Genomic DNA, 72089 nt, shown 5'->3' on the forward strand with positions numbered 1-72089 from the left:
GCACTAGACCAGCAGGTAATATTGTAAGGGGGAGGGTGGGCACTAGACAATCAGGCAAAGCTACATAGCGATGGGGGGACCACTAGACAGCCAGGGCATACTGTAAGGGCGAGGGGAGCCACTAGACCACCAGAAAATGCTCTAAGGGGGAGTGGCACCACTAGATTATCAGTGAATACAGTAGGAGGATGAGAAGAACACTTGAAAATCAAGGAAAGCTTTATGGGATGGAGGGACCACTAGGGCATATTGTAAGAGGGAGGTGGTACTAGACCATCAGGGAAAGCTTTATTGGGTTGGAGGGAACACTAGACCACCAGGACATACTGTGAGAGGGAGGGAAACACTAGCTCACCAGGAAACACTGTAAAGGGGATGGAGGGAGGCACTAGGGCACACTGTGATGGGGAACCACCAGAACACCAAGAAACGGTATATGAAAATGGCGGGACCACTAGGCCTCCAGGGAATAATGTAAGGGGGAGATGGTCCACTAGACTACCAGGGAATACTAGAAGGGGGAGGGGGCCACTAAACTAGCAGGGAATAATGTGAGGGGGAAGACGGAACAGCTAGATCATCAGGGCATACTATAAGGAAGAAGGGGACCACTAGACCACCAGGGAATTCTGTGAAGGGGAAGGCAGAACAGCTAGACCATCAGTGCATACTATAAGAGAGACGGGGATCACTAGACCACCAGGGAACGCTGTAAGGGGGAGGGGGAATACTGAGGATTGGGAGACCACTTGATAATCAGGGAAAGCTATATGGAGATGGACTAGACTACCTGGGCATATTATAAGAGGGAGAGGGCACCAGACCACGGGGAAATACTGTGAGGGGGAATGTTGGGTCACTAGATCACCAGGGAAAGAAACATGGAGATGGGGCGGCACTAGACCACCAGGGAACACCGTGACTGGAGTAGGGGAACCCCTAGACCACCAGGGCATACTGTGAGGGGGAGAACCACTAGATCACAAGGAAAAGCTGTATGGGGATGGGGAAACCACTAGGTCACCTGGGCATACTCTCAGGGGGAGAGGGTGAATCATTGCATTACCAGGAAAATCTACCGGTGTATTAGATGGGGGAGGACTAGACTAACAGGGAATACTATAATGGGGAGGGGGACCACTAAAGCACTAGGTAAAACTAGGCATACGGGCTAAGGGGCAGTGTATAGTGATCACTTTTAGACTGGGCTTTAGACCATTGGGGATTTTAGTGAATTTTTAGTCATAGTTTTAATTAGTGGTGTTTAGTTACTTAGTGGGTGCCTAGTTATGTTTGGTGTTTTCAGGATAGGCATGACTCTGCCGGCTTGTGTTTGGTGGATAAGGGTGGCGGACTGTGCTTAATTATGTTTGGGTAAATCCCTGCTTTATGATGTAAATGCTGTCTAAATAAGTTTAGGGAACTTTTTGCTTTAATATTTACTTTACAGGGAAACACTGCCTTTTTTCTTAGGTCAAATAGCATATTTTTCAGCAAATTGGGACTTGGGTGTTGGGGGCAGAGGGGAGTTAGTGGCACCCAGTAGGTTTGCCCAGTATGAAGCCTAAAAATAACCCCCCTACCCACCCCAGCAGACACAGGATTTAGAGGTGGGGGGGATTCCTGAGAGGTCTCCTTTGGCAAATCCTTGATCACGTTTATGTAGCTGAGAGTTCTCTGCACATGCGCACTATGTTAAGCCACGCAAGATCAAGGACGAATGCTGCTGGGGTCAGTGCATGTACAGTGCAGTAGTGCTTGACCTGGTGTAATGGATTGTGGAGATGTCGCCGCGCGGTCTGGCAGCGGGGCAGCTGTCTCCGCGTTTAGACCGGACGCAGCAGCATGCGTCTGGTTTGTCTGAGCCTTCTAGTGCACACAGATGGAGAGCTACGCGCGCGCGCGCTGGGAGGCAGGACCTTTATGCCAGTAGGAGAGGGATCAGCTGATCCCAGCGCAGGCTTTGATTGGCTGAGTAGCGCTGGGTGGCGCTGAGGAGCGCTTCACTATATATAGATCAGTTCCGGGGTGCTGTGACCAAGGACCTCACACCCAAGCTTAGGATTACTGTGTCATTGCTGTGTTATACTTTAGACCAGTTCCAGGGTGTTGTGACCAAGGACCTCACACCCAAGTTTAGGATTACTGTGTCATTGCAGTGTTATACTTTAGACCAGTTCCGGGGTGTTGTGATCAAGGACCTCACACCCAAGCTTAGGATTACTGTGTCATTGCTGTGTTATACGTTAGTCTAGTTCCTGGATGTCGAGACCACGGACCTCACACCCCAGACTAGGACTCTGTTCTATTTCTGTTATGACTATTTGCTCTGTTGACCTCTCTATTGCCTTCTGATTCGGTACCCCTGTATATCTGCCTTCCTGTTGCCAGACCCTGCACCTGGTTACCGAATCAGCCTTCTGTCTCTGTACCTTATCTGCTTGTGTGTTGCCGACCTGGCCTTCCCGACCTTCCAGGCTGTCACTCACTCCTTGAGTGCTCAGTCTATCTGTACTAGCCGTGACACAATTCCACCAAGTGTCAGTTGCAACTAGGACTCCTGCTCCTCAGGGAGTCTGGCCTGTTAGCAGCCAGTGGCCTCTTCTCCTGGAGTCCCCTGGCTGCAGTATAGTCTATATCTATCTCCAGATATCCCTGGTTGCCAGGTCCTCTCTATTCCCTCTCTCTAGGGGATAGTTCCTGCACTTCCTAGGGCCACCTGCCTCTCAGGTGGTTCTTGGCTAAGCTGCCCGTATCTCCCGCCTCGTGGGAGATAGCCTACAATTACACCAAACAATTACACTTTATTAGGTGTCCAGAGGTTAGCCATACTTGTATTATTGGTGATTCTGCAGATCATCCATAATCAGGTATACATCTGTATTGTTGATGATTCTGCAGATCATCAATAATCAGATTATCTCTGTGTGTTGACACCGATCGTTACACCTTGATTCTGTATTGGATCAAACAGCGAATCAAAGAAGAGGAGCAGGAGGACAGTGAGGGACCAACAAGCCTATGAGAGCTGGAAGAATCCCCAGGTAAGTAAAAGAACACTATTTATATTCACCTCTGGTATCATAAAGAAAAAAAAGTAATATACTTCCCTATGAAGAGGTATAGCTCTCCTATAGAACGTTCCGTCTTCTATCGGTGGAGTTGTTCCAGCACTGTACCTAATTCAAATTTGCCACCTCCTGTCCAAGAGTGCGTCCAAAGACGAGTGGCAGTACGGAACTGCCTGTCTTCGGAAGCAGTCAGGGACAGGAGGTGGCAAATTTGAATTAGGTACAGCTCTGGGACAACTCCACCAAGAGAGGACAGCAAAGGTTCTATAGGAGAGCATTACCTCTATATAGGAAAGTATATGACTTTTTTCAAATCCCTACACATTTGACATTATTCTTTATATAGAAATTTCAAGTGCTGGCGAATCCCTGTGACATATTACACTCACTGCCACACAGACTGTGTGACAGTCTGACTCGCTGGCTTCTGCTGATTGTTATACTAGTGTACATTGCGTGTGGTCTCCCTTCCTGCAGAGCAGTCTGTCCCAGCGTCTCTCCTGTGTGGGAGACTCTACCTGACTGCACTAGGGGACATGTGCTGCCGATTAGTGTTGGGCGAACAGTGTTCGCCACTGTTCGGGTTCTGCAGAACATCACCCTGTTCGGGTGATGTTCGAGTTCGGCCGAACACCTGGTGGTGTTCGGCCAAACTGTTCGGGGTTCGCCCGAACTGCGGAATGACTAGCCGAACAGGGCCGAACAGGGCCCCTGTTCGGCCGAATACTGCCCCCCTATGGGGTCGCAGGCATAAGGGGGGAGCATGCCCCGATCGCGGGGGGGGGGGGTCGGAAATTCCCCCCACCCCCTCCGCTAGCGCTCCCCCCTCTGCCCGCTTCCCCATACAAAAGTTTAATGAAGTAAAACAGTACCGGTCCGGTCCGGTGGTAGTGGGTGGCTGGCAGTGGGCGGCACTGTTTAGTGAGTGACTGAGGAGGAGGAGTCCGGAGAGTGACGCGTTGAGGGAGGCCGGGCAGCGGGCGGTTCACCGCCCGCTGCCCGCCCTCCCTCAACGCGTCACTCTCCGGACTCCTCCTCCTCAGTCACTCACTAAACAGTGCCGCCCACTGCCAGCCACCCACTAGTACCACCGGTACTGTTTTACTTCCTGAAACTTTTGTATGGGGAAGCGGGCAGAAGGGGGAGCGCTAGCGGAGGGGGTGGGGGGAATTTCCGACCCCCCCCCGCGATCGGGGCATGCTCCCCCCTTATGCCTGCGACCCCATAGGGCCCCCAAAAGCGGGATGTTCGGGGAGTTCAGGGTTCGGCCCGAACATGCCGAACATCACGGCCATGTTCGGCGAACTTTCCCGAACCCGAACATCCAGGTGTTCGCCCAACACTACAGTGCCGATGCCTGGGAGATTTATGTTATGAGGAGGGAGAGCCAGATCACCATCCTGCTGCTGCCCAGAACACTTACTCATTCCTGGCTGACTGTGATGGGGACACAGCTGCAACAGTTGGGATGCCTCTCTCACTTCCTTCCAGAGTGACTGTAGAGAGACGCCAGAAAAGGTGAAAGAGAGGCTCACTCAGATGTACGGAGGGAGGGAGGAGGGCACTTGATAGCAGAATGACTGGACGCTTGGTACAGGCATCACAAGGGGGGATTCTGGGTAACGGTAACCTCCCCCTGTCTACGCCGTCTAAGTTGTCAACTTGCTGCAGTGCACAAGGTGGGGCTGCTGTAGAGAAGAGGCTGCTAGGACAGAGCACACAGGCAGGAATCATGCAGGGAAGGAAGCCTGCTGATCTGACACAGATTTCATCCAGGGCCAGTTCTAGACTTCTTGCTGCCTGAGGCTAACTTATGAGGATACGCCCCCCCCCCTCCCCCATTTAGAAATGATTGCACAGCACCCAACAATTTTCTCTGCTTCATTTAATGTTCTCACACGACATGCTGCAGCTCAACACAATAGCACACTGGCTGGCTGCGAGTCTATGAGTCTGTGACAAACAAACTGTTCACCCTCAGCCACTCCATTCTTCCTCAGTCAGGACAGAAGTGCCACCTTCTCCCTCCTGCTGTGCAAGTCAAATGAAACACTGCTGCTCTCCTGCCTCCTCACTCACTGTCAGACTCCTCACACAGCACAACAAGCTGCTTTTCCCCAATGATGACCTCTTCACCTCGCTCTCCTCTCACTTCTACTCCTACTCTGACTGCATGCTGTAAGTGTAAACACAGTACAAAAATGCTGCCCCTGTAATCTCTGCGCCTGATGCAAATGTTTCACCTTGCTTCATGAAAGAACCGGCCATGCAGATATCCCTCTGACTAGCCTTGACCTGGGGTTAGTCAGCTCTCCTCCTGCCATGTCATTTCTCTTACCACGGCATTCTTAAGTGAATTGCGCAGCATTGCACAGGAGGGGTGTAGGAAGACCGGGGAAGACTCTGGACCATCCAGAGGCTTCCCTCTACTGAGGTAAGTATCTTACTTTTTAAGTTACAGGTACGCTTTAAAACCTTAAAGGAATACTGTAAGGAGGTCGGGGGGAAATGAGTTGAACTTACCTTGGGCTTCTAGTGGTCCCCGCAGACATCCTGTGCCCGGGCAGCCACTTACCGATGCTCCGGCCCCGCCTCCTGTTCACTTCTGGAATTTCAGACTTTAAAGTCTGAAAACCACTGCACCTGCGTTGCCATGTCCTCGCTCCTGCTGATGTCACCAGGAGCGTACTGCGCAGGCCTAGTATGGTCTGCGACTGCACAGTACGCTCCTGGTGACAACAGCGGGAGCGAGGACATAGCCATGCAGGCACCGTGGTTTTCAGACTTTAAAGTCTGAAATTCCAGAAGTGAACCGGAGGCGGGGCCGGAGCATCGGTGAGTGGCTGCACGGGCACAGGATGTCTGAGGGGGACCACTAGAAGCCCCGGGTAAGTTCAACTCATTTTCCCCCGACCCCCCTACAGTATTCCTTTAAATTTGCTGAAATTTAGTGAATACACCAATTACTAGCTTCCCTCCCTTCTCATGCATAAAATCACCTGTAGGTTGTATGGTTACAAAAATGGCCAATGTCAATACAGATAGACCATGAAATAAGGGTATTGCAAGCAGATTTGTAAAGCCTCATACACATGGTACAATTTTCCATCAGATAGACAGGTGATCTGATAAGAAGTTGCATCGTGTGTAGACATCCAAATTGTTTCCGTTCGATAATGCGATTGATTTTGCACTGTTAACTACTCCAAATCGATCGCATTATCGATCCGAATCTGGTCGGAAATTATCTGATCGATCCGTCGATCTGATGGAAAACTGTACTATGTGTACCAGCTTAACAGTATGACCAGCGTCAAAATTTTACCTATACACACTGCCCAACTTTGTGGCATATGAAGCAGCAACTAGTTCACTGACATCAGAAACGTAAGTGAATGCTTTGCAATCAACCCAGATAAGGAGCTCACTGGAGGAACAGGCTAGACATTTCCTAGCAGGACTTGCGAAGCAATTTCTCCAGGATGCCAGCTTTATTTGCCATTGTTCGAGTCATTCTTCAGTACTATAGACAAAGGAAATCATATTTGTACAACTGTTGTGCAAACGCCCAAACACGGATGTGCAATAATTAAACTTGTAACTATACGCACTTAGAATACATTGCTTATATTGTGTTACTTCTCTCTCTTGAGGGCAAATGACAGTACCATCCATAGCTGCCAGTTATTTATGCGATTCTCCTCTATCTTCAGTCTTCTATGTACACTTAAGGTAACCACACATTACTCTATTTGCAGTCAAGCGATTAAGCAATCAACCTTATTGGGCGATCAACTATGGTGCGGTTGATTGAAAGTCGAATGACTAGTGGCCCACACACTACAAGTGAGATCCTTTCCTTTAGCAATTGATCTGAGACAATATGTCTCCATGCTCCAACACAAAGGAACCTAATCACAGTAAACGACACCATGAAAAAAAGAGTAAAAAGAGGATTCTCAATGACAACATCAGGCAGTCTGCAGAGAAACTTGCCCTTGTGCACCAATGGACATTTCACCATGACAATGACCCAAAACACACAGCAAAAGTGGTGAAGAATAGAGTGGTCCCGAACGGTTCGCACGCAAACTTAGTCACGCGAACAACGCGGGTTCGAATCGCAAACTTTCTGCAGGTTCGACCCGCCCCCTATACTACATCATTGGGCTTAACTTTGGCCCTCTACATCAGAGTCAGCAGACAAGTGGCAGCCAAACAGGCTGCACTCCCTCCTGGAGCCCCCCCCCCCCTTATATAAGGCAGCAGCGTCGGCCATGTTCTCACTCTGTATGCTGCTGTATTAGTGAGAGAGGGGAGAGACATTGGAGAGATAGGGAAAGCAATAGTTAGGAGGTCTGTTAGGTTGCTCCTTGCTGATATTTGTTGATGAAAAGCACCTCATAAAAGCTCTTTTGAAAGCTAATGTTCTTGTGATGTGTTTTTTTTTTTGTGTGGCCCACTGGCACTGCATATACAGCCCTGTCTGTCGCAGCTGGCCCTTGCTAATTGCTATACTGTGGCAGGCCCAGCACATTCAGTGCCTAGTGTGACTGCTGCACATTGTATTATAAGAAGGTAGAAAGGCAGTTGGCACTGCAGCAGTATGTAGTCAGCATGGAAGGGGATTAGGCAGGTAAAACACACCTCACCCACAGTGTTGTAACTGGCGTGCTCTGATCCAAGTACATACATGGAAGAAGGAGAAGGAGCAGGAATGATTGACACTGCAACGTACATTTATTCTTCAAAAAGTGAGGCATAGTCCGAATGCATAAATACAAAACAGTGGTGCAGCATACATGGACATACCGGTGCTCAGAGGTGTGATGGTGACGGTGGGTGCTGGGCACTGCTCACCCGACAGCCGTTTCACGCTATATCGCGCTTCTATGGAGGCTCCGCGTTAAAATGGCCGTCAGGCGAGCAGTGCCCACCACCCACCGTCACCTTCACACCTCTGAGCACCGGTATGTCCATGTATGCTGCACTACTGTTTTGTATTTATGCATTCGGACTGTGCCTCACTTTTTGAAGAATAAATGTACGTTGCAGTGACGATCATTCCTGCTCCTTCTCCTTCTTCCACATTGTATTATAATACCAGTCACTGCATACCTTTCACTGCACCTGTGTGACCACACACTGTTGTATATACCTGTCACTGCATACCTTTCACTGCATCTGTATAACCGCATGCTGTTTTATATACTAGTCACTGCATACCTTTCACTACATCTGTGTGACCGCACGCTGTTTTATATACCAGTCACTGCCTACCTTTCACTGCACCTGTGTGACCGTACGCTGTTTTATATACCAGTCACTGCATACCTTTCACTGCATCTGTGTGACCGGACGCTGTTTTATATACCAGTCACTGCATACCTTTCACTGCCCCTGTGTGACCGCACGCTTTTTTATATACCAGTCACTGCATACCTTTCTCTGCATCTGTGTGACCACACGCTGTTTTATTTACCAGCAGTCAGCGCATCCATTTTCACTGCACCTGTGTGACTGCACATTGTTATACCAGCAGTCACTGCAACCTTTTCACTGCACCTGTGTGACTGCACATTGGTATACCAGCAGTCATTGCAACCTTTTCACTGCACCTGTGTGACTGCACATTGGAATACCAGCAGTCACTGCAACCTTTTCACTGCACCTGTGTGACGGCACATTGTTATACCAGCAGTCACTGCATACCTTTCACTGCACTTGAGTGATTGCAAACTGTTTTATATACCAGTCACTGCATACCTTTCACTGCACAGTTGAATGAACGGCAGACTTGCCCTCCATAACAGATTCTCGTTGAAAGAACTGAACAGATAGCAGAAAAAGTAATTTTAAAAAATAGATGTAAGCTTTAACAATGGTAGAGAAAGAACCATTGAAAGTTGATAAGGCAGTCAGACATTACCTGGCATCACTGAGGAAAAGCAATCTTGCCATGGTGTGCACCAGTCCAGCATGGCCATCACTACACAAACAGCTGTTTGCGGTGCGTTACACAGTGAGTTTGGTCTGTCAATGTGAAGCAGTACACTAATTACACTACCTGATCCATATATACACACGCAAGATGTTTTAAAGCACTTTATGCCTCCAGTTTAGGAATGCAATGCGATTTCTGCCTTTTAGGGATTATAACCCTGCTGTGTGTCAAATCTGGAATTTTCACGGGGACTTTTGGCATGTATCCCAATCCGCCATGCCCCCCTCCAGGTGTTAGACCCCTTAAAACATCTTTTCCATCACTTTTGTGGCCAGAATTAGTGTTTGTAGTTTTGAAAGTTCGCCTGCCCATAGAAGTCTATTGCGGTTCACTATGTTCGCCGGTTCGTGAACTTTTCTGTGGGTTAGGAACATCTCTAGTGAAGAAATGGTTAGCAGACAACAACATTAACACTTTGGAGTTGCCCAGCCAGAGTCCTGACTTGAATCCAATTGAGAATCTGTGGAGGGAGCTAAACATTTGTAGCTCATTGCGAAAGATGAATGGGCAAAAATACCTGTGGAGACATGCAAAAAGCTGGTGTGCAGTTATAGGAAGCGTTTGGTAGCTGTGATTGGCCAATACAGGCTTTTCTATTGATTATTGAGAAGGGTATGAATAATTTTGAACTGGGCACTTTTTGCTCAAATGTAAATAAAAGCTGAGAAATATTTTTTCTCCACAATAATGCCTCTTGTACATCGTCTTATTATCTTTTAGGAGACACCTATGTCATTTCCTGTCAAAAAATTACTTGCTGGTTGAATAAAAGTAATTTTAAGTCAAAATTTTCCAGGGGTATGAATAATTATGGGCAGCACTGTATATCTTGTTTTTTCCCCACCAATTAGGCTTTCTTTGGGTGGTACATTTTTATTATTTTATTCTAAATGCATTTTAATGGGAATAATAAGAAAAAAAATCCATTATTTTTCAGTTTTTGGCCATTATAGTTTTAAAATAATTCATGCTACCATAATTAAAACTCATGTATTTTATTTGCCCATTTGTCCCGGTTATTACACCATTAAAATTAGTCCCTATCACAAAGAATGGCGCCAATATTTTATTTGGAAATAAAGGTGCATTTTTTCAGTTTTGCATCCATCACTATTTTCAAACCCATATTTTCAAAAACATCAGTAATATACCCCCGTGACCTACATATTAAAAAAGTTAAGTCCCTAAGGTAACTACCGTGTTTCCCCTAACGTAAGACATCCCCTGAGAATAAGACCTAGCAGGAATTTCAAGAATGCTCGAAATGTAAGACACCCCCTGAATTTAAGCCCTAGCTAGCAGCCCACATGACACCAGCAAGTCACACTGAATACAAAGCCTGGATACAGGAGAGCAGCAGTAGAATGTGAGTTCTACAGTCCTGTATATGTGTCAGGCAATTTGTGTTTTTGTTGGAGCCAGCCCTCCTGATCTGTCATGAGAAGCATCAGCAGCACTTCACCTCTTCCCAGGACACACAGCTTATCCTATCATAGCTCTGGGGAGCCTAACAGAGTTCTCTGCCTGCAAGAAATAGACTCTCACCCACATGATCAGCAGAATCAATTTCTTGTAAGTGAAAGCCAATGGGCTCGATTCACAAAGCGGTGCTAACCCAGTCAGAGACTTTAGGCATGATAACCATTGCACCACTCTGGTGAAAAGCCAGTTTAGGTGTGATAAGTTTAGGCATGATAAGTTTAGGTGTGATAAGTTTAGGCATGCTAAGTTTAGATAAGTTTAGATCGCTTGCAAAGTCCCGCACACAAAGCAGCGCCATTAAACTTTATACGAAGTGCACCAGACTTTGCTAGCGTAAAACTTTTGATCAGCTGTGCACTGCGGTGCTAACACAATTGGCGCTTAAACTTATCATGCCTAAACTTATCACACCTAAACTTATCATGCCTAAACTTATCACACCTAAACTTATCACACCTAAACTTATCATGCCTAAACTGAGTTTAGGCATGATAAAGGGCTTTTCACTAGTGTTGGGCGAACATCTAGATGTTCGGGTTCGGGCCGAACAGGCCGAACATGGCCGCGATGTTCGGGTGTTCGACCCGAACTCCGAACATAATGGAAGTCAATGGGGACCCGAACTTTTGTGCTTTGTAAAGCCTCCTTACATGCTACATACCCCAAATTTACAGGGTATGTGCACCTTGGGAGTGGGTACAAGAGGAAAAAAAATTTAGCAAAAAGAGCTTATAGTTTTTGAGAAAATCGATTTTAAAGTTTCAAAGGGAAAACTGTCTTTTAAATGCGGGAAATGTCTGTTTTCTTTGCACAGGTAACATGCTTTTTGTCGGCATGCAGTCATAAATGTAATACATATAAGAGGTTCCAGGAAAAGGGACCGGTAACGCTAACCCAGCAGCAGCACACGTGATGGAACAGGAGGAGGGTGGCGCAGGAGGAGAAGGCCACGCTTTGAGACACAACAACCCAGGCCTTGCATGAGGACAAGAAGCGTGCGGATAGCATGCTTTGTACCACCATGCAGTCATAAATGTAATAAAGATAAGTGGTTCAATAAACAGGGACCACGCGGCAACGCTAACCCAGCAGCAGCACACGTGATGGAACAGGAGGAGGCGCAGGAGGAGAAGGCCACGCTTTGTGAGACACAACAACCCAGGCCTTGCATGAGGACAAAAAGCGTGCGGATAGCATGCTTTGTACCGCCATGTAGTCATAAATGTAATAAAGATAAGAGGTTCAATAAACAGGGACCACGCGGCAACGCTAACCCAGCAGCAGCAGCAGCAGCAGCACACGTGATGGAACAGGAGGAGGCGCAGGAGGAGAAGGCCACGCTTTGTGAGACACAACAACCCAGGCCTTGCATGAGGACAAAAAGCGTGCGGATAGCATGCTTTGTACCGCCATGTAGTCATAAATGTAATAAAGATAAGAGGTTCCATAAACAGGGACCGGCAACGGTAACCCAGCAGCAGCAGCAGCAGCACACGTGATGGAACAGGAGGAGGCGCAGGAGGAGAAGGCCACGCTTTGTGAGACACAACAACCCAGGCCTTGCATGAGGACAAAAAGCGTGCGGATAGCATGCTTTGTACCGCCATGTAGTCATAAATGTAATAAAGATAAGAGGTTCCATAAACAGGGACCGGCAACGGTAACCCAGCAGCAGCAGCAGCAGCAGCACACGTGATGGAACAGGAGGAGGCGCAGGAGGAGAAGGCCACGCTTTGTGAGACACAACAACCCAGGCCTTGCATGAGGACAAAAAGCGTGCGGATAGCATGCTTTGTACCGCCATGTAGTCATAAATGTAATAAAGATAAGAGGTTCCATAAACAGGGACCGGCAACGGTAACCCAGCAGCAGCAGCAGCAGCACACGTGATGGAACAGGAGGAGGCGCAGGAGGAGAAGGCCACGCTTTGTGAGACACAACAACCCAGGCCTTGCATGAGGACAAAAAGCGTGCGGATATAGCAGCAATGCTTTTTGCCGCCATGCAGTCATAAATGTAATACAGATGAGAGGTTCAATAAACAGGGACCGGAAACGCTAAACCATCCCAGATGTTCATCGGTCATGTTACTTGGTTGGGGTCCAGGAGTGTTGCGTAGTCGTTTCCAATCCAGGATTGATTCATTTTAATTTGAGTCAGACGGTCTGCATTTTCTGTGGAGAGGCGGATACGCCGATCTGTGATGATGCCTCCGGCAGCACTGAAACAGCGTTCCGACATAACGCTGGCTGCCGGGCAAGCCAGCACCTCTATTGCGTACATTGCCAGTTCGTGCCAGGTGTCTAGCTTCATGCCCGGTTTCAGGTCCAGCGGTGCCAGCCACAAATCCGTCTGTTCCTTTATTCCCCTCCAAATTTCCTCCCCTGTGTGCTGCTTATCCCCAAGGCAGATCAGCTTCAGCAACGCTTGCTGACGCATGCCAACAGCTGTGCTGCACTGCTTCCACGATCCTACTGCTGCTGGTGCTGGGTTAGCGTTTCCGGATGAGGTACAGCTTTGAGATGCGTTGGAGGAGAAGGAGTCAGAGAGGTAGGTGCTGCTGTTGTTATCCAGTGGGAGGGACGGCGGTGCAGCTGTTTGCGGCGTGGGCAACACCCGCGCCGTAGCAGGTGAGGAATCGCTGCCAGGCTCCACAAGGTTCACCCAGTGCGCGGTAAGGGAGATGTATCGACCCTGGCCGAACGCACTCGTCCAGGTGTCAGTGGTGAGGTGAACCTTGCAGGCAACGGCATTCTTCAAGCTTCGGGTTATTTAGCTGACCACGTGCTCATGCAACTCAGGCACTGCAGAGCGCGCAAAGTGGTAGCGGCTGGGAACCACGTAACGTGGGATGGCCACTGACATCATGCCCTTGAAGCTGTTTGTCTCCACCACTCGATATGGCAGCATTTCGCAGGCCAGAAGCTTGGCTATGCTGGCTGGCTGTTACTGCCACGGCCCGGGGGTCATTTGCTGGCAATTTCCTCTTGTGCTCAAACATCTCAGAGACAGACAACTCAACCGTAGCGCTGCACACCGAAGGGCTGTTGGTTGTTGTGTTTGATGAACACTGGGAGACCTCAAGAGCACTAGTCCGGAAAGTGACAGTGTCAGCATCGTCTGATGTTTGTGAATGTTGTGAACCACGCAATGGCTGGGCTACTGCTGCTGCTGAGGCGGGTCTGGTGGTGAGTCTGGTGAACCCAAGGGAGGCAGTGTTGCTGGTGGTACGGTGGTACCCTGTCCTGCCACGTTTGCCCACAGAGTGGGATGTTTGGATAGAATGTGGCGGCTCATGCTGGTGGTGGAGAGGTTGTTAATACTTTTCCCCCTGCTCAGGCGGGTCTTGCACACCTTGCAAATCGCCATGGTAACATCCTCAGTGCAGTCTTCAAAGAAAGCCCAGACTTTAACTGGCTGAGGACTCGGACCTCGTGCGTGATGTGCTGGTGCTGCTTAACCCACTGCTGGACGCTTGAGAGGTCATCCAAGTAATTATCTGGTCCTGTTCTTTTGGATCTGTGAGGGTTGTTGTCCTGGACAACATGGGCAGTATTGAGTGGGTTTTCTTGGGTGCTCCCCTGTGGCCTGTACGTGAACCGTCAGGGGAAACACCTCTTCCCTTGCCCCTCCCTCTTTCACCGGATTTCTTCCTCATTTCACTTATCCTTAAAGTACACGCTGACTGGCAGCAGTACAGTGGCAGTACAGAAATGCTATACAGTGGTGGGTGAGCGGTGTACCACTATTGTCAGCAGTGACACAGAGCACAATGCTATACAGTGGCGGGTGAGCGGTGTACTACTGTTCCCAGCAGACACAGAGTGGAAGTAAACACAATGCTATATAGTGTGGCTGAGCCGTGTACACAGAGTGGCATTAACCTCCTTGCCGGTTTTCCCGACCTGAGCTCGGGGTAGAAAAAACAAGCTATTAGCGGTGATCCCGAGCTCAGGTCGGGGTATGCATTGCAGAGCCTTACTTGTGGTTGTGGAGTCCCGCGCGCGATCTCGCTGCACAGCGGGACTCCAGCCTCTCTCCCCGGCAGTGTGGGGTCTTTCCCTGGCCGCCGGGATCCCCCATGTCCCCGCTATTCTTCCGGGGACCCGGCAGCCAGTTGGAGCAGCGCAGCCGTGGTGGTGGCAGCAGAGCGGTGGTGGCAGCGTGACGTCATCGGGGGTGGGGCTAATATTGAAAACGAACTTCTCTATATTAGAGAAATATAGAGAAGTTCGTTTATATGTATATTAGCGCCATCTTGTGGACAAAGAGAAAACTGCAGCACAGGAGCCCAGGAAGGTACATTTTTTTTTTCATTTTGCTGCAGATCTCACTGCCAGAATGATTTTTTTCAGGTTTTAGGGTCTGAAAGAGTGAAAAAAAAATTGCACCGCTTTTAGACCCTAAAATCTGGAAAGAATCAGACCGCCAAGGAGGTTAAACACAATGCTATATAGTCTGCTATATAGTCACCCCGAACAGGGTGATGTTCTGCAGAACCCGAACAGTGGCAAACACTGTTCGCCCAACACTACTGGGAGGGATCGCAGATTTTAGTACCTAAACACACGATACAACATGTTTTCCGGGGTCGGACTCTGAGGCACATACAGATGGTCCCGATCATCATCCTCATCATACAACTCTTCTCCTGAGTCTGACCCACCCACCACCTCTGCCACCCCAACATCCCCAGACACAGACCCCTCATCGTCCTCAACATTAACTTGGGATGCTGGCCTGAGCCAGACCTCCTCCTCCACATCAGGCCCCATCATCTCCTCAATGGCAGCCCTCATTAATCGCTCTGGCGACGGACTGATGGACACAACGTTCTCCTCCGGGGAGGGCTGCTGCTGACCACTGGCTGCTGGGGTGGATGTTATAGCTTGCGTGGGGCGTTGGCTGTTGCTGTTGTTGGGAGTGCTGCTCACAGCGGAGGTCTCTGGGGAACTCATGTTGAGCTCATATAGTGGTTGACGGTGAGTGGAGTATTACTGATCCCAGCAATATACACACTGACTGGCAGAGTACGCAATGCTATATAGTGTGGCTGAGCGGTGTACACAGAGTGGCAGTAAACACAATGCTATATAGTCTGGCTGAGCGAGCGGTGTACTACTGTTCCCAGCAGAATCAGAGTGGCAGTAAACAATGGTATATAGTCTGGCTGAGCGGTGTACACAGAGTGTCAGTAAACAATGGTATATAGTCTGGCTGAGCGAGCGGTGTACTACTGTTCCCAGCAGAATCAGAGTGGCAGTAAACAATGGTATATAGTCTGGCTGAGCGGTGTACACAGAGTGTCAGTAAACAATGGTATATAGTCTGGCTGAGCGGTGTACACACAATGCTATATAGTCTGCTATATAGTGTCAGTAAACAATGGTATATAGTCTGGCTGAGCGAGCGGTGTACTACTGTTCCCAGCAGAATCAGAGTGGCAGTAAACAATGGTATATAGTCTGGCTGAGCGGTGTACACAGAGTGTCAGTAAACAATGGTATATAGTCTGGCTGAGCGGTGTACACACAATGCTATATAGTCTGCTATATAGTGTCAGTAAACAATGGTATATAGTCTGGCTGAGCGAGCGGTGTACTACTGTTCCCAGCAGAATCAGAGTGGCAGTAAACAATGGTATATAGTCTGGCTGAGCGAGCGGTGTACTACTGTTCCCAGCAGAATCAGAGTGGCAGTAAACAATGGTATATAGTCTGGCTGAGCGGTGTACACAGAGTGTCAGTAAACAATGGTATATAGTCTGGCTGAGCGGTGTACACACAATGCTATATAGTCTGCTATATAGTGTCAGTAAACAATGGTATATAGTCTGGCTGAGCGAGCGGTGTACTACTGTTCCCAGCAGAATCAGAGTGGCAGTAAACAATGGTATATAGTCTGGCTGAGCGAGCGGTGTACTACTGTTCCCAGCAGAATCAGAGTGGCAGTAAACAATGGTATATAGTCTGGCTGAGCGGTGTACACAGAGTGTCAGTAAACAATGGTATATAGTCTGGCTGAGCGGTGTACACACAATGCTATATAGTCTGCTATATAGTGTCAGTAAACAATGGTATATAGTCTGGCTGAGCGAGCGGTGTACTACTGTTCCCAGCAGAATCAGAGTGGCAGTAAACAATGGTATATAGTCTGGCTGAGCGGTGTACACAGAGTGTCAGTAAACAATGGTATATAGTCTGGCTGAGCGGTGTACACACAATGCTATATAGTCTGCTATATAGTGTCAGTAAACAATGGTATATAGTCTGGCTGAGCGAGCGGTGTACTACTGTTCCCAGCAGAATCAGAGTGGCAGTAAACAATGGTATATAGTCTGGCTGAGCGGTGTACACAGAGTGTCAGTAAACAATGGTATATAGTCTGGCTGAGCGGTGTACACACAATGCTATATAGTCTGCTATATAGTGTCAGTAAACAATGCTATATAGTGTGGCTGAACGAGCGGTGTACTACTGTTCCCAGCAGACACAGAACAGTACACAGAATGCTATATAGTGTGGCTGAACGAGCGGTGTACTACTGTTCCCAGCAGACACAGAACAGTACACAGAATGCTATATAGTGTGGCTGAACGAGCGGTGTACCACTGTTCCCAGCAGACACAGAACAGTACACAGAATGCTATATAGTGTGGCTGAACGAGCGGTGTACTACTGTTCCCAGCAGACACAGAACAGTACACAGAATGCTATATAGTGTGGCTGAACGAGCGGTGTACTACTGTTCCCAGCAGACACAGAACAGTACACAGAATGCTATATAGTGTGGCTGAACGAGCGGTGTACTACTGTTCCCAGCAGACACAGAACAGTACACAGAATGCTATATAGTGTGGCTGAACGAGCGGTGTACCACTGTTCCCAGCAGACACAGAACAGTACACAGAATGCTATATAGTGTGGCTGAACGAGCGGTGTACTACTGTTCCCAGCAGACACAGAACAGTACACAGAATGCTATATAGTGTGGCTGAACGAGCGGTGTACTACTGTTCCCAGCAGACACAGAACAGTACACAGAATGCTATATAGTGTGGCTGAACGAGCGGTGTACCACTGTTCCCAGCAGACACAGAACAGTACACAGAATGCTATATAGTGTGGCTGAACGAGCGGTGTACTACTGTTCCCAGCAGACACAGAACAGTACACAGAATGCTATATAGTGTGGCTGAACGAGCGGTGTACTACTGTTCCCAGCAGACACAGAACAGTACACAGAATGCTATATAGTGTGGCTGAACGAGCGGTGTACTACTGTTCCCAGCAGCGACACACAATGACTGGGGGGGACCCTGGCTAGCGTGGCTGGAGCGCGAACTACCCTGCCTGCCTACCCAAAGCTAAACCCACAGACAAATGGCGGAGATATGACGTGGTTCGGGTATTTATTTACCCGAACCACGTGACAGTTCGGCCAATCAGAGCGCGTTCGGGTCCGAACCACGTGACCCGTTCGGCCAATCACAGCGCTAGCCGAACGTTCGGGGAACGTTCGGCCATGCGCTCTTAGTTCGGCCATATGGCCGAACGGTTTGGCCGAGCACCGTCAGGTGTTCGGCCGAACTCGAACATCACCCGAACAGGGTGATGTTCTGCAGAACCCGAACAGTGGCGAACACTGTTCGCCCAACACTACTTTTCACCAGGGTGCTAACTGTTAGCACCGCTTTGTGAATCAGGCCCAATGGGCTCGATTCACAAAGCGGTGCTAACCCAGTTAGAGACTTTAGACGTTATAACCATTTTTATCATGCCTAAACTCAGTTTAGGCATGTTAAGTTTAGGCATGATAAGTTTAGGCATGCTAAGTTTAGATAAGTTTAGATCGCATGCAAAGTCCCGCACGCAAAGCAGCGCCATTAAACTCTATGCAAAGTGTACCAGACTTTGCTAGCGCAAAACTTTTGATCAGCTGTGCACTGCGGTGCTAACCCAGTTGGTGCTTAAACTTATCACGCCTAAAAACTTATCACACCTAAACTTATCACACCTAAACTTATCACGCCTAAACTGGCTTTTCACCAGCATGGTGCAATGGTTATCATGCCTAAAGTCTTTTAGGCATGCTAACTGGGTTAGCACCGCTTTGTGAATCGAGCCCCTAAACTTATCATGCCTAAACAGAGTTTAGGCGTGATAAAGGGCTTTTCACCAGGGTGCTAACTGTTAGCACCGCTTTGTGAATCAAGCCCAATATCTGCAAACCACAAGCTCTGTGCATGCTGCTTGTGTTTCAGCATGGCATGCAGCATGTACATTTTGTATAGGAAAACTACAAGTGTTTGCCCAAAAATAAGACAGCCTCTGAAAATAAGCCCTAGCACATCTTTTAGAGCAAAAATTAATATAAGACTGAGTGTGTGTGTGTGTGTGTGTGTGTGTGTGTGTGTGTGTGTGTGTGTGTGTGTGTGTGTGTGTGTGTGTGTGTGTGTGTGTTAAATGATAGATAGCATATAAAATATATTTATATATTTATTTTTTCATATTCTAGCCCTAGCCTGTTATCAGTGTTCAGTCAGATAAAAATGTTTTGGCTTCTGTTTACTTTTCAGAAAAGCTGCCTTGCATTGGATTGCTGTTTAACTTTCATGTATAAGGAATGTACTTGTGAATAATAAAGCGCCGCCGAGACCCGAGCAGAAGCTGTCACTTCCGGGTCTCGGCGCTAGTTCCCTGCTGCCGGCCCTGCCGGTGACTCACAGTCCGCACACGCTGATTGGTGGAGGGCGCGTTTGCAGTACGTCCTTCACAAGGGTAAACAATAGTCAGCTGACTGGAGCGGTGTCAGCTGATCTCCACCTGACAGGCCCTTGCTGTGTAATTGGTTGTGCGGAAGGTGGCCGGTCACTGATTGGAGAATGATTGATATTTAAATGTGCAGAGTGCTCCCAGTCATCGCCCGTGATAAGCACAGCTTTGGCTAGTTGCTTGGTGCGCACTCTGATCATTGTTGATATTCTGGACTTTGGCCTTGGATTGTATTTTGACTACTCTGTTGTGATTAACCCTTGCTTGCTTGCTGGATACTCCCTTGTCTGCTGCCTGGATTGACCCTTGCCTGTTTACTGGATACTCTTCTGTCTGCTGCCTGGATTGACCCTTGCCTGTTTACTGGATACTCTCCTGCCTGCTGCCTGGACTGATCATTGTCTGTTCTTTGATACCTCTTACATGTTATCTGGATTGTCCCTTACCTGGTTACCACTGACTTTCAACGCTGAGTGCTTCAGTTCCTCTGAGTCTAGGTAAAGACCTATGTGATACACTTGAACTGTTGAACTGTATATGTGATACTGCGGAACTGTGTTACTAGCCTCAGTAGTGACCTCTGGTGGTACTCTGGCTTTCTCGGCTTAGCCGCTATATCTTGCACCTCCAAGGCCTGGGTGTAACCGAAGTCGGGCAGGTGTTATTTCCTCACCTCCCATTCAAGCGGGGACGCACCACGTAGGGTGAAGAAGGTGGTGATAGATTGGGGTATAGCGGTTGAAAGAAAGCAGGAGATCTGCCAGGCATTACATCATGTTTACTTATCACATTTATGCAGCACGCTTTTTGTTAACCCTTGCAATGAATTAAAAAAACACACAGGGAAGTTATTTCATGTTTGTCTCATCATGTCATATGTCAGTTCAGGTATGTGTTGAGAAATTCTTGCATTCTCGCAGAAATATGGTTTTGAGGCTAAAACTGCAGATTTTTCACATGTTGCATCATACATGCTAACAAGGTGCAGGAAGCCCATCATAACTATTTTGTACTTAAAATTTGCAGCAGAAGCAGGATTATAGGTAATCCTACAGGAAATTAGCGGTAAGGTTATGCACCAATTCTGAGTAAACATGTCGCTCCAGTAGTTTGGAAGTGAAGGGGAGAAAAGAGATAGACCAGTAGTTGGAGAGGGCAGTAGGGTCCAGATAAGATAACTAGGTGTTAGGACTGGCTTAAAGAGAATCTCAAGCGAGAATAAATAATGCTGATTCTCTTATATATAGCAGTGGCATGTTTTCCCCTGCTAAAACGCCGCTATACTGCCGCTAAACGGGGGTCCCTTACCCCCCAAATCCCCCCCTGCAAAATCCACAACCAACTTGGTCGTGGATTTTGCTGCTGTTGGAAGCAGGGCTAATGCCCGCAGCCCTGCCTCTTAGCGCGTCCATCAGCGGCGAATCTCCGCCTCTCCCCGCCGCCTCTCAGTGAAGGCAGACTGAGATGTGTGGGGAGAGGCGGCAATCAGCGCTGACAGATGCGCTGAGAGGCAGTTCTATAGCTGTTAGCCCTGCCTCACCAGGAAGTGATCCCCGTGCTGCATGGTGGGGATTTGGGGGGTAAGGGACCCCCGTTCAGCAGCTGTATAGTGGCGTTTTAGCAGCGGCAAACATGCCCCTGCCATATATAAGAGTATCAGCGAGATTTATTCTCGCTTCAGATTCTCTTTAACCACTTGCCGACCGCACGCTTATACCGTGCGTCGGCAAAGTGGCAGCTGCAGGACCAGCGACGCAGTACTGCGTCGCCAGCTGCAGGCTGATTAATTAGGAAGCAGCCGCTCGCGCGAGCGGCTGCTTCCTGTCAAATCACGGCGGGGGGCTCCGTGAATAGCCTGCGGGCCGCCGATGGAAGTAATCCGCTTTGTTTACATTGTACGGCGCTGCTGCGCAGCAGCGCCGTAAGGCAGTTCGGCGATCCCCGGCCAATCAGCGGCAGGGGATCGCCGCCATGTGACAGGGGAAGTCCCGTCACTGGCTGCACAGGACGGATAGCGTCCTGTGCAGCCTCGATCGCCGGGGGGGCCAGGTAGGAGAGGGAGGGGGAGGATTTCGCCGCGGAGGGGGGGCTTTGAGGTGCCCCCCCGCAACACCCAGGCAGGCAGGAGAGATCAGACCCCCCCTGCACATCATCCCCATAGGGGGGAAAAAAGGGGGGCAATCTGATCTCTCTGCCTGCAACCTGATCTGTGCTGGGGGCTGCACAGCCCACCCAGCACAGATCACTCAAAACAGCGCTGGTCCTTAAGGGGGGGTAAAGGGTGGGTCATCAAGTGGTTAAGTGTGGATGGGTTAGCTGTTATGTAACAAGCCACAAGTACAGTGGGATGCGAAAGTTTGGGCGACCTTGTTAATCGTCATGATTTTCCTGTATAAATCGTAGGTTGTTATGATAAAAAATATCAATTAAATATATCATATAGGAGACACACACAGTGATATTTGAGAAGTGAAATGAAGTTTATTGGATTTACAGAAAGTGCACAATAATTGTTTAAATAAAATTAGGCAGTGCATAAATTGAGGAAATGGAAGACCACAGGCTAAATTCAAGTTAAGGCTCGAAGTGGCAGACCAAGAAATAATGTCTCGAATAAACAGAAGCGACGAATGGTGAGAACAGTCAGAGTTAACCCACAGGCCAGCACCAAAGACCTACAACATGATCTTGCTGCAGATGGAGTCACTGTGCATCGTTCAGCCATTCGGTGCACTTTACACAAAGAGATGCTGTATGTGAGAGTGATGCAGAGGAAGCCTTTTCTCCACCCACAGCACAAACAGAGCCGCTTGAGGTATGCTAATGCACATTTGGACAAGCCAGTTTCATTTTGGAATAAGGTGCTGTGGACTGATGAATCTAAAATGGAGTTCTTTGGGCATAACAAGGGGTGTTATTCATGGAGGAAAAACAACACAGCATTCAAAGAAAAACACCTGCTACCTACAGTAAAAGGACTGGGAATCTTGTCAAAGTTGAGGGACGCATGGATTCCACTCAGTATTAGCAGATTCTGGAGACCAATGTCCAGGAATTAGTGACAAAGCTGAAGCTGCCCTTGGGCTGGATCTTTCAACTAGACAACGACCCTAAACACTGCTCAAGATCCACTAAGGCATTCATGCAGAGGAACAAGTACAACATTCTGGAATAGCCATCTCAGTCCCCAGACCTGAATATAATTGAAAATCTGTGGTGTGAGTTAGAGAGCTGTCCATGCTCGGAAGCCATCAAACCTAAATGAACTAGAGATGTTTTGTAAAAAGTATTGGTCCAAAATACCTTCAACCAGAATCTAGACTCTCTTTGAAACATACAGGAAGCGTTTAGAGGCTGTAATTTCTGCAAAAGGAGGATCTACTAAAATATTGATTTTATTTCTTTTTTTGTGGTGCCCAAATTTATGCACCTGCCTAATTTTGTTTAAACAATTTTGCACACTTTCTTTAAATCCAATAATCTTCATTTCACTTCTCAAAATCACAGTGTGTGTCTCCTATATGATATATTTAACTGACATTTTTTACCGTAACAACCAACGATTTATACAGGAAAATCATGACGATTAACAAAGTTGCCCAAACTTTTGCATCCCATTGTAGTAGATGGCAGGCATAGCAAGAGCAGATAACTTAAGAGTGGCTTGAATGTGGTCTTGGTGGGTTTGAAGCAGCAGGGAGGGAGAGGGGGATTTCAGAAGGGATCGGAGTTCATGAGAGGCTACAAAATGTGAAGAAAGCAAGGAAGGTGAAATGAGGAAGAGGTGTACAATAGCCAGGTGCATGAATGCTGCTTGCAGGTGTTTGAAAAAGGCAAACAGCGTAAAGAGTAGGATGAACTGTGTGGCAGTGTGTACAAACTGGGAGGAATTCTTACTTTAAAGGAAAAAAGAAAATGAGGGATATGGAGGCTGCCATATTTATTTCCTTAAAAGAAATACCAGTTGCCTACCAGCAGGGCCGCCATCATACATTTTTGGGCCCATACTGGGGATACCTACTGGGTCCCTCTCACTCTCCTCTGCCCCTAGATGGCAAATCACAATCTTTGAAAGCCTGAACACTCTAACATCCATGTGTCTGCTTTTCACATGCTGCCATGGCTGGGAGCATTTTATATGCTCAGTTCATTAAGACTGTAACTGCACTTGCACAGAGCATTCCCAACTATGGGAGCACAATGGAGGAGGCACACGGCCTGGATCAGTTCATGTGCAGTGCGCAGAAATCCAGCTTCACAGGAGTATAACAGATTGGACTGGAAGGGTATTGAGGATGCTGATGGACTACAGGGGGCTGGAAGGAGCCCCAGGTAAGTAAAAATAATTTTCTCCCATTCATCTCATATTTACTTTAATCACTAACTGACTAAAGTTACTCCTGGATGAGCCTCCTGACACCTCATCACATTAATGGGCAGTCCATGTGTGGCATTGTTTGTCGGGCCCCAGATTCACTCGAGCCCCATACAGCAGTCCTCCCTGTGAGGCCAATAACTTTGCATACCACGCAACAATGTTACAGGCCTATACTAAACCTAGTAACGCTCAATGTGCTGATACACAGCGTGAGAGCGTTACTACAGAAACACATGTAAACAGTGAATGCGTGGTATGGCAATAGTTTAGCGCATGCTAAGCTACCCCCATACAGTGCGTACACTGTTTACGCACACTGGTTCAGTAAAACAAACTGTTGGAGGCACCCAAAGGTGTATTCTAATCTCTAAATGGTACTGTATAGGAGTAAAAAAATCTTACCTCCATAAAGAACAAACCACATAGGTAAGTATAATGATTTAATGAAGCACAATAAGACAGCTCGCTTCCTCAGGTCAATAACAAGTGCCTAAGTTTGCAGCAGTCACGGGTGTGTGCGCCTCTCTCCCGAACCAGGTGCAGTACTTCTGTGCCTACGCAGAACGCTCCAGGCCACGTGAGCATGATACAACCTGGCGAGGTTGGCATCTGCAACGGAGAGGACCCCAGGACACTGGCTGGGAGTGGAGCTGCGGCGAGGGACAGATAGGCTGCCATTGGCTGGAGGAAGCCCCAGGTAAGTAGATTATGGTTTTTTAACCCCAGACCTGTCCTTTAAAGCAGTGTTCCCCAACCCTGTCCTCAGGGCCCACCAACAGTGCATGTTTTGTGGAAATCCACAGAGGTGATTAATCAGCTCTGCTGAGACACTAATTACCTCACCTGTGATTGTGTGTGGATTCCTGCAAAACCTGTACTGTTGGTGGGCCTTGAGGACAGGGTTGGGGGAACTCTGCTTTAAAGCATAGTGAAACTTTACTTCAGGCATGATACATACCTAACAAGAAGGAAGACTCTGGACTCTATAAAAGGAGCTCGTTACTATGGAGTACTAAGAGCAACAGGATTCTAATGTTCTATAGTATTATAAGATATTTGTATAATAGTGTGTCTGCAGGAGACACACTTTCCGGTAAACTACACCCCCAAGTATCTTCATAGCACATTTTCCCAATTTTATACCACCAGCGCTAAGACAAAACAAAGAGGCATTCTTATCGCCTTCAGGAAATCAGTCAACTTCATCTGCAATAGGGAAATCAAAGATCCTGATGGCAGATATCTCATAGAGCAGAGAGGCATCTAAGCAATGGAGCTATGGAGCAAGTACAAATTAACTGTTAATTGTAACAAACCAACTTCCATGTTTGCCCGTCGCCTTAAACGACCTGATCCAAGCTATAAAGCAATTCAAATAAACATAGGAAATGGCGCCTTTACATGTAACCCAAAGAAAATAGTAGATATCTTCCACAAAGGACTAGCCAAATTATATCAGCCCTCTCGGTCCATTAACCCAACACTACTTCATAATACCCTACACAAACTGCCCCTACCTCCCATCGAGACATTTAAGCTAACACTTGACCAACCAATCACTTCAGAGGAGGTCACACAAGCTATCCAATCATTCAAGATTAACAAGGCCCCTGGCCCGGACGGCTTCCCCACTCTTTATTATAAAAAATTATGCACATTCTAGTGGCACCATTGACTATAGCATTCAACAAAATCCTGAAAGGGGAGACTCCTGGTTCAGACTCGTTATTGGCGAGTATAAGTATGATCCCCAAGCCCGATTCTGATCATACTATGTGGTCTAATTATAGGCCTATATCACTACTGAACATAGACATTAAGATTTCATCAAAAATTCTAGCTACCAGACTTAGTGTGGGCATTGGAGATTTAATAGGCCGTGATCAGGTAGGATTCATGCCTCGTCATCAGGCAGGTGATAACGTCAGGAGACTTTTATACCTGATTCAGCTGGAGCCAAGGGTACTCCCATGATGCTGTTATCTCTTGACATTCAAAAGGCCTTTGACACAGTATCATGGGAGTACCTGCTCGCTCTACTGACCGCCTGGGGCTTTGGGCCTAACTTTTTAACTTGGCTTAAGGCTCTTTACTCCTCTCCAGGTGCTTTTATTAAATATAATGGGCATAATACCACCACTTTCCTCATTGGTAGGGGCACCCGGCAGGGATCCCCTTTATCCCCACTGTTGTTCGCTCTTGTAATGGAGCCATTGGCTCTTTTAATTAATCGGCACAACAGCATACATGGGATAGAAATAGCAGGCCACGCGAGTATCCCTTTCTAATCTGGCAGACATTTTAATAACATTTGAAGACATATCTGGGTTACAAATAAATATCTTAAAATCCAAAGCTTTAAATATCACACTCTCCCCAAACTTAGTTCAGGACCTGCAAGCATATTATGAATTCAAATGGGAACCCCAGAAACTGAAATACCTAGGTATATATCTTTCCAACTCATATAATTCACTTTTTGATTACCGCAGACCCCTCACTGAATCGTTGCAGTTATTGGAATGCTGGAAACAATACGCAATATCGTGGTTGGGTCGGATAGCAGCGATCAAAATGTCAATTTTACCCAAATTTTTATACGCATTCAGAGTCCTCTCGGTCTTGATCCCTGCCTCTTTTCTTAAGAAAATACAATATACCCTACACTCTTTTATCTGGAAGGGCACTACCCCTCGAGTTTCCCAGGCAACACTTTATAGGCAGATGGAGGCCTGGGCGTCCCTAACATAGCAGCTTACTATAAATCGGCGCAGATCGCTCAATTAACAATGTGGCACGAGGAAAGCAACCCACCTCTGTGGTATTACATGGAAAGCACACTCCGTTCACCTCTATCCTTCAGCAACCTACTCTGGCTCCCTGCTGCGCACCGTAAGTTTATTAACCTCCTTGCCAGTTTTCCTGACCTGAGCTCAGGGTAGAAAAAAAGAAGCTGTTAGCGGTGATCCCGAGCTCAGGTCGGGGTAGGCAGTGGAGCGCTTTACCTTCAGTTTTGGAGTCCCGCGCGCGATCGTGCTGCGCATCGGGACTCCAGCCTCTCTCCCTGGCAGTGTCGCGTCTTTTCCTGGCCGCCGGGATCCCCTATTCTTCCGGGGACCCGGCGGCCAATCGGAGCAGCGGAGCGGCGGTGGCGGCATGACGTCATCGGGGGTGGGGCTAATATTTAAAACGAACTTCTCTATATTAGAGAGATATAGAGAGGTTCGTTTATATGTATATTAGCGCCATCTTGTGGTCAAAGTGAAAACTGCAGCGCTGGAGCCCAGGAAGGTAAATTTTTTATTCTGCTGCAGATCTCCCTGCCAGAATGATTTTTTTCTGGTTTTAGGGTCTGAAAGAGTGGAAAAAATTGCACCTCTTCTAGACCCTAAAATCTGGAAAGAATCAGAACGGGATTATCATTTTTAGGTCACCCAGATTTCGCCCCAGGACTACAGAACCCTTCGGCCTTTAAAGAGACTCTGTAACATCAAAAAGCTCCCCTGGGGGGTATTCACCTCGGGTGGGGGAAGCCTCCGGATCCTAATGAGGCTTCCCACGCCGTCCTCTGTCCCACGGGGGTCTTGCTGCAGCCCTCCGAACAGCCGGCGACAGACCCGACTGTAGATTCAATATTTACCTTTGCTGGCTCCAGTGGGGGCACTATTGCTGCTTTCGGCTCGGAAATAGACGGAAATACCCGATCTCCGTCGGGTCCGCTCTACTGGCTGCAGCGAGACACCTGAGGGAGGACGGCGTGGGAAGCCTCATTAGGATCTAGGAGGCTTCCCCCACCCGAGGTGAGTACCCCCCAGGGGACGTTTTGACGTTACAGTTCCTCTTTAAATGGTGGAGGCACAATGGATTAATTACGATTAGCAGCTTAGTGACAGATAGCTCACTCAAATCATTCCCCACTCGTAGAGAATAAGCACATACCTGATAAGGAACTATTCCGCTATCTTCAAATCTCCCACTTTATAAATAAACATAGTGGTGGATCCCTTATAGCTCATTCATTTAGCTAAATGTTGACTACTTGAGGTGTCAGTATATGTTGCCTTGTGCTGCTGACACCTACCCTTTATGGATATGTAATCCTTTCTGCTTTTGCAGATTTTGTGTACCTTGTACAATTCTAATTATTGTGTATACTGTTATACTTGTTACTGCACCAAGTTGTAAAATTGTTTATCTTTCTTATATTGAAAATTAATAAAAACATTTTGTGACAAAAATATTGAAAAAAATATTGTCACAAATATTTGTGACAAGATATTTGAGCGAACTATCAATGAGAATAACAATATAAAATATATATATTGAGCACATTAAGTATAATCAGCATTATTGAGTAATGATATCAAGCAGGGTACGCTATGGGTTGTGTTTTTTATTTATCTTTTTATTGATTGTTTTTTAATAAAAATGTTTTTAATATTGTTTAAAACTGAATGCGGTGCAAGGTACGTCCAACGAGGTTGCCTAGTGACGATAGCGGGCGGCATCGCGGGCGGACCTTGGGACGTGAGTCGACGGCATAAGAATAGAGTCAGGTCAGCGTGATCCCAGCCCATGAATGAGTCACGTATGACGAAACGCTTAGGGAAGAGCCGGGGAACACGCTGGCGCTGTGGGAATCATACAGGCTAGCCGAGAGTGGACGTACTACCCTGAGTTCCGCGGCCAGGGAAAAAGTCTATGTAAAACTGCCTGTGTTGGAATAAAGACATTTGTATTGCAAGCCAGGAGTTGTCTGGCGTGGTCCTACAGAGATATCTGTGATATGTGAATGACAATTTGGGCTCTGGTGAGTGTATTCACGAAGGGGGGAACTATTTAATCTCCAATAAGGTAGTGGCACGTCCCCCAGGAGTGCAGCACAGGGTGCTAACTGTGCTTTAAAAAAAAAACAGTACTGGGCATTATGTGCACATTTTAATTTGTTTTATAGGGTTGTCCAAAGTATCAGGAGTGGTATAAGGACTTGAAAGCGCAGCTATATAATTTGTTTGTTGCAAGTCTGGGATTAAGGTGACTCTTAATCTGCTGCGATCCCCTGGTTGGTAAACATTGTCTATGGAGCGCAATTTTCCTTGTATTGGCTGTTGGTAAGACTATAGTAGTCTTTAAGAAGACTTCGACCTCGCGTCCTAAGTCTGGGCCCGCGCATGCACAGTACAGATGCACTCTGCTTCAGGAAGTACTCAGGGACGAGAGAACTTTCAAAGCCTCCCCAAAGACTACTGAAGTGCCATTCCACCTACCAGGTTGAAGAAGTTTAAAGGACGGCTGAAGTGAGAAGAATATGGAGGCTGCCATATTTATTTCCTTTTAATCACTTACGGAGTGCAGCCTTAAAACCCCTTAAAGACCAGACACTTTTTTTCCATTCAGACCACTGTAACTTTAACGGTTTATTGCTCGGTAAAACAACCTACCATCTAAATTAATTTTACCTCCTTTTCTTGTCACTAATACAGCTTTCTTTTGGTGCTATTTGATTGCTGCTGTGATTTTTAGTTTTTATTATATTCATCAAAAAAGACATGAATTTTGTCAAAAAAATTTTTTTTTAACTTTCTGTGCTGACATTTTTCAAATAAAGTAAAATTTCTATGTACATTTGTGTCTAAATTTTTTGTGCTACATGACTTTGATCAATAAATTGACACTTTTTTGGGGGGTAAAAGTTATAGCGTTTACAAATTATAGTGCAAAAAGTGAATTTCCCCAGTTTGAAGCATCTCTGACTTTTCTGAGCACCTGTCATGTTTCATGAGGTGCTAGAATTCCAGGATAGTATAAATACCCCCCAAATGACCCCATTTTGGAAAGAAGACATCCCAAAGTATTCACTAAGAGGCATGGTGAGTTCATAGATTTTATATGCAAAAAAGTGTCACACATGTGGTATCGCCGTACTCAAGAGAAATAGTATAATGTGTTTTGGGGTATATTTTTACACATACCCATGCTGGGTGGGAGAAATATTTCTGTAAATGAGACTCTTTTGATTTTTTTTACTGGTTGAACTCGATGGACGTATGTCTTTTTTCAACCAAAATAACTATGTAACTATGTAACAATTTACAGAGATATTTCTCCCACCCAGCATGGGTATGTGTAGAAATAGACCCCAAAACACATTATACTACTTCTCCTGAATACAGCGATACCACATGTGTGACACTTTTTTGCAGCCTAGGTGCGCTAAGGGGCCCAAAGTCCTATGAGTACCTTTAGGTTTTCACAAGTCATTTTTTTGAGGCATTTGATTTCCAGACTACTCCTCACGGTTTAGGGCCCCTAAAATGCCAGGGCAGTATAGTAACCCCACAAGTGACCCCATTTTAGAAAGACGACACCCCAAGGTATTCCGTTAGGTGTATGGTGAGTTCATAGAGGATTTTATTTTTTGTCACAAGTTAGCGGAAATTGATTTTTTTGTGTATTTTTACACATACCCATGCTGGGTGGGAAAAATATCTCTGTAAATGACAATTTTTTTATTTTTTTACACACAATTGTCCATTTACAGAGATATTTCTCCCACCCAGCATGGGTATGTGTAAAAGTACACCCAAAACACATTATACTACTTCTATGTTAAGTTTGGAAACTTGGAGTGGTTTCCACCGAAAAGTCTGGGCATGGTAGCTTCTCAGATTGGCGGTTGCGTATTGTGTGGCATAAAGGTTGGTCTCAGCCCCAATTAAGTCGTAGAGATCCACAGTGCAGAACAGATGAAAAAAGTCTAGGGCCAATCCTAGATTATCTGTCTCCACCTGGACTCCAGACTGGGCGGTGAAAGGGGGCAGTACGGGTGCAGCGGAAGCAGGGGATTGCCAATTGGGATTTGCCAGCACCTCTGGGAGACCATGGGTAGTACGGGCCCATTTTGCTGGTGGCTGCGACTCGGGTCTTAATGCACCTGCCACCGAACCAGTTTCTACTACCATGCTGGTGCTCGCCACTTCACCAGGGTATATGGTAGTACTGGTGCTAGGTCCAGGAGATGCTACGCTGCTGGTGCATGCCTCACCAAGAAAACTCGGATCAGCACTAGAACCACTCTGCTGCCCTTGAGTCTGATCCTGCGGTCCAGTGTCATGGGGTGTGGTTCGCCTGGCTCTAGCCGGGACCTCAACCTCATCATTGCTATCAGTCAGAGAGCCACTGCTGTTCACCGGTTCGTATTCTGACCTGGATGATTCATCGGAGGAGGCTTCCCAATCGCACTCACCCCACTGGGCCAAAATCTCGGCGGCCTCTTCAGCGGAATACCCCTTTTTTGCCATGGTGGACTGCTACATTTAGGGGGTATTCCTCTGAGACTACCCAGGAAAAAGAGCACCTACCTAGTAAAGGGGAGTACTTGTGAAGTAGAAAGCTATGGTCACTGAGTTTTGATTAAAAAAAAATCAAAACTGATCTTTACAGCAGCACAGCAATTGTACAGTGTTTTTGCAGTGATCAGAAAAAAAGATCTGTCACTGCGGTAGGGTGGGCTGAACGCAAGTGCAGGCGAACGATCAGGCCTGATCGGCCAAACACTGCGTTTTTAGTGTATCCTAGTGACCCTAATATAGATCTGACTGCAATCAGTAATAATCACTTACAGATACTACATAGTAGCAATGCTGATTAGCAACAGTGATGATGCTAATCAGCAACTAATTAGTGACTGCGGTGTGGAGGGCTGGGTGCTAACTGACGCTAACTACCCAACGAAGGGTCCTAGCTAAATAACTGGCCTAACTGTTAACACTGGTGATACTAAAAAGTGACAGTTTTCACTGATCACTGTTTTTACATCACTAGGATAGTAACAGGGGGGTGTTCGGGGGGGGGGGGGGGGGTTCTGAGGGGGATATGAGGGTGTGGGCGATGATCAGAAGCCCGCAGGGGGCAGATTAGGGCCTGATCTGATGGGTAGGAGTGCTAGGGGGTGACAGGAGGTGATAGATGGGTGTCTCAGGGGGTGATTAGAGGGGAGGATAGATGCAATCAATGCACTGATGAGGTGATCAGGGGGGGTCTGAGGGGTCTCTGAGGGTGTGGGTGGGTGTTTGGGTGCCTGCAAGGGGCAGATTCGGGTCTGATCTGATGGGTAGCAGTGACAGGGGGTGAAGGAGGTGACGTGGTGATTGATAGGTGATCAGTAGGTGATTACAGGGGGGAATATATGCAAGCAATGCACTGGTGAGTTGATCAGAGGGGGTCTGAGGGCGATCTGATGGTGTGGGCGGGTGATTGGGTGCCCGCAAGGGGCAGATTAGGGTCTGATCTGATGGGTAGCAGTGACAGGGGGGAGATTGATGGGTGATTGATGGGTGATCAGTGGGTGTACATCCCTCCACAAACATGTATGCAGCCTGCGCTCCAAGATCTCGCAGATCAAATCACTGAGGTGGAAAGGGAGTACCCAGATTCTTTTTTTATCATACTAGGGGATTTCAACAGTGCTAATCTTTCCAAAGAACTCCCCAAATACAGGCAACATGTCACAAGCGCAACTAGAGAAGGTAAGACACTTGATCACTGTTACACTACGACTAAGGACTCGTATTACTCTGTCAGCAGGGCAGCTTTGGGGAACTCTGATCATGCAGTTATACAGCTTATCCCAACATACATCCAAAGACTAAAAACTGCCAAACCTGTAGTGACCACAGTTAAGAAATGGACTAGTGAAGCTGTAGAAAAACTGCAGAGCTGCTTTGATTTAACTGACTGGAATTTATTTAAAGAATCCTCCAGTGACCTAAATGAATACACTGACGCTGTGACATCATATATTACCTTTTGTGAAGAGTCCTGCATCCCCACAAAAAAGTGCACCAGGTACAATAACGATAAACCCTGGTTCACATCACATCTTAGGAAGCTGCGCCTCGATAAAGAAAGGGCATATCGTACAGGCGATAAAGTCCTCTACAAAGCTGCGAAATACAAACTGCAGAGAGCCATTACCGCCGCAAAAAAAGATTATTCTCAAAAACTTGAGGAAAATTTTTCTAACGCCGACTCATCCACAATATGGAAATCTCTACATGAAATTACCAGCTACAGGAAGAAATCTCCTCCCCCCTCACTACATAACCTGCAGCTTGCAGATGAACTGAATACATTTTATTGCAGGTTTGACACTACTAACAAAAGCCAAACACAACAAGTCAATTTGCATCTCTGCCACAGGCAAACTGAACACTCTTCCTGCCAGCCAATGTCTCCACCCCCTGCGGTGCCTCAGCAACTACACAACACAGGAGGCCAGACACAATCTGCTAACCTGTCCCCAGATGTGCATGCTCTAACAATATGCCAATCAGATGTAAATAGACTCTTTAAAAAACAAAACACCAGGAAAGCAATGGGACCAGACGCTGTGTCTGCGAAATGCTTGAATCTCTGTGCCGACCAATTAGCGCCTGTATTTACAGACATATTCAAAGCATCTCTAGAACTCTCAATTGTTCCTGCCTGTTTTAAATGCGCAACTATTGTACCAATTAAAAAAAAAAAAAAACCTACATATTTAAATGATTACAGGCCTGTTGCCCTGACATCACTGGTCATGAAAGCATTTGAAAAACTGATAATGACTTATCTGAAATCCATCACAGATCCCCTGCTGGACTCTTTGCAATTTGCCTACAGACCTAACAGATCCGCAGACGATGCCGTGAACATGTGTATGCATTATGTACTACAGCATTTAGATAACCCAGGAACCTACACCAGGATTTTATTTATAGATTTCAGCTCTGCATTTAATACCATAATTCCATCACTGCTGCACAGCAAGCTCTCCCAGCTACACATACCTGAATCCCTCTGCAAATGGATAACCGACTTCTTAACCGACAGAAGACAGCGTGTTAAACTTGGTAAACTCACATCAAGCTCTCTGACAGTCAGTACTGGTGCACCCCAGGGCTGTGTGCTTTCCCCACTGCTGTACTCACTTTACACCAATGACTGCATCTCCACAGATCCATCTGTTAAGGTTCTGAAGTTTGCAGACGACACAACAGTTGTTGGTCTCATTCAAAACGGGGATGAGTCTGCATACAGGCATGTGGTGGGACAGCTTTCCTCCTGGTGCAGCAGCAACAACTTAGAACTAAATGCTCTCAAAACCATGGAGATGATAATAGACTTTAGGAGATCTCCCCCCCCCAGCACCTCCCCTTAACCATAAATGGATCCACAATAACCCAAGTAGAGTCATTCAAGTTTCTTGGGTCCACGATCTCAAACGACTTAAAATGGGACAACAACACTGCCACTATTGTCAAGAAAGCACAACAGAGAATGTACCATCTGCGGCAGCTGAAAAAGTTTGGCCTACCTCAAAATCTAATGGTGCAGTTCTACACTGCAATCATCGAATCCACCATAACATCATCCATGACTGTATGGTTCAGCTCCTGCTCAGCATTAGAAAAGGGGAGGCTGCAGCGCATCATCTGATCAGCGGAAAGGATAATTGGCTGTAGCTTACCTTCCCTGCAGGATCTTTACACTAACAGGTGCAGAAAGAGAGCGACCAAAATTGCCTCTGACCCCTCTCACCCAGCTCACTCCATCTTCCAGCGCATGCCTTCAGGAGTAAGATTCCGGTCAATCGCTACCAAAACCTCCAGACACAGGAACAGTTTTTTTCCTCAAGCGGTAGCCATACTTAATGCTGAACCACGTTAGAGCTGCTAGGACTGAAAGTAATCAGCACAGAACTAAACATGAACAATTCTCACATTGCTTACTGCCACTATACTTATAATGTCCTTAACTTGTAATATTCACACTGTCTGTCCTTGTATTGTTTTTTGTTTGTGTTTGTTAAGCAACTGCCAAGACAAATTCCTTGTAGGTGCAAACTTACTTGGCGAAAAATAAATTGATTCTGATTCTGATTAGAGGGGAGAACAGATGTAAATAATGCACTGGGGAGGTGATCAGGGGGTGGGAGTGAGGGCGATCTAAGGGTGTGGGCGGGTGTTTGGGTGCCCACAAAGGGGCAGATTAGGGTCTGATCTGATGGGTAGCAGTGACAGGTGGTGACAGGAGGTAACAGGGTGATTGATAGGTGATCAGGTTGTGATTAGAGGGGAGAATAGATGCAAGCAATGCACTGGCAAGGTGATCAGGGGGGTCTGAGGGTGATCTGAGGGTGTGGGCGGGTGATTGGGTGCCCGCAAGGGGCAGATTAGGGTCTGATCTAATGGGTAGCAGTGACAGGTGGTGACAGGGGGTTATTGATGGGTGATTGGTGGGTGATCTGTGGGGAAAACAGATGTAAACAATGCACTTGGGAGGTGATCTGAGGGTGGGTCTGTGGGCGATCTGAGGGTGTGGGTGGGTGATGAGGTCCCCGCAAGGGGCAGGTTAGGGTCTGATCTGATGGGTGGCAGTGACAGGTGGTGACAGGGGGTGATTGACAGGTGATTAGTGGGTGATTACAGGGGAGAATAGATGTATACAGTACACAGTGGGGAGGTGGGGGGGGGGGGGGTCTGGGGAGGATCTAAGGGTGTGTGGGGGGGGGGTGATCAGGAGTCCCCAGGGGGCAGTTTAGGACCTAATCTAAAATATAGAGTTGACAGATAGTGACAGGGAATGATTGATGGGCGATTAGGGGGGTGATTGGGTGCAAACAGTGGTCTGAGGGGGTGATCGGGGGGGGGGGGGTCTGAGGGGTGCTGTGAGCAATCAGGGGGGCAGGATCAGTGTGTGTGTGCTTTCACGTACACAGCTGCCTCCTCCCCTGGTGGTCGCTCGATCACTGGGACCACCAGGGGAGGAGGCAGCCTGTATAATACACTTTGTATACATAACAAAGTGTATTATATGTTTTGTAACGGCGAGATCGGAGGGTTAACAACCCGCCGGCGATGCTAATTGGCCGGCAGGTTGACGTTGCGGGTGGGCGGAGCCTCATGCCAACCAATGCATGTGCATCCCTGCGCGCGATCCCTGGCTAATTAGTCCCCCAGGTGCCGCCGCCGATCGGCGTTACGCGGTCCTGGGGGAGCCACCTTGCCGACGCCCATATTTTTTAAAAGGAAATGTCCTTTAAGTGGGAACGATTACAAACACGGAAGAACATGAAGGCTCTATAGTATCCAGAGCCTTCTTTCTTCTTAGGTACAGGGCTGCCATTGAGGCAATGGGAACAATTGCCCCAGGCCCCGATCGCTCCAGGGGCCCCCATGCCACTGAACCCCCAGGTGGCCTGCCTGACTGCTCCCTGTGACCCTGCATGTTCAGTAGTGCAGCTGCCTTGAAATATCTCACCTGTCTCGGCGGCTGCTCCATCCCGATCTCTGTCTTCAGCTACACTGCCTGCCTCTTCTCTATGCCCGGTGCATGTTTTTTACACATATCATGCGCCGAATGGAGAAGACACAGGCAACTGGGCTGAAGTCAGAGATCGGGATGGAGCAGCCGCCAGGACTGGTGAGATACTTCAAGGCAGCTGAATTACCAAACATGCAGGGCCACAGGGAGCAATTTTAGTAGGCCACCTGGGGGGTCCGGCAGTGTGGGGGCCCCGGGAGCTGACATTCATGGGGTGGATTTCTTTTGCCCTAGGGCCCCCTTTTGACTTAAACCAGCCCTGCTTAGGTAAGTATCAAACCTGAAGTGAGTTACCTTATTTCAAGTCCACTTTAAATCGCTGTGTGCAGAATAAATCAGTGTATATATATATAAAACAGAAGATCACAGCGCAAATAGTGAAATGGATGTGGGGACAGATGATGTGCAAATCGACCAAGGCAAATTACATGCCAGAAGATCGGCACACACAGATTGCTTAACTATTAGTCATGGAACATAAGGTAAAATTACACAATCTGACTCAGATGTGTCTCTTTTATTAGTGCAGCGTGTCAAACAGGTATTTTATGTTCCCAGGTATTTAAGCTGATAAAATGGCACAATTAGGCGATAAGCCTGGGAATAAAAAGGGAAAGTGCATACCGAATTTTGATTGTGGCTGTGATGACGACAATAAAGTAATTATTAATATTGCTACAGCTGGGTACATGATTTAAGGCCAAACAACTGCAGAAATATATCAATCTGCCTTTCAGAAGCTTAAAGTGATACTTAAGTCAAATAAAAAAAAATGAGTTTTACTCACCTGTGGCTTCCCTCAGCCCCCTGCAGCTGTCCGGTGCCCTCGCAGCATCGCTCTGATCCTCCTGTCCCCGCCGGCGGCTCCTTCCGGTTTCGGCTGTTATTGCGGTAAGAAGGCCGCAATAACCACATAGAGGGTGCTGTTGTGGCTGGGAACGCGAAGAATCACTTGCGTTCCCAGCCTGTCGCCAAAACCGGAAGCAGCCACCGGCGGGGACAGGAGGATCGGAGCGATGCTGCGAGGGCACCGGACAGCTGCAGGGGGCTGAGGGAAGCCCCATGTGAGTAAAACTCATTTTTTTATTTGACTTAAGTATCCCTTTAAAGTGAACCCAAAGTGAGAATGATATGGAGGCTGCCATATTTATTTCCTTTTAAACAATACTAGTTGCCTGGCAGCCCTGCTGATTTATGTGGCTGCAGTAGTATCTGAAATACACCAGAAACTTGTAAGCCTGCAGCTTATGATGGATTAGATGTTAGAGTATCTTCTGCACTTAATTTACTTTACAGAAGGTCCTGAAATCATTTACATTAGAGTCTGGGTTATCCGGCATCGTTGGGGATTGGATTATGCCAAATAAGTGTGTCTTCTGGTTGCCTGAGACTCAATGTTAAAACTAGGCCCAGCTAATACAGTACTATACCCCTCTCTATAGACATACCATGAACTCTGTATTAAATGTTAAAACACAGTTATTGACAGTATATTAACCTTGGAAGAGCCATGGAACCCAGTCTTTAAGCACAGCCAGAGCCCACAAAGAGCCTAAGGGTGGCCATACATTGGTCGATTTGCCATCAGATCAGTGGTGCTCAAATACCCCTTTTCAAAATTCGAGTTAGGTCGAATTCGAATAGTAAATTATTCGAGGTCAGTCGAATATTCGAGTCGAATAATTTTTACTATTCGATTCGACCTCGGAATTCGAGCTCACTATTCGAGTCGGTATTCGAGCTCATTATTCGAGCTGACTATTCGAAATGGCCTTAAATAGCTTCCAACACTTGTTTTGAGGGTGAATGATGCAAGAAACCTCTTTTTTTCCAAGTAACAACAGCAAGTGATTATGTGGGGATGTTCCTTTAAAAAAAAAAGGTGAAAAGAGAAGTTGTGTCCAGAAATTTGTTCAGTACTGTATATACTTCTTCTTCTTCTTCTTTATCTTCTATATCTTCTTCTTCTTCTTCTTCTATATGTTCTTCTTCTATATGTTCTTCTTCTATATCTTCTTCTATATCTTCTTCTTCTTTTATATTGTCTTCTTCTTCTTCTTCATCTTCTTCATCATCATCTTCTTCTTCTTCATCTTCTTTTTCTTCATCTTCTTCATCTTCTTCATCTTCTTCTTCATCTTCTTCATCTTCTTCTTCATCTTCTTCATCTTCTTCTTCTTCATCTTCTTCATCTTCATCTTCTTCATCTTCTTCTTCATCTTCTTCTTCTTCATCTTCTTCATCTTCTTCATCTTCTTCTTCATCTTCTTCATCTTCTTCATCTTCTTCTTCATCTTCTTCATCTTCTTCATCTTCTTCATCTTCTTCTTCAGCTTCATCTTCTTCTTCTTCTTCTTCATCTTCTTCTTCTTCAATATCGTCTTCTTCTTCACTTATTTCTCTTTTCAAAATTTTTTTTTTAAAGAAATGCAGCTATTTTTGAGCGTAACAAATAGCTGGTGGCGCACGCATGTTGGAAGCGCCATTGTATGTGCTCCCTGGCAGTGGAAACACACAGACAGCAGGAGGTAAATTCAGCAGCAGGAGGAGGAGGATGAGTGTGTGGCAGCAGGCAGTCAATGAGGCAGGCAGCGTGACATAATAGCCCTGGTACCTAGCGGTGATACCAGGGCTGTAAATAAACACAGCAGGCAGGAGGTCCCAGACAGCGGTCGTGCAGCCCACATTGTGTCCAATACACAACTGGGACAACACAGTTTTCAACCCGGGCACCTCAGAAAAATTAAACCTTTTTTTTTTTTTTTTTTTTTTTGTTTTGTTTTTACAACCAATTACACAGATATAGCTATTTTTTGACGTAATAGCTGGTGGCAGAGTGGCAGCAGAAGGTAAATCTGTGTACCCTGGCAGTGGGAAACACAGACAGACAGACAGCAGCAGGAGGAATGGAGGAGTAATTATGTGTGCAGCTATTGTTTGACGTAATAGCTGGTGGCAGAGTGGCAGCAGAAGGTAAATCTGTGTACCCTGGCAGTGGGAAACACAGACAGACAGCAGCAGCAGCAGGAGGAATGGAGGAGTAATGTGAGCAGCTATTGTTTAACGTAATAGCTGGTGGCAGAGTGGCAGCAGAAGCTAATTCTGTGTACCCTGGCAGTGGGAAACACAGACAGACAGCAGCATCAGCAGGAGGAATGGAGGAGTAGTGTGAGTGTGGCAGCAGGTAGGCAGCGTGACATAATAGCCCTGGTACCTAGCGGTGATACCAGGCCGTAAATGAACACAACAGGAGGTCCCAGACAGCGGTCGTGCAGCCCACATCGTGTCCAATACACAACTGGGACAACACAGTTTTCAACCCGGGCACCTCAGAAAAATTAAACCTTTTTTTTTTTGTTTTGTTTTTACAACCAATTACACAGATATAGCTATTTTTTGACGTAATAGCTGGTGGCAGAGTGGCAGCAGAAGGTAAATCTGTGTACCCTGGCAGTGGGAAACACAGACAGACAGACAGCAGCAGCAGCAGGAGGAATGGAGGAGTAATTATGTGTGCAGCTATTGTTTGACGTAATAGCTGGTGGCAGACTGGCAGCAGAAGGTAATTCTGTGTACCCTGGCAGTGGGAAACACAGACAGACAGCAGCAGCAGGAGGAATGGAGGAGTAGTGTGAGTGTGGCAGCAGGCAGGCAGCGTGACATAATAGCCCTGGTACCTAGCGGTGATACCAGGCCGTAAATGAACACAACAGGAGGTCCCAGACAGCGGTCGTGCAGCCCACATCGTGTCCAATACACAACTGGGACAACACAGTTTTCAACCCGGGCACCTCAGAAAAATTAAACCTTTTTTTTTTTGTTTTTTTTTGTTTTGTTTTTACAACCAATTACACAGATATAGCTATTTTTTGACGTAATAGCTGGTGGCAGAGTGGCAGCAGAAGGTAAATCTGTGTACCCTGGCAGTGGGAAACACAGACAGACAGACAGCAGCAGCAGCAGGAGGAATGGAGGAGTAATTATGTGTGCAGCTATTGTTTGACGTAATAGCTGGTGGCAGACTGGCAGCAGAAGGTAATTCTGTGTACCCTGGCAGTGGGAAACACAGACAGACAGCAGCAGCAGGAGGAATGGAGGAGTAGTGTGAGTGTGGCAGCAGGCAGGCAGCGTGACATAATAGCCCTGGTACCTAGCGGTGATACCAGGCCGTAAATGAACACAACAGGAGGTCCCAGACAGCGGTCGTGCAGCCCACATCGTGTCCAATACACAACTGGGACAACACAGTTTTCAACCCGGGCACCTCAGAAAAATTAAACCTTTTTTTTTTTAATGGTTTTTTGGTTTTGTTTGTAAAACAAATTACACAGATATATAGCTATTGTTTGACGTAATAGCTGGTGGCAGAGTGGCAGCAGAAGGTAAATCTGTGTACCCTGGCAGTGGGAAACACAGACAGACAGCAGAAGGGCAGTACACAGCAGCCCACTGTAGGTGTAAAATGTGTGGCTGCAGGCGACGTAATAGTCAAAGTGAACCAGGCTGGCTTAGTGAGCAGGAGCCAGGAGGTGGTAAAGGGTGGTAAGGCACATTAACGATGGTTCTTAGCCAGTTCATGTCCCCCTCTCGCCGACAACAGGGGCCAGGAACTCGCCTTCCACCCACGCCTGGTTCATCTTGAGAAACGTCAGTCTGTCCACAGACTTGTGAGACAGACGTGAGCGTTTCTCGGTGACCACACCACCAGCTGCACTGAAGCAGCGCTCGGACAGCACGCTGGAAGGGGGGCAGGACAGCACTTCCAGGGCGTACTGCGCCAGCTCGCTCCAGATCTCCAGGCGCTTGACCCAATACTCCATGGGATCAACAGGGGCATCGCTGTCAAGCCCGCTGTAGGACCCCATGTAGTCAGCCACCATGCGGGTCAGGCGCTGGCTGTGACCGGTGGAGGATGCTGCTGCATGCACCTCCTCTCTAGTCACTGCTGCCGGAGCCTCTACAGTCCTGTAGAGCTCATGGCTGAGAGACAGCAGGTCTGTGGGGCGCTTGCTGCTGGATGCAGGCACCTGCTGCTGCCTCTGTGCTGGCTGCTGGACAGTGGGGGTGGAAGGCTGGGGGAAGGCTTCCTCCAAGCGCTCAACAAGGGCCTGCTGCAAGCTCCTTATTTGTTGCGCTGGGTTTCCTCCTGCAGGCGGCAGGAACTGGCTCAACTTCCCCTTGAGGCGTGGGTCCAACATCATGCTGATCCAGATGTCCTCCCTCTGCTTCATCTGGATCACCCTGGGGTCTCTGCGCAGGCACGTCAGCATGTGCGCTGCCATTGGGAAGAGGCGGGCCACGTCTGCTGGCACATCGACGGCAGTGCTGCTGTCCTCATCCTCCTCCTCTGCCTCGTCAGCCTCATCCTCTCTCCACCCCCGCACCAACTCAGCTGCACTGTGCTGCTCCCCCTCATCACCAGCAAGGTCAGGGACCTCCACCAAGTCCTCCTCCTCCTCCCCCTCAGAGGTGGACTGTGCAGCTGCTTGCCGCTCCTGCTGGTCCAAGGCTGCCGCTCCCTGTTCCAGCAAAGCATCGAGGGCCCTGTTCAGCAGACAAACCAGGGGCACCCACTCGCAGACCATAGCATGGTCCCTGCTCACCATGTTAGTGGCCTGCAGAAAGGGAGCCAGCACTAAGCACACCTGCTGCATGTGCCTCCAGTCATCATCGGGGACGATGGACGGGATGTTGCTGGTCTTGTCCCTTCTCTGAGCGGCGGAAACAGTGGCCAGGGCAAGGTACTGGTTGACAGCGTGCTTCTGTTCAACCAGACGCTCCAACATCGCCAGGGTGGAGTTCCAGCGAGTCGGAACGTCAAGGATCAGCCGATGGCGTGGCAGATCCAGCTCCTTTTGCACGTCTTCCAGGCTCGCACAGGCTGCAGCCGAGCGCCGGAAGTGACGCACAACGTTCCTTGCCGTTTCCAGCAGTTCGCCCATCCCCTGGTAGGTGCGCAAGAACTTCTGCACCACCAGGTTCAGCACGTGGGCAAGACAGGGGATGTGGGTCAGGTTTCCCCTGTCTATTGCGGCAACCAGATTGGCCCCATTGTCGGCCACCACCTCTCCGACTCTGAGGCCTCTGGGGGTCAGCCAAATCCTCTCCTGCTCCTGGAGTTTGGCCAACACATGGGTTGCCGTCAGCTTGGTCTTCCCAAGGCTGACCAAGTGCAGCAGCGCTTGGCAGTGGCGGGCCTTCACGCTGCTGCTGAGGCGGGGGGTTTGGCCAGGTGTGCCGGAGGATGGCAGAGGATCGGAGGAACCTGCTGCAGTTCCCCTGACCCTGCGGGGTGGCACCACCCACTGTGTTGCTGCTGCTGCTGTGCCCGCTGCTGCTCTCCCATCCTCACCCCCTTCTACCAAGCTGACCCAGTGGACAGTGAAGGACAGGTAGCGGCCTGTCCCGAAGCGGCTGCTCCAGGAGTCCATGGTGACGTGGACCCTTTCACCAACCGCGTGCTCCAGCCCTCGCTCCACATTGGCCATCACAAAGCGGTGCAGTGCAGGAATGGCCTTGCGGGAGAAAAAGTGTCTGCTGGGGAGCTGCCAGTCTGGGGCTGCGCAAGCAAGCAGCGCACGAATGTCGCTCCCCTCCTGCACGAGCGTGTACGGCAGGAGTTGGGAGCACATGGCCCGTGCCAGCAAGCCGTTCAGCTGCCGCACGCGACGGCTGCTAGGAGGCAGAGCCCTAACCACCCCCTGGAAGGACTCGCTCAAAATGCTCTGGCGTGGCCTTTTGCTGGCACGGGAATCAGCAGACACAGCGGAGGAGGCCACTGAGGACTGGCTGCCAGAACAGGCCTCAGTGTCGGCAGCAGGAGTTGCAGAGGGGGGAGGAGCAGTGCGTTTCCGCACTCCTGCTGGTGCTGCTGGAGGAGCAGGAGGGCGGGTGGCTGCTGTTGCTGCTGCTGCTGAAGGCTGTGCAGTGATGGGTGTGGTGCCACTGCCAGCACCAGATGCCTTCAGCCTCTGGAACTCCTCATGCTGGTGGAAATGTTTCGCAGCAAGGTGGTTGATGAGCGAGCTGGTGCTGAACTTTAAGGGGTCTGCACCTCTGCTCAACTTCCGCTGACAGTGGTTGCAAGTGGCGTACTTGCTGTACACAGTGGGCATGGTGAAATATCGCCAGATTGGTGACAGAAACATCCCCCTACGGCATGGAAGCGCTGCTGCCTGTCTCCCTGTGGTGGTTGGGGGGGGGGGGCTTGGGGGGCTTGGGTGCGGCTGGTGGTGGTACTGGCAGATGCTGCTGCTGCTGCTGCTGAGCCTGAGACACCAGCAGGCTGTGGGACCTGCCTACTGCTGCTGCCAATGCTTGCAATGATGCGCCTCCTTGCAAGGCCCACAAGAGCATCCTCCTCCTCCTCCTCAGAGCTGCTGAGGACGACATCCCCTGGAGGTGGTGGCACCCAGTCTCTGTCTGTCACCGGGTCATCATCATCCTCCCCCTCCTGAAACATGTCCTGCTGGGATGATGACCCCCCAAACTCCTCTCCTGATGCATGGATGGGCTGCTTGACTGTTGCCACAGTCTTGCTGTCCAATCCCTCATCCCCCAAAGTGCCCATCAGCATCTCCTCCTCAAAATCGCCAACAACAGCAGACAATACCCTGATGGTGCCTGGGGTAAAAATACTGCTGAGTGACAGGTCGCCAACTTGTGACGGTGAACTGGCCTCCTCCCCAGACCCTGCTGGGCGGCTGCTGCGAACAGGGGTGGTGGTGGTGGTGAGGGTGGAGGCCTCGGATGCAGAGCTGATGGCGGGCTGCTCATCCTCCGTCATGAGTTGCACCACAGTGTCTGCATGCTTTTCCTCAATGGGACGTTTCCGACCCGGCTGGAGGAAAATCGGAGCAGGTGCTACACGCTGCTGCTGCTGTGTCTCTGCAGCGTGAGTTGCAGATGCTCCTGCTGGGCGGCGCCCAAGGCGTCCACGGCCAGTGGCTATGGGAGGAATGTTAGCCACTGACGCTGCTGCTGCTGCTGCGGAACTGTGCATGGTGGCGCGGCCGCGGCCTGCCACAATGCTGCTCCCTCTCCTCCTGATTCCCTTGCTGCCCTTCCCCTTGCCCAAACCGCGCTGGCTGCCACTTCCAGACATCTTCGATGTTTTGTGCGTATAGACAAAAGTTTTTTAAAAGGGCGGGTGAAAAGTGGGGTACTTTAATGGAGTGGGTTGGTGGGTGAGGTGACTGAGTGAGTGTCCCTAGTACAGTAAGTAAGTAGTAACAGTCAGGAAGTACAACTAGCAGTTACAATAATCAGTAGTAATCACAAGTAAATTTAGTGTGTGTACACTACAGACAGTGAGTGCACGCACGCGCAAACACGCGCAGGAGCTAGCCTATGAACAGTGACTGAGTGAGTGTCCCTAGTACAGTAAGTAAGTAAGTAGTAACAGTCAGTAAGTACAACTAACTAATTACAATAATGAATCAGTTATCAGAAGGAAATAGAGTGTGTGTAGTGTGTGTACACAGACAGTGAGTGCACACACGCAGGAGCTAGTAGCCTATGAACAGTGACTGAGTGTCCTAGACTCCTAGTACAGTAAGAGTAAGTAGTAACAGTAAGTACAACTAACTAATTACAATAATCAATCAGTTATCAGAAGGAAATAGAGTGTGTGTAGTGTGTACACAGACAGTGAGTGCACACACGCAGGAGCTAGTAGACTATGAACAGTGACTGAGTGTCCTAGACTCCTAGTACAGTAAGAGTAAGTAGTAACAGTAAGTACAACTAACTAATTACAATAATCAATCAGTTATCAGAAGGAAATAGAGTGTGTGTAGTGTGTACACAGACAGTGAGTGCACACACGCAGGAGCTAGTAGACTATGAACAGTGACTGAGTGTCCTAGACTCCTAGTACAGTAAGAGTAAGTAGTAACAGTAAGTACAACTAACTAATTACAATAAGCAATCAGTTATCAGAAGGAAATAGAGTGTGTGTAGTGTGTGTACACAGACAGTGAGTGCACACACGCAGGAGCTAGTAGCCTATGAACAGTGACTGAGTGTCCTAGACTCCTAGTACAGTAAGAGTAAGTAGTAACAGTAAGTACAAACAACTAACTAATTACAATAAGCAATCAGTTATCAGAAGGAAATAGAGTGTGTGTAGTGTGTACACAGACAGTGAGTGCACACACGCAGGAGCTAGTAGCCTATGAACAGTGACTGAGTGTCCTAGACTCCTAGTACAGTAAGTAGTAACAGTAAGTACAACTAACTAATTACAATAATCAATCAGTTATCAGAAGGAAATAGAGTGTGTGTAGTGTGTACACAGACAGTGAGTGCACACACGCAGGAGCTAGTAGCCTATGAACAGTGACTGAGTGTCCTAGACTCCTAGTACAGTAAGTAGTAACAGTAAGTACAACTAACTAATTACAATAATCAATTACAATAATCAATCAGTTATCAGAAGGAAATAGAGTGTGTGTAGTATGTACACAGAAAGTGAGTGCACACACGCAGGAGCAGCTAGTAGCCTATGAACAGTGACAGTGAGTGTCCTAGTACAGTTACAGTATATAACTACAATACTAATACAATCAGTAGTAAAGGACAGCAGAAATACTGGTATAGAATAGAGAGAAATAAACAGAGGACAGGAGGACAGCTGCCCACACAGGCAAGGCCCTGAGGCTTAAAGCTGTAAGCCTGCAGCAGCTGGCCTGTCTCTATGTAACACAAAAGCTACTAACTAAAATACAATGTCTAACTAACTAACAACAATATAGGTGTGTATAGGAGGTGTATGTGAGCAAAAACGCTAGGTAAATGACCACAATAGAGCTCTTGCTAACAGGGCCGGTCCTAGACTTTCTGCTGCCTGAGGCAAAGATCGTGAAGGCGCCCCCCCCGGCCCCAGGCACCACCCCGCACCCCGTCCTAAAGAATTAAACAAGACCGCTTCAGTCGATTAGTTTATTTCCAACATGTCCGATTCACATTTTCATGGATCGTTAGGTCGATTTGGCATACTTTACATGCGAATCGACCTAACAATCCATCGAAATGCAAATCAGACATGTTGTAAAAAAATGAATTGACGAGAATCGAGCGGGAAATAAAATGCGGGAACGCACCGTGTGTATTCAGCAAGCATGAGAGAGATGTGAATACTTGGAGCACAGCACACAGCCCATGCTTTCTACCGCCTTACCTTAGGCCCAAGCCACTAGGGCTTCAGTCAGTCACTGCACTGGCAATATAGCTAGGCCTAGGTTGTATGGTGCTGTTGTGAACTTGTCTGCAAAGTGGCTGCCACCCTCCTGCATGTCCCAGACCCAACTCCCTTATAGCATGCAGTCAATCAATGAGTCAATAAGACAGAGAAAATAAATAACAGCAACAAGATGATATATACCCCCTGCAATGCAGGGCCCCAGCCTGTATATGCAGGGCCTGCATATACCAATACCACACTACCAGCAACATGATATATACCCCCCTGCAATGCAGGGCCCCAGCCTGTATATGCAGGGCTGGGCCTGCATACCAATACCACACTACCAGCAACAGGATTATATATATATATACCACCCTGCAATGCAGGGCCCCAGCCTGTATATGCAGGCCTGGGCCTGCATACCAATACCACTACCACATTCCAAATAAATATACCACCTCCACCAGTCAGTCTGACTACATTACATACATAACATTAAAATACAAAAAAGGAACCCGACCCGACCGTGAAGAGCCAGAGCCTGGGGCAGCAGCCGCAGCAAAGTGACTCACCGGGGATGGTGGGGTCCGGCGACGACGATAGCGGAGGGCAGGCCAGGCGTCGGGCACGAGCCAGCATCCATCTTGCGCCAGCGGGCAGAGGGCAGTGAGCTTGCTCCTCCATCTCTCGCTGCCGGGCAAGGCCGGGGGACAACGGCGGGCTCATCATTGTCACGGTCACGGCAGCACTCAGTGACCGTGAATATCATGGCGAGCAGCGGGCGGCAGGCAGTGTGACTCCTCCAGTCACTTCCGTCCCGGATTCTGCAGGCGGAGCGGAGGCAGCGCAGCGGTGCAGCCAGGACAGCCTCACAGAGGCCTAGTAGGCGGCAGAGCTCGCCTCAGACTCGGAAGTCCGGCATGGTGGGTGGGCGTGGGCGGCACGTCACGCAAGTGGCAGGGCTGGCGGCGCGTCACTGTGCACACAGGCCAGGGTCACTCACCGATTCGGTGTGCTGCATGCTGCCACTGCCAGGCAGAGAGACTTCACTGCAGCACTTGCGTTCTGGCCGGTTCTAGGTGAAATGGGGCCCTGGGGCAAAAAAAAAACCAAGGGGCCCCCTAGATGACACTGACATTATATGGGTGCCCCCCTCTTACCCCCAAACATATGTGTGGCAGCCAGCATGCCCCAAACATATAGGTGCCCCCCCCCTCTTCTCCCCAAACATATGGGTGGCAGCCAAAATGCCCCAAACATATGGGTGGCCCCCCTCTTCTCCCCAAACATATGGGTGGTAGCCAGCATGCCCCAAACATATGGGGGACCCCCCTCTTCTCTCCAAACATATGGGTGGCAGTCAGCATGATGCCCCAAACATATGGGTGGCCCCCTCTTCCCCCCAAACATGTGTGGCAGCCAGCATGCCCCAAACATATTGGTGCCCCCTCTTCCCCCCAAACATGGGTGGCACCGTGGCAGCCATCATCTCCCCAAACACATATGGGTGGCCCCCCTCTTCTCCATCTAGGTTCCTTCCAGACATATGGGTGGCAGCTGCTGCCAGGCAGCATCTCCCCCAAAAACATAAAGACAGCCTGCCCCAACCTCGCCCTAAGAACCCCCCCCCCCCCCCTCCAAAGGAGAATGACATCTATCTATTTGCCTGTCACACTGATGTCTTCTCTTACCATTAGCTGTCAGTGTGTCAGGCAGAGGCAGGCTCCGGGTCAGGCGCACGTTACTACCTCCAGGCCCACCGCAGCATGTGACCAGGAGGACGTCAGTCTCCTCAAGGATCCTGGGAGCGCTGCGCAGCTACGTCGGTGACGCTGCGTGGAGGCAGAGTCAGGAGCCGAACCACTGGAGATGAGCCGAGAGGAGTTGGAGGAAGACTCAGACAACGCTGGAACCGAAGTGGTTTGGTTCTTCCAGCGTCTGTCTCCTCCAAGCGATTCGGTTCCAGACTAGACACTGGAACCGAACCGCTTGGAGGAGACAGATGCTGGAACCGAACCGCGGCGCTTGGAGAAGCCGAGGAGGAGGTATGTATATGATTCGAATCATTCGATTCACTTCCTCCGACTCTCCCTCCACCAGGTGACGTCACTGTCCGCACGGCCACCGCACACAGACACAGACAGTCAGCCACCCCACGCACCCGCACCCAGGCAGGCAGACCAGCTCACCCTGGTGGGAGTCGGACACAGGGCCAGGGCGGTAGGCTGCGCGGACATTTGGCTGCCAGGGGCCTAGGGGGGGCAGTTGCCCCCTTTACCGTACTGCAAGCGCCGGCCCTGGGCGGCCAGGCGGGCGGCGGCGGTATGCGGTAGGCGCAGGCACTTCCTCTTAATGCCTGGTGCCGCCCCTCCACTTCCTGCCGCCTGAGGAACCCGCCTCACCCCGCCTCATGGGCGGGCCGGCCCTGCTTGCTAAGCCAAAGCACAAAGGAGCAACTCTCTCTCTGTACAAGTCTCAGGCAAGCACGGAGAAACGGAACATGGCGGCCGCTATTTATAGGGTAGGGGCTGGCCAGGGTCCCCCTCTGTGATTGGCTGCCGTCAGAGGGCCTGGGAGCCCTCTGATTGGCTCTAAGGACATCAATCTGGGCTATGACGCTATTCGAGCTCGGTACCGAGCTCGAATAGCGCCGTTTGCTCGAATAGATCGAATAGTGAATGGGCTATTCGAGTGTACTCGAATAGCCCATTCGAATAGCTACAGCTATTCGGAGCTCGAATACCGAGCTCGAATAGCTGGAAAAGAGCTCGAATATTCGAGCTACTCGAATATTCGAGCTCTGCTGAGCACCACTGCATCAGATTCGACCAACAGACAGAGCCCTCTCTGATCGAATCTGATCAGAGAGGGATCGTATGGCCACCTTTACTGCAAACAGATTGTGCATCGATTTCAGCCTGAAACCGATCACAATCTGTGGAGCTGCCGCTGCTGCCCCCCCCCCCCCCCCACTGCATACATTACCTGTTCCGGCCGGCGCAAGTCCCCTGTCACCGCTGTCTTCTTCTCCGCTCCGGGCTCCAGACCGTTCCTGCAGCTACTGAACTTCCTGTCCAGGGGAAGTTTAAACAGTATAGGGTGCTCTACTGTTTAAACTTCCTGCCGGGACAGGAAGTTCTGTGTAGCTGGCGATCGAGAGAAATCTTCCGCATGGACGGATCGACGGGAATTGGCGGGAACGATCGATTTCGGACGGAAATCGATTGTTCTATCAGCGGTGTGCGCGGCGATTTCACAGCCGATTCGATCACTGTGATCGAATCAGCCGCATATCGGCGGGAAAATCGTTAGCGGTATGGGCCTCTTATGAAGTAGGCCTTCACCAATGTGAGTACTGCTGGCGGTTTCTGCTGGTTGGTTGAGACTGCTGGTTAGTTGAGTACTGGACAACCGGGTCTCTACTGTATTTACTAACCAGAAAAAAGCTGTGTCCCATGCGTGTGTTTCGCCTGGGATGGCAGTTCAGTAATCCATAGATATGATTGCTAGGTGTGGGATGATGATACCTTGATCCAATCAGAGACCGTTTCTCCTCATGTGGCTTCCTTTCCTCTGGATGGAAGTGCAACAAGGCTCAAAAGGTGGAACTTGGTGCTCACACCTTTTTTTCCAACCCAGATAAATAGTTACCTACAGTGGAATGCAAAAGTTTGGGCAACCATGTTAATCAACATGATTTTCCTGTACAAATCTTTGGTTGCTACTATAAAAAATGTCAGTTAAATATATCATATAGGAGACATACATAGTGATATTTGAGAAGTGAAATTAAGTTTATTGGCTTTACAGAAAGTACGCACTAATTGTTTAAATAAAATTAGGCAGGTGCATAAATTTGGGCACTGTTGTCATTTTATTGATTCCAAAACCTTTAGAACTAGTTATTGGAACTCAAATTGGCTTGATAAGCTCAGTGACCACTGGCCTACATACACAGGTGAATCCAATTATGAGAATTAATATTTAAGGGGTTTCCCTCCTCTTTTAACTTTCTCTGAAGAGTAACAACATGGGGGTCTCAAAAACAACTCTCAAATTACCTGAAGACAAAGATTGTTCACCATCATGGTTTAGTGGAAGGATACAGAAAGCTGTCTCAGAGATTTCAGCTGTCTGTTTCCACAGTTAGGAATATATTGAAGAAATGGAAGATCACAGGCTCAGTTCAAGTTAAGGCCTGAAGTGGCAGAACAAGAAAAATCTTGGATAAACAGAAGCGATGAATGGTGAGAACAGTCAGAGTCAACCCACAGACCAGCACCAAAGACCTACAACATCATCTTGCTGCATTGTTAAACCATTTGGCGCACTTTACACAAGGAGATGCTGTTTGCAAGAGTGATTGTAACGATAGGTGTCAGCAACCAGAGAGAATCTGATTATTGGTGATCTGCAGTATCACCAAGAATACAGATCTATACCTGATTATGGATGATCTGCAGAATCACCAATAATACAGATATAGTACTAACCTCTAGACACCTGAAGCGTGTAAGTGTTTGGTGTAACAGTAGGAATTGAACCACCGCGGTAGCATGTGGTCCAATAAGTAGAGAAGACTCTACTGCAGTCTAGGGCTCCAGGAGGGAGAGTCGCCGACTGGTTTTGCAGCAGGGATCCCCTCTGAGGAGCAGGGGACCCCAGCAGGAAGACTGAGCACCCAAAGGGTGGGTGACAGCCAGAAGGGTCGGGCAGGCCGGGTCGGCAACACACAGGCAGATAAAGTACAGAGACAGGAGACTGATTCGGTAACCAGGGACAGGCAGGGTCGGCAACAGTAGATCAGATGTGCGAAGGTACCGAATCAGAAAACAGAAGAGAAGTCAGGAGAGATACAATTCATAAACCGATATCCAATAATGCCTAGTCTAGAGTGTGAGGTCCGTGGTCTCTACACCCTGGAACTGGTCTAAGGAATAACACAGATGATATACAATATTCCTAGTCTGGGGTGTGAGGTCCGTGGTCTCTACACCCTGGAACTGGTCTAAGGAATAACACAGATGATATACAATATTCCTAGTCTGGGGTGTGAGGTCCGTGGTCTCTACACCCTGGAACTATGCTAGAGAATAACACAGATAATAATACAGTGAACTGGCTAAGTGTGGATTCCCAGGTCCTCCTAGTTCCACCACACTGAAGGATCTGACTAAGGTCTGAGTGCTAACACATAGGTATTCGCAACGCCAGACAACCAGCAACTGAACAGCAAGAGATATATATAGTAAAGCGCTCCACAGCGCCGCCCAGCTCCCATCAACCAATCACCTGCTGAGCTGGGATCAGCTGACTGCCTCGATCAGCTGACCCTTCTCCTATTGGCATAAAGAGACTGTCTTGCGGCGCGCGCGTAGCTCTCCATCTGTGTGCACTACTAGGTCCAGACAAACTAGAAGCATGCTGCTGCGGGGAAACCGCTGCTCTGTGTGCGGATTCCGCCTCCTCACTGCCAGAATGAGCGGCGGTTTCTCCGCAATCCGTCACAGTGATGTAGAGGAAACCTGTTCTCCACCCACAGCACAAACAGAGCTACTTGAGGTATGCTAAAGCACATTTGGACAAGCCAGCTTAATTTTAGAATAAGGTGCTATGGACTGATGAAACTAAAATTGAGTTCTTTGTGCATAACAAGGGGCGTTATACATGGAGGAAAAACAACACAGCATTCAAAGAAAAACACATACTACCTACAGTAAAATATGGTGGTGGTTCATGCTGTGGGGATGTGTGGCCAGTGCAGGGACTGGGAATATTGTCAAAGTTGAGGGATGCATGGATTCCACTCAGTATCAGAAGATTCTGGAGACCAATGTCCAGGAATTAGTGACAAAGCTGAAGCTGCGCTTGGGCTGGATCTTTCAACAAAACAATGACCCTAAACACTGCTCAAAATTCACAAAGGCATTCATGCAGAGGAACAAGTACAATGTTCTGGAATAGCCATCTCAGTCCCAAGACCTTAATATAATTGAAAATCTGTGGTGTGAGTTAAAGGATACCCGAGGTGACATGTGACATGATGAGAGAGACATGTGTATGTACAGTGCCTAGCACACAAATAACTATGCTGTGTTACTTTTTTCTTTCTCTGCCTGAAAGAGTTAAATATCAGGTATGTAAGTGGCTGACTCAGTCCTGACTCAGTCTTGACTCAGACAGGAAGTGACTACAGTGTGACCATCGCTGATAAGAAATTCCAACTATAAAACATTTTCCTAGCAAAAAATGGCCACTGAGAGCAGGAAAGAGATAAAAGGGGGAATTTCTTATCATGAAGGTCACACTGTAGTCACTTCCTGTCTGAGTCAGGACTGAGTCAGCTACTTACATACCTGATCTTTAAGTCTTTCAGGCAGAGAAAGAAAAAAAAGGAACACAGCATAGTTATTTGTGTGCTAGGCACTGTACATACACATGTCCGTCTCATCATGTCACATGTCACTTCTGGTATCAAACCTGGATGAACTAGAGATGTTTTGTAAAGAGGAATGGTCCAAAATACCTTCAACCAGAATCCGGACTCTCATTGGAACCTACAGGAAGCGTTTAGAGGCTGTAACTTCTGCAAAAGGAGGATCTACTAAATATTGATTTAATTTCTATTTTGTGGTGCCCAAATTTATGCACCTGCCTAATTTTGTTTAAAAAATTATTGCACACCTTCTATAAATCCAATAAACTTCATTTCACTTCTCAAATATCACTGTGTGTGTCTCCTATATGATATATTTAACTGACATTTTTTATCGTAACAACCAACGATTTATACAGGAAAATCATGATGATTAAACAAGGTTGCCCAAACTTTCATATCCCCCTGTAAGTAATTCCTGGTCATCTCTACACTGCTGGTGTTGGCTGCAGTGTTAAACCTGCTGCAGGGGCTAACACCTGCTGGGATGTTTTTTACATATATATTTTCCTTGACAGTTTAAAAAAAATATCCCTGTAGTATTTACTATTTTTTTTAGTTACCTGTGTGGACCAATTTCACATTTCTCAGGGAATTCAGTGCCCATGTGTGAGTCTGCTCCATGCCCTGAAAAATACCAATCCACATAGTCAAAAACTTCAGGGATACACTGTAAAAGGTGTGTGACAAAGCTCTTCCCACTTTTCAAAACACACTTGTTGTGTTATTATAGACAAGGAGGTCATCCCCACCTGTGCCCTGGAGAAAGTGTGTGTAAGGAGGCGGGGAAAGGGGGAGGTTGTAACAAGCAGATAGGTAGGATAGGTAGCAGGTGCTTCTGGGATGGGCACGGTGGTAAGCAAATCAGGAGGAAGTTTTTTTCCACTAGAACCAGTTTTGTATTTGTGTTGTACAGACTGTTTGCAGTATGTACTATAAAGAAATACAAAAAAACAAAAAACAAAAACAAAACAGGAAACAGTTAAATAAAATGACACTAGATGGGCAAATAACTAAACTTAAAGCTAAAAATCCTGTCTACTGGTAGCAAACCTATTGCAAACCTATCATAAACACAAAATCAAAAGAAACAACTAAAAACAAAATCAAGTCTTTCACAGCACAAAACTGTGATATCACAGTTCAATGCACCACACCACATGTGGTTCCCAGAGTAGGACAGCTTTTGACTGAACTGATTAACCCATTTACAAAATTCAAAGGGCATTAAAAGCACCTGAAGGCCCTGATAGACCCAGGGACTTGATTATAAAAGTGCAATTTTATGAGACTAAAGAGAAAATTATTTTTACAGCTAGAGAAATGGTGTGTGTGGGCATAAGTGGTGGTTGGTGAGAAGGGGAATCCTATGACTGCTTATTTACCAAAACTATGGCTGAAATGTAAACATAAGTTATGCTCTACACTGTGTATGCACACTCACCTGTTGCAGATTTTCCTTGCAGGATTTGGAAATGTTGCACAGCACCCGACAATTTGCACCGCACATTGTAGCTGCTGTGCAAAAAAAACCAAAAACCTCTCAGTATAGGTAGGTAGACAGGTAAAGTTGCCCCCTGTATAGGAAGCCAGGTAAAGGTTCCCCCAGTATAGGAAGCCAGGTATAGGTGCCCCAATATAGGTAGCCAAGTATAGGTTCCCCCCAATTTAGGAAGCCAGGTATAGGTAGCCAAAAATAGGAGCCCCCAGTATAGGTATACAAGAATAGGTGCCCCCAGTAAAGATAGCCAGGTATAGGTGCACCCAGAATAGGTTAGCCAGGCTTAGTTGCCCCCAGTATAGGAAGCCAGGCATAGGTGCCCTCAGTATAGGTTAGCCAGGCATAGGTGCACCCCGGAATAGATAGCCAGGCATAGTTGTCCCCAGTATAGGTTAGCCAGGTATACTTAACCCCAGTATAGGTCAGCCAGGTATAGTTGCCCCAGTATAGGTAAGCCAGGTATAGATGTCCCCAGTATAGGTCAGCCAGATATAGGTGTCCGCAGTATAGGTAGTTAGGAATAGTTGCCCCCAGTATATAGGTAGCCAGGTATAGGTGCCCCCAGTATACGTTCGCCAGGTATAGTTGCACACAGTATGGGTCAGCCAGGTATAGGTGCCTCCAGTATAGGTAGCCAGGCATAGTTGCCCCCGGTAAGTAGGTAGCAAGAAATAGGTGCCCCCAGTATTGGTTAGCCAGGTATAGGTGCCCACAGTATAGCTTAGTCCCCCCAAACACACAGGCCTGGTTGCTGTCACCCCTCCCTGCAGTGCTGCAGGCATGATGTAGACAGTCACTCTCATTTACACCCCTCTAGTTGTGGCAGGAGGCAAAGGCTGAGTGGCTCACAGCTGCAGACCTGCTGTATGGCCAGCGGGCTGCTGGTTCTTCCCTATCCCGTGGTGGTGCGGTGCTTGCTGGGCAGTGCAGGCCGGAGGACGTCCGGTTTCTGCCTCCGTCTACTGTCATCATGTGTGCACAGCGTGCAGCAGGGTGGGCTGGGGCCAAAGTGTTCATGAGAACGGTGGTCAGGTGGGCAGCCACAGGCCAGGCACTCTCTTCAGTTCCTGTTTCTGCCTGTCTCCACCCCTGACTTCTGCCTCTTGCCTCTAAGAGTATACTGTACTATTATGTAGTTACATAGTTATTTGGGTTGAAAAAGACATACGTCCATCAAGTTCAACCAGAGAAAAAAGTACAACACCAGCCTGCTCCCTCACATATACCTGTTGATCCAGAAGAAGGCGAAAAACCCTTACAAGGCATGGTCCAATTAGCCCCAAAAGGGAAAAGATTACTTCCCGACTCCAGATGGCAATCAGATAAAATCCCTGGATCAACATCATTGGGCATTACCTAGTAATTGTAGCCATGGATGTCTTTCAACGCAAGGAAAGCATCTAAGCCCCCTTTAAATGCAGGTATAGAATTTGCCATAACTACTTCCTGTGGCAATGCATTCCACATCTTAATCACTCTTACTGTAAAGAACCCTTTCCTAAATAAATGTCTAAAACGTTTTTCCTCCATGCACAGATCATGTCCGCTAGTCCTTGGAGAAGGCCTAGGGACAAAAAGCTCATCTGACAAGCTTTTATATTGCCCTCTGATGTATATATACATGTTAATTAGATCCCCTCTAAGCCGTCTTTTCTCTAGACGAAATACACTCAGTTTGTCTAACCTTTCTTGGTAAGTGAGACCTTCCATCCCACGTATCAATTTTGTTGCTCGTCTCTGCACCTGCTCTAAAACTGCAATATCTTTCCTGTAATGTGCTGCCCAGGACTGAATTCCATATTCCATATGTGGCCTTACTAGAGAGTTAAACAGGGCCAATATTATGCTAGCATCTCTAATTTTTATTTCCCTTTTAATGCATCCCAAAATTTTGTTAGCTTTAGCTGCAGCAGCTTGGCATCGAGTATGATTATTTAACTTGTTGTCGATGAGTACTCCTAAGTCCTTCTCCAAGTTTGATGTCCCCAACTGTATCCCATTTATTTTGTATGGTGCTAGACCATTGGTATGACCAAAATGCATGACTTTACATTTTTCAACATTGAATTTCATCTGCCATTTATGTGCCCACATAGCCATCCTATCCAGATCCTGTTGCAATATGTCCCTATCTTCCTGAGAGTTGATGATTCTGCACAATTTTGTATCATCTGCAAAAATAGCCACATTGCTTACTACTGCATCTACTAGGTCATTAATAAATACATTGAAGAGCACTGGACCCAGTACAGACCCCTGTGGGACCCCACTGCTAACAGTCTCCCATTTTGAGTACGATCCATTGACCACAACTCTTTGTTTCCGGTCCATTAACCAGTTCCCTATCCATGCACACAGACTATTCCCCAGTCCTTGCATCCTAAACTTTTGCACCAGACTTTTGTGGGGCACAGTGTCAAAGGCCTTTGCAAAGTCCAAGTATATCACATCTACAGCATTCCCAATATCCACATTAGTGTTTACTACCTCATAAAAGCTGAGCATATTAGTCAAACAGGACCTGTCTTTAGTAAACCAATGTTGATGCTGAGAAATAAGATTATTTTCTACTATGAAGTCATGTATAGTATCTCTTAGTAACCCCTCAAATAGTTTGCATACAACTGATGTTAAGCTTACAGGTCTATAATTTCCTGGATCTGATTTTTTGCCCTTTTTAAATAATGGGAAAACGTGGGCTGTACGCCAATCCACTGGGACTCTGCCAGTTGAAAGAGAGTCACAAAAAATAAGATAAAGGGGTTTATCTGTCACTGTACTTTATTCCCTTAGGATCCAAGGATGCATGCCATCCGGGCCAGGTGCCTTGTCTATTTTTTATTTATTTAGTCTTGTTTTCACTTTATATTCATATTTACCACTACATAAGACTACTAGGTGTTCTCAGAGAAAGTACTTGCTGACTATTTGATTTCCTGTACTTGCTGACTATGTTGCTGGCTGAAAACATAACTGGCTCTATGCACCTCTACTTGATTTTTGCATGCTATAAGGGGCAGAGCTACAAGTGGGAAGGGCAAGATGCTTTCAACAGGCTCCAAAACAGCCTGATTTGACATGATGGGTGACAGGGTGCTGCTGCATAATTATGCCTTCCCCTTATTGAGTATACAAGCATTCAAGTAGGAGCACCCAGCAGTGCTGCAGTAGGTAAGGGCACATACATTTTGCCCCGTGACATAAAATTTAAGGCGTTGTGCCTAAAATTCAGAACACATGCCACAAACTTCCACCTCTAATGACACCAATCATGATGGTTAGCAAGAAACAAACATGACCACAGTCTGTAGCAAAGATGCAGATAAACTGATTACTTCTTCCGTATAGAAATCATGGCATTCTGTCACTTATTGCCACGTCATAATACATTTTGTGAGAATTTCTCACGATCCGCACCATCAGTAAATCTTATAATTCTCTCCAACTGCCAAAGTTTTCTGTCGATCACCCCCTCTATGTGGTATCGGTATCCCCTCTATGACCTGTACCCACAGCTGAGATAGACGATGACCCTTGCTGAAAAAGTGGTCAGACACAGATAATTCACGATTATGATTTCTAATATGGGATTTATGAGAGGACATTCTATCCTTAAGTGGTTGTGTGGTTTTACCCACATATCCCAGCCCGCAGGGACATTTAAGAAGATAAATCACAAATCTAGAATCACAGGTATGTATACCCCTAATCTTAAATTGTGTCCCTCGGCTGGGGTGGGCAAATGTATCTCCTTTCACAATAAAACTGCATAAATGGCACCCCATACAAGGAAAAGTGCCAGATCTTCTCACTGTCTCTGTCTGTGTGGGGCCCAGATCGTTATGGACCAATTTATCTCTCAATGAGGGAGCTTTTTTGAAAGACATAAGGGGCCAATCGTGAAATTCCTTCACGGTTGGAAGTCCCCTTCTCAAAATGGGCCAATGCTTATTAACAATGTGGCAGACCTTTTCTGATAGTACATTATACGTAGTAACACAAGGTATCCTTTCTCCATGGGGAGGGTGAAAGCTAGAGAAATGTAAAATAGAATTTTTGTCTGTGGATTTAATAAAAAGGTCAGTGGTCAGCCGACCACCTTCTCTAATCACCCACGTATCAAGAAAGTTGATTCTTGAGCAGTCACAATGGACAACAAGTTCAATGGTAGAACATCTACTATGTAATTCATCAATAAAGGCATCAAGGCTTGAACGTGGCCCCCTCCATAGCACAAAAATATCATCAATATAGCACTGCCATAATCGCGCATGTTTACAAAACAGTTGACTGGAGTATACAAATGCCTCCTCATATAGTCCCATGTAGAGATTAGCATAGGAAGGGGCCACGTTTGAGCCCATAGCCGTGCCTCTCCGTTGCACAAAAAAGGTAGATTCAAAAAGAAAATAATTATTCCTCAAAATGAATTCAAAAAGTGTAATTAAAAACTTCTTCTGTTTCTCATCAAAATCTGAGCAAAGCATCAAATAAAAATCAACTGTCTCTAGGCCCCCCTCATGGGGTATAGCAGTGTAAAGGCTACTCACGTCCATTGTGACCAGCCAAGTCCCATCATCCACATCATCCACATCCGAGAAAACTTCCAGGAAGTGTTGAGTGTCCCTCAAGTATGATCGTAAGTTAATAACCATGGGTCTCAAAATTCTATCTAAAAAGACAGCAATGTTGGAGAAAATGGAATCGATCCCTGAGACGATAGGACGTCCAGGGGGGTCATTAAAACCCTTATGTATTTTTGGAAGTATATACAGAATGGGGATTCTCTGGGATTTCTTATTCAAGAATTTTTTCAAACCTTTATCAGTAATGCCCCTATTCTCAGCATCATCAAGAATTATCTCAATCTGCTGCTGAAGATCAGGGGTGGGGTCACATACTAGTTTTTCATAAACATTTTCATCAGCTAGTTGTCTCAAAATCTCCCCCCTATATTTAGCTCTATCTACAATCACAACAGCTCCACCCTTGTCTGCTGCACAAATATTAATTGATTTATTCTTGGACAGTGAGAGTAAAGCCTTATGTTCCTGTAAAGAAAGGTTGTTAGTAATATGTTGACATTTTTTTGCTTCAAAATCAGCCTGTAAGAGGTGAATGTTCTTATTTACTTGACTCCGGAGTGTTGGTACTTGACTCCGGAGTGGATCTCTGCACATCGAAAGATTAACCATTGGTGCAAGCCAAGAACCAGTTTGCAATAATACATTTTGTGTACATAAACAGGAAATCATTCAACCCCCAAAACTTCATCCACATGCCCTATGGATGCTTGTAAAAGGAACAAGGCTCAATAACATGCTGATAGAGCATGATCCTGATTGAGGAAGCATGCAGCTATGACTGTGCTTGCACAACCAGCAGATCTTTCGGAGGGGGCACTGGCTCACTGAAGTGGGTCGAACCTGCAGCGAAGGACCTGATACACTGGGGCTGGAAGAAGCGCTAGGTAAGTTAGGCTGAACTTCTTTCCCTGGCCTCAGGTACCCTTTAAGCTGTCTATTATATTCATATATTACATCTTTTCAAACATGGTATAGGGAATATAAGGAAAACATTTTTTTTTTAATTTATAGCTTGTTTTCAAGTTTCTTATCACCTGCCTGACATCGCTCAGGAGTTACCAGAAAATTCACTTAGGCGATGGCTGAGTGAGAAGAGGTGAATAAGAGTCATTCCCCTTAGTGTTTCTTGTAACTGCCAGGAGATGCTGTAGCAAAGGTTTGTGTAGTGGAGGGGTCTTTCAGTACCACACCCAGGGCCGGCCCTAGACTTTTTGCCGCCTGAGGCAAAATTAGAAAAAAAATCGCTCCCCCCCCCCCCCGTGGGTGGTGGGGGGGGGGGTGGTGCCGCCGAGCTGGAGGGGTAGCTAGCAGAAAGGGGGTATTGGGCCTAGCGGCGGGGAGGGGGGTCGGACCCCCCCCTCCCTCGCCTGGGTCCCCCGATCTGCGCTCCTTCTCCAGCGTAAAGTACCAGCCAACCTGCATATGAGAAGAGGCAACGGGCGGGGGAATCACTCACCTTCCGCGTTCCATCGTGCGCTCCACCGACGTCACTTCCTGCAAGGCCGTCCACTTACAATACAGTGGGCGGCGTTGCCGGAAGTGACGTCGGTGGAGCGCGCGATGGAACGCGGAAGGTGAGTGATTCCCCCGCCCATTGCCTCTTCTCATATGCACGCTGGCTGGTACTTTACGCTGGAGGAGGAGCGCAGATCGGGGGACCCAGGCGAGGGAGGGGGGGGTCCGACCCCCCTCCCCGCCGCTAGGCCCAATACCCCCTTTCTGCCCGCTACCCCTCCAGCTCGGCGGGCGGCCCCAGCGTCCATGGACGGGCGGGTGCCGCCCCCCCAGATCTGCCGCCTGAGGCAAATGTTTCACCCCGCCTCATGAGCGGGCCGGCCCTGATTCCACACCACTGCTACCTTGCTTCAGTGTTAAACCGTGGCACCTCCACTTGCGATCAGGGCCGGATTTGTACTCTTTACTGCCCAAGGCCACTGCCACCAGCCACCCCCTTTCAGTATAGTTAGCGACATGACACCTCCCCCTTCCCTCCAGTATAAGTAGCCAGATGACTCCCTTAATCCTTCCTTTTTCCACCCCCCTTAAGTATAGGTAGTCAGCTCGCCTTCACACCGCAGCAGCCATCAGTGTCACTCATATCTCCATTTGTCTCCAGTGTAGAAGCTTCCTCTTCCTTTCCGTCTCCAATGCTGCCCAAGTCCATAGCTGCCGGCCACAATGCAAACGTGCACAGAGAGCAAGGTGGCTGCTGCACCAGCGGCTAGCAGCAGAGTACTGCGCTCAGGCCTGATCTCCCTGCAGTGCAGCATTTGCAAGCTTGCACCAGTTTAGCCTGCAGCTTTGGTGCCCTTGCTCCTGTGGTGCCCTAGGCCATGGCCAAGAGGCCTTGCCCTAAATCTGGCCCTGCTTGCGATCGAGCTTCCTAGTGGAAAAGGGCCCTTAAAGGGAACCTTAATCGGAAAAAAATGTCTTGCTTAACTTACCTGGGGCTTCTACCAGCCCTCTGCAGCCAATTTGTGCCCGCGCCATCACTAAGGGATCCTCCAGTCCCCCGCAGCACCCGGGTTTTGGCCGGGCGACTCGGTGACTTAACGCCACTGCAAATTCCTGGTTGCGTGAGTCCTCGATCATGCTCCAGTTGACGGGAGCATTATGCCCATGCACAGTAGAGATTTTCCTGTACTGTGCATGTGCAGAGCACTCCCATCCATGGGAGAGTGATCAGGAGGTGTGCGGACTAGGGCCACGCATCCAGAATAAAGAGGCGTGCTGTGGGGGACCAGAGGATCGCTCAGTGATGGTGCAGGCACAAGGCAGCTGCAGGGGGCTAGTAGAAGCCCCAGGTAAGTTAAGCTCCTTTTTTTCGATTTAGGTTCACTTTAAGCTGGCACAATTAGAAGGAAGCGCCTGTAAAAAAATGAATAACAGGAAAGCCAAGTAGAGTAACACACCCATAAAGAAAGCACAGAACGTAATCACCTCAATGAACAGGAGTTTATATTTGATTCTTAGCATGAATGATAAGAAGTTGGCACTGTTTTTGAATTACATCAGTAACATTTTTAAGTAAATTTGTGTTCTGGAATAGATAGGTTCACAAGATGATAGTGGTATCTCAAGATACATTTGTTTTTAATGAATGGAAGTGTTGATGGTTACCTAGAGACTTTGCTGTAATATTTCCTTTTATGACCCGGATACAGAAATAATGCCACATAGATATTGCCACATGTTCTAATCTTGTTTCTCAGGTCAACTTTCTTAGTTCTTTGCTGAACTTAGTATCCATTTATATAAAACGCACGCAATGAGTCACTATTAGATAGTAAAGGTCATTCATTACGAAGAAAGAACCATCTGCGTGCATGCGTGGAGCACAAACCACAGGAATCTACAGAGACTAATTAAATGAAACAAAGATAGTAGCACTGCTTTCCTGCTACATAGGCTGATGCTGCTCAAAGAACAACTATCAAAGAAACAGTTTTTCCGTAAACCCCACATAACTATAGAGATTTTAGCCAGCAACACTAAAATGCTTTTCCGAGGTCTCTCAACACAACCTGTGTGAATAGAAAAGCCGTGTTTACAACAATTTGTGTCAGCATTGGGGGGAGGGCGAGGCAGAGCTGAACTGTAACCTGGTTGTAAACTGTTTACTGTAAATGTAATTTTCTTTATATAAAACATGAAAAAATTTCTTTGTATTGCTGTTTGCCAGTAATTATTAGAAATATATGTGGCATTTAGAATTTTAGTTAAAGGATACCAGCACCCCAAAAATATGAGAAATGGGAAGAGCAGACATGTATGGTGGGTGTGTTGTCCTGATACTAAACGCTCCCCCCATTCTCCTTTCTGCCCCCTACTTTAGTTGGAATGGCTCTATGGCCCCGTCTTTTGAACGGCCGGATCAGGAAGCATTGCGTCCTAGTGGACAGGCTTCACATGTGCTACAGCACACAACTGCTGCTGGCACGCATACAACAGTATGGAACCCGTGGCCGGGAGTAATCAGCACATGCGTGTGACGTCACACGCATGCGGCAATCCCCCCGTTTCTTATATTTTTTTAGGCTCCGGTATCCTTTAACTTTGAATGTTGTCCTTTAACAGATCTAGAAATATAATCTGTAGAAGTATTGCCTAATAAAACCTAGGGCTGTATGAGCCATTAATTAACACTGGCAACGTGGCACAAAGGTTGCGATATTGAATGAATAATACAAAAGATGCACCTAAATAGTATGGTAGAAGAAAGATTATAGAATAGAAAGTATATGAATAGAAAATAGCAAAAAAAAAGACAAAAAAAATACTGGTAATTATAATTTATAGAGTGGAAAAGAGAACACAACAGGGATGATGATAGGAAAAGTCCGCGCTCACAAACAGACTATTAGTACAGAAAGTTCTCACGTCCCTTATTCAGCTCCTCCACAGAGAATCCAAAGCAAAGGTTAAGCTGTGTCAGTTGCTCCAGTCCGTACAAGCCAAGTTTCATGTTACATGCAAAAGAAAACACATACATAGTGTGTAACTGCGAGAATTAAAACATCCCAACACCTCTCCACAGTGTCTGGTCCGTCACCTTACGCTACACCGACAGTGCTGGGACACCCCCCCCCCCCCCCCCCCTAAGTGCCCGCACTCACCCAAATGCCCTCCAAAATATCCTGAGGTTAGAATGAAAGCCTTTGGGGGTTAACACCTTCCATGATCATATGATCCACTCCAAAGCACTTTTGCTCCTCAGCAAACACTAGGACTAAAACGGGCTGACATAGTGTAAAAACGTATGATTTAATGAATAAAAAAGGGTAATACACTCACAAGCAGAGACTTTTAAGCCAGCATATCAGTTTACAGATGCAGTCCCCGGGTGACTGTCCCGACTGACGCCGCCTCGGAATCTCGCCGCACGCTGCTCCGCACACCGCCGTGTGCTCTCAGGATTCCCTTGCTGGTCACGTGTGCCGTAGCTCCGCCCAATGCATTTCGTCAGGAGCTGACTCATCAGGGGCTGACAGCACACGCTAGACCAGCGGCTAAAAAGGTTCCCACCCCTCCCTCTCCGTGATGCAAAATTATAAAAAAACAAAATAAAAACATCCAGGAAAATTTTAAAACCGCATCCCTTAGCGGCTCTCAGGAGGAACAGTACCCTCACAACCTCATTCACCTGCACTAATACAAAAAGAACAGCTATACTAGTGCTCCCACCTATTGCCCCATAGACATACAATCACCACCGATCAATCTATTGCCTATCTATACCCAAATTAAAAATTTACAAAACAATGGTTACATTACTCACAGAACTTATTAAGCATTACTGATGAAACAATTTATGTCCAGCTCAACATTTAACCCTTTTGGGCTTAGAGTATCTAATTCATAAATCCACCGTGTCTCTTTCTTAGATATTTCACATAATTTATTTGATCCCCTCCACCCTGGACGAAGCTTTTCAACCCCGCAAAAGAACATTTGGCTAGGGTCACACTGATGTATCTTTTTAAAGTGCAATGAGACACTACGTGATTCAAACCCTTTTTTAATGTTTAAAATATGCTCGCCGATTCGTTCTTTCAAAGTTCTGGTAGTGCGGCCCACATACTGTAGGCCGCATGTACACCAGATAACATACACAACGTAAGCAGTGGCGCATGTAATAAAACTTTTAACATCAAAAGAGCGACCATTCATGCTGGATTGGGAGTGAAGCTCCTACGGGTCAAATCAATTTTGTGATGGACCTTCTGGATTTTGCTCTGAAGAGAAATTACTTTTTGGCATAGTGGTAGTTTCTATCGGCAGGTGTATGGATGTGCCATGGGGGCGGTCTTCGCTCCCTTCCTGGCAAATCTCTACATGGCACTTTGGGAGGAGGAAGCGGTGGCCCTTGAGGGGGAAGACTTGTTGCTATGGAAAAGGTATATAGATGACCTCCTCATCCTCTGGAAAGGGGATGAGGAGGGGTTCACGCGGTTCATGTCGGGAGTTAATAGTCTGAGACCCAACATTCAGCTCACCTCAGAGTCCAGTAGAGTGAGTATTAATTTTTTAGATCTGGAGATCACTAGAGTGGGAACTGGTTTTAGCATACCCCCAAACCGTCCCGTTTTCGTCAAGATTCTCCCGATTTGGAGGGGCCCTCCCGCTATCCCGCGCCCCCCCTCATGAATCCCGACGGCTGGGCAGAGAATGGAGGCGGAAAAACTGATCGAGGCTCCAGCCGCGGTACTGAGGGATGCGGGAGCTTCATTACTTCTTCCCTCTCTGAATGCCCGCTAATGTATGTCCATGTGTCCCCCTCCCCTCCCTGTAGGCAGAGTGAGCGCAGCGGAGTGGGCAGTCGGGTCCTCTTACCGCTGATGCACGCGTACTGTCTGGCATCGGATTTCCATGTGCTTCCTGTTTACTATGACATCACAGGAAGCACATGGAAGTCCGATGCCAGACAGTACGTGTGCATCAGCGGTAGGAGGACCCGACTGCACGCTCCGCTGCGCTCACTCTGCCTACAGGGAGGGGAGGGGGACACACGGACATACATTAGGGGGCATTCAGAGAGGGAGGAAGTATTGAAGCGGGCTCCCGCATCCCTCAGTACCGCGGCTGGAGCCTCGATCAGTTTTTCCGCCTCCATTCTCTGCCCAGGCACCCCCCCCACACCCAAAAGTGGCACCCTCCTCCCCACCCACTGGCATTCTCCCCACTCCCTCCACTGACAACCCCCTACCCACCAAGTGGCAGTGTACCCTGGCCCCAGGCACCCTGTCCCCTGCCCCAGGCACCCTTCCCCATGTACCCTTCCCCAGGCACCCTGCCCCTGCACCCTTCCACAGGAACCCTGCACCCTTCCCCAGGCACCCTGCCCCTCACCAGGCACCCTGCACCCTTCCCCAGGCACCCTGCCCCTGGCCCCTGCATCCTTCCCCAGGCACCCTGCCCCTGCACCCTTCCCCAGGCACCCTGCCCCTGCACCCTTCCCCAGGCACCCTGCCCCTGCACCCTTCCCCAGGCACTCTGCACCCTTCCCCAGTGTCAGTGTACCCTGGCCCCTGGCCCAGGCACACTGCCTCTGCACTCTTCCCCAGGCACCCTTCACCCTTCCCCAGGCACCCTGCTCTTGGCCCCTGTCCCAGGCACCCAGTGCCTGGCCCCTGTTCTAGGCACCCAGTGCCTGCCCCCTGTCCCAGGCACCCTGTCCCTGCACCCTGCTCCAGCCACCCAGTCCCTGCACCCTGCTCCAGGCACCCAGTCCCTGCACCCTGCTCCAGGCACCCAGTCCCTGCCCCAGGCACCCAGTCCCTGCATCCTGCCCCAGACACCCTGGCCCCTGCACACTTCGCCAGGCACCCTGTCCCTGCACTCAGTCCCAGCACCCTGCACCAGGCAACCTGTCTCTGCACCCTGCTCCAGGCACCCAGTCCCTGCACCCTGCTCCAGGCACCCAGTCCCTGCACCCTGCTCCAGGCACCCAGTCCCTGCACCCTGCTCCAGGCTAGTGTTGGGCGAACATCTAGATGTTCGGGTTCGGGCCGAACAGGCCGAACATGGCCGCGATGTTCGGGTGTTCGACCCGAACTCCGAACATAATGGAAGTCAATGGGGACCCGAACTTTTGTGCTTTGTAAAGCCTCCTTACATGCTACATACCCCAAATTTACAGGGTATGTGCACCTTGGGAGTGGGTACAAGAGGAAAAATTTTTTTTAGCAAAAAGAGGTTATAGTTTTTGAGAAAATCGATTTTAAAGTTTCAAAGGGAAAACTGTCTTTTAAATGCGGGAAATGTCTGTTTTCTTTGCACAGGTAACATGCTTTTTGTCGGCATGCAGTCATAAATGTAATACATATAAGAGGTTCCAGGAAAAAGGACCGGTAACGCTAACCCAGCAGCAGCACACGTAATGGAACAGGAGGAGGGTGGCGCAGGAGGAGAAGGCCACGCTTTGTGAGACACAACAACCCAGGCCTTGCATGAGGACAAGAAGCGTGCGGATAGCATGCTTTGTACCGCCATGCAGTCATAAATGTAATAAAGATAAGTGGTTCAATAAACAGGGACCACGCGGCAACGCTAACCCAGCAGCAGCAGACGTGATGGAACAGGAGGAGGCGCAGGAGGAGAAGGCCGCGCTTTGTGAGACACAACAACCCAGGCCTTGCATGAGGACAAGAAGCGTGCGGATAGCATGCTTTGTACCGCCATGCAGTCATAAATGTAATAAAGATAAGAGGTTCCATAAACAGGGACCGGCAACGCTAACCCAGCAGCAGCAGCAGCACACGTGATGGAACAGGAGCAGGCGCAGGAGGAGAAGGCCACGCTTTGTGAGACACAACAACCCAGGCCTTGCATGAGGTACCGCCATGCAGTCATAAATGTAATAAAGATAAGTGGTTCAATAAACAGGGACCACGCGGCAACGCTAACCCAGCAGCAGCAGACGTGATGGAACAGGAGGAGGCGCAGGAGGAGAAGGCCACGCTTTGTGAGACACAACAACCCAGGCCTTGCATGAGGTACCGCCATGCAGTCATAAATGTAATAAAGATAAGTGGTTCAATAAACAGGGACCACGCGGCAACGCTAACCCAGCAGCAGCAGACGTGATGGAACAGGAGGAGGCGCAGGAGGAGAAGGCCACGCTTTGTGAGACACAACAACCCAGGCCTTGCATGAGGACAAGAAGGGTGCGGATAGCATGCTTTGTACCGCCATGCAGTCATAAATGTAATAAAGATAAGTTGTTCAATAAACAGGGACCACGCGGCAACGCTAACCCAGCAGCAGCAGACGTGATGGAACAGGAGGAGGCGCAGGAGGAGAAGGCCACGCTTTGTGATACACAACAACCCAGGCCTTGCATGAGGACAAGAAGCGTGCGGATAGCATGCTTTGTACCGCCATGCAGTCATAAATGTAATAAAGATAAGTGGTTCAATAAACAGGGACCACGCGGCAACGCTAACCCAGCAGCAGCAGACGTGATGGAACAGGAGGAGGCGCAGGAGGAGAAGGCCACGCTTTGTGAGACACAACAACCCAGGCCTTGTATGAGGACAAGAAGGGTGCGGATAGCATGCTTTGTACCGCCATGCAGTCATAAATGTAATAAAGATAAGTGGTTCAATAAACAGGGACCACGCGGCAACGCTAACCCAGCAGCAGCAGACGTGATGGAACAGGAGGAGGCGCAGGAGGAGAAGGCCACGCTTTGTGAGACACAACAACCCAGGCCTTGCATGAGGACAAGAAGCGTGCGGATAGCATGCTTTGTACCGCCATGCAGTCATAAATGTAATAAAGATAAGTGGTTCAATAAACAGGGACCACGCGGCAACGCTAACCCAGCAGCAGCAGACGTGATGGAACAGGAGGAGGCGCAGGAGGAGAAGGCCACGCTTTGTGAGACACAACAACCCAGGCCTTGCATGAGGACAAGAAGCGTGCGGATAGCATGCTTTGTACCGCCATGCAGTCATAAATGTAATAAAGATAAGTGGTTCAATAAACAGGGACCGGCAACGCTAACCCAGCAGCAGCAGCAGCACACGTGATGGAACAGGAGCAGGCGCAGGAGGAGAAGGCCATGCTTTTTGAGACACAACAACCCAGGCCTTGCATGAGGACAAAAAGCGTGCGGATATAGCAGCAATGCTTTTTGCCGCCATGCAGTCATAAATGTAATACAGATGAGAGGTTCAATAAACAGGGACCGGTAACGCTACACCATCCCAGATGTTCATTGGTCATGTTACTTGGTTGGGGTCCTGGAGTGTTGCGTAGTCGTTTCCAATCCAGGATTGATTCATTTTAATTTGAGTCAGACGGTCTGCATTTTCTGTGGAGAGGCGGATACGCCGATCTGTGACGATGCCTCCGGCAGCACTGAAACAGCGTTCCGACATAACGCTGGCTGCCGGGCAAGCCAGCACCTCTATTGCGTACATTGCCAGTTCGTGCCAGGTGTCTAGCTTCGATACCCAATAGTTGAAGGGTGCAGATGGATTGTTCGACACAGCTACGTCATCTGACATGTAGTCCTTGACCATCTTCTCCAGGCGATCGGTGTTGGAGGTGGATCTGCACGCTTCCTGTTCAGTGGGCTGCTGCTGCATGGGTGTCAGAAAATTTTCCCACTCCAAGGACACTGCCGATACCGTTCCCTTTTGGGCACTAGCTGCGGCTTGCGTTGTTTGCTGCCCTCCTGGTCGTCCTGGGTTTGCGGAAGTCAGTCTGTCGGCGTACAACTGGCTAGAGGAGGGGGAGGATGTCAATCTCCTCTCTAAAGTCTCCACAAGGGCCTGCTGGTATTCTTCCATTTTGACCTGTCTGACTCTTTCTTCAAGCAGTTTTGGAACATTGTGTTTGTACCGTGGATCCAGAAGGGTATAAACCCAGTAATTGGTGTTGTCCAGAATGCGCACAATGCGTGGGTCGCGTTCAATGCAGTCTAGCATGAATTGAGCCATGTGTGCAAGAGTCCTACCAGAATCCTCATCATCCTCTTGTGAGCGTTGTGATAGTTGTTGTGATGCATCATAGTCGTCACCTTCCTCCTGGTCTGCTTCTGCTGACCATTCGCGCTGAATTGTGGAAGTCCAACGTGCACCGCTCTGGCCCTCGTCAGTGGTGGCATGAAATTCCTGCTCCAACTCCAGCTGTTCCTCCTCCTCTTCTTCGTCATAGCTGCTGGGGCCAGCGTTCCCTGAGGCGGATGGCCTGATGTTGGTACCATCACGCTGATCGTTTTCTCCTTCAGATTCCCCCAGTTGCATCATGACAGCTGTTTCCTTGATTTTCAACATTGACCTCTTCAGTAAACACAGCAGTGGTATGGTAATGCTGACTGAAGAGTTGTCACTGCTCACAAGCAACGTGGATTGCTCAAAATTTTGGAGGACTTGGCAGAGGTCCAACATGTTGGCCCAATCGGATCCACAGAAGCTTGGCAGCTGGCTGGATGCGCCTCGGTACTGCGCCGTCATGTACTGGACCACTGCACTCTTCTGCTCACAAAAGCGTGCTAGCATGTGCAGCGTAGAATTCCAGCGCGTAGGGACATCACACAGCAAGCGATGGTGGGGGAGATTGAAGCGCTCCTGCATCTTGGCGAGTGCCCCCGAAGCAGTACTGGAATTTCTACAATGTTTGGCCACTCGACGCACCTTCAACAGAAGATCGGCCACGCCTGGGTATGTCCTCAGGAACCGCTGAACTACTAGGTTCATCACGTGCGCCAGGCAAGGGATGTGTGTCAACTTAGCCAACCTTAAAGCGCGAATGAGATTACTCCCATTATCACACACAACCATGCCCGGTTTCAAGTCCAGCGGTGCCAGCCACAAATCCGTCTGTTCCTTTATTCCCTTCCAAATTTCCTCCCCTGTGTGCTGCTTATCCCCAAGGCAGATCAGCTTCAGCAACGCTTGCTGACGCATGCCAACAGCTGTGCTGCACTGCTTCCACGATCCTACTGCTGCTGGGTTAGCGTTTCCGGATGAGGTACAGCTTTGAGATGCGTTGGAGGAGAAGGAGTCAGAGAGGTAGGTGCTGCTGTTGTTATCCAGTGGGAGGGACGGCGGTGCAGCTGTTTGCGGCGTGGGCAACACCCGCGCCGTAGCAGGTGAGGAATCGCTGCCAGGCTCCACAAGGTTCACCCAGTGCGCGGTAAGGGAGATGTATCGACCCTGGCCGAACGCACTCGTCCAAGTGTCAGTGGTGAGGTGAACCTTGCAGGCAACGGCATTCTTCAAGCTTCGGGTTATTTTGCTGACCACGTGCTCATGCAACTCAGGCACTGCAGAGCGCGCAAAGTGGTAGCGGCTGGGAACCACGTAACGTGGGATGGCCACTGACATCATGCCCTTGAAGCTGTTTGTCTCCACCACTCGATATGGCAGCATTTCGCAGGCCAGAAGCTTGGCTATGCTGGCTGTTACTGCCACGGCCCGGGGGTCATTTGCTGGCAATTTCCTCTTGCGCTCAAACATCTCCGACACAGACAACTGAACCGTAGCGCTGCACACGGAAGGGCTGTTGGTTGTTGTGTTTGATGAACACTGGGAGACCTCAAGAGCACTACTCCGGAAAGTGACAGTGTCAGCGTCGTCTGATGTTTGTGAATGTTGTGAACCACGCAATGGCTGGGCTACTGCTGCTGCTGAGGCGGGTCTGGTGGTGAGTCTGGTGAACCCAAGGGAGGCAGTGTTGCTGGTACCCTGTCCTGCCGCGTTTGCCCACAGAGTGGGATGTTTGGATAGCATGTGGCGCCTCATGCTGGTGGTGGAGAGGTTGTTAATACTTTTCCCCCTGCTCAGGCGAGTCTTGCACACCTTGCAAATCGCCATGGTAACATCCTCAGTGCAGTCTTCAAAGAAAGCCCAGACTTTGGAGCACCTGCCTCCTTGCTGGCGATTTCTGTTTCCTCCTCTTTTGCCTCTCACTCTAACTTCCACGCTTGTGGTGCCTGAAATTGCGCGCCGCCTACCTTGTGGCACAAGGCGAACTCGTGCAGCAGTGGGTTCTTCAACAGACTCATCTGTGCTGCTGCTACGACGGCGATGTTCTCGTTCACAAATAAAATCTGGGTCTCTGTCCACATTGTCCATACCCTCCTCTTCCATCTCCTCAAACTCGTCATATGTCATTGTGGGGGGCCGCCGCCGTGGAGTAGAGCTCCCCAGAACAACCTCTGCGCAGCTCACTCCAACGTCGTCTTCCAGATTTTGTCGGCCGACCTCCTGCAATTGCAACCCCTCCTGCCCAACTTGCTCTGGGATTTGGGTTTCCGAGTCCTCCTCGGACTCGCCTTGTATTTCAGTGCGCGGTGCATTTCCCACAGTTAATGGTTGTGAATCCGGGCACAACATTTCTGGCTGTTCCTCCATTGACCTTTCATAGGTGGAAGTTTGTTGGGCTGGGAATAGCTCCTGCGAATACCCCATTGTGTCCTGAGGTAATTCATAGGACTGGTTATCTGGCAGTTGTGTGCGTGGTGTCACTGCCGGTTGTGTCAGCTTTGTGCCCACTGGCTCCTTGTAACTGGCTGAGGACTCGGACCTCGTGCGTGATGTGCTGGTGCTGCTTAACCCACTGCTGGACGCTTGAGAGGTCATCCAAGTAATTATCTGGTCCTGTTCTTTTGGATTTGTGAGGGTTGTTGTCCTGGACAACATGGGCGGTATTGAGTGGGTTTTCTTGGGTGCTCCCCTGTGGCCTGTACGTGAACCGTCAGGGGAAACACCTCTTCCCTTGCCCCTTCCTCTTTCACCGGATTTCTTCCTCATTTCACTTATCCTTACAGTACACGCTGACTGGCAGCAGTAC

Source organism: Hyperolius riggenbachi, chromosome 3 (assembly GCF_040937935.1).
Source record: "Hyperolius riggenbachi isolate aHypRig1 chromosome 3, aHypRig1.pri, whole genome shotgun sequence".
NCBI lineage: Eukaryota > Metazoa > Chordata > Amphibia > Anura > Hyperoliidae > Hyperolius > Hyperolius riggenbachi.